The sequence below is a fragment of the Rousettus aegyptiacus genome, unplaced genomic scaffold (assembly GCF_014176215.1).
Source record: "Rousettus aegyptiacus isolate mRouAeg1 unplaced genomic scaffold, mRouAeg1.p scaffold_m13_p_3, whole genome shotgun sequence".
Taxonomy (NCBI): Eukaryota; Metazoa; Chordata; class Mammalia; order Chiroptera; family Pteropodidae; genus Rousettus; species Rousettus aegyptiacus.
The window spans coordinates 5,292,082-5,363,436 of NW_023416306.1; the positions used below are offsets into that span (position 1 = coordinate 5,292,082).

At 53.4% G+C, this 71,355-nt stretch overlaps 1 long non-coding RNA gene across 1 annotated transcript; it reads right to left on the minus strand.

Moving 5' to 3' along the window:
• Positions 1–28,877: 28,877 nt before the first annotated feature.
• Positions 28,878–51,406, minus strand: LOC118600439. The gene is made up of 2 exons (XR_004950102.1): positions 51,270–51,406; positions 28,878–29,234 (listed from the first exon to the last, which is right to left on the minus strand). It is a non-coding gene; the product is annotated as an uncharacterized LOC118600439 (long non-coding RNA).
• Between the last annotated feature and the right edge of the window lie 19,949 nt (positions 51,407–71,355).

The following is a 71,355-nucleotide window of genomic DNA, read 5'->3' on the forward strand; positions in this document are numbered from 1 at the left end:
GAGGCCAGCTTATCCCTCTGGAATCCAGGTGCCCCAGGAAAATGGGGTTCTGGGAACGACCCTCTCAGGGAGCCTCGCACACTGTGGAATGACAAAGACAGCGGCATTTCAGAAGCACCCTGGGCTCATCTTCTGCTGGGCCTGAGGACATTCAGTAGCAAACCAGCCTCGGGCCCTGCCCTCAGGGAGCTATTTGTCAGGGAGAAAAACACAGATCTAGCGCCCCGAATCTCTCTTGGACCCCTGAAAATGGCCAAAGTAATGAGAGGCAACTGGATGGGACAAGAAAGCCACAAACCACAGACATGACGAGAGGAGGAAATCGGGGGTGGAGGGGCCTGAGGCCGAGGGAAAAAGCTGCAAATCAGGGTCCTGGAGAAGATGCCTTGAGTTCACATGGGCAGCAGCCACGGGGCCCTGTGCGCACTCTCCAGCCCGGGCTAACGGCAGCGGGGAAGCTTACTATTTTAAAGGAAACCTCAGATGGAGTCCTTTAGAATGAAAAGATGCTTGCTGGATGGGGATAATAAAAATGTTATTTTAGTTAGGACGGGCTAACAGCTATAACAAATAGTCCCTAAATAAAAGTTCGTTTCTTATTCACGGTAGTCTGTTTTGGGCTGGTGGAGGGATGGGACCAGGGTCCTGTTCCACAGTCACTCGGGGACCCAGGCTTCTTCAACTTGTGGCTAGGGCCTTAGTCTCTTCTGCAATAATCCTGTGGAAGGAGAAAGAGAGAGAGAGTGGAGGATGGCTTGGAAGGAATCTATGGACCAGGCTAGGAAGGGGTGGGCACATTACTGCAGCTCACATTCCATTGGCCAGAGCACAGTCATGTGGCCATGCCTCACTGCAAGGGAGGCTGGGAAATGTAGTTCAGCTATATACCCAAGGGGGAAATAATGAACCAGGGTTTGGTGAAAACATAGCAATCTCAACCACAAATGTTGTCCTCTTTGAGTGGATGAGCTGATGCTCACAAAGCACCTTGGGTAGGGTCTGGCCACTGACACGTGTACTGTAGTTGGTTATGTGTCATATGAACTCAGGGGTAGCTCACTTGAGGGTCAGGATTGGTATCTGAAGGCTGTTCCCAACCCTCCTTCTGAAATTTTACATTAAAGTGTGTGTGTGTGTGTGTGTGTGTGTGTGTTGGAGAGAAGGCATGGGGTAGAGGGAGGTAGAGGGAGAGACATGAATAGAGAGAAGTTTTCAGTGTAGGGAGAGCATCCAAAGCGTTCACCAGATTCTCAAAGCTTTCAGGCATAATGGCTTGAAGAGACGTGGACCGCTATCCTATTAAAGCAATGGCTTGGCTGTGCAAAGTTGACTTTGCAAGGCCTTGGTACAGAGTGCCTCGATCCTCATGGCCCCACTAACCACAGCAGGAGATAGAACTGAACTTTCCCAAACAACAGCTCCTCTTCCCCACCACGCACTCCCCAGAGACCCCTAGATGAGGGCTGAGAAGGCCCCAGCTGGTCCACGACAGTCGGCCGCACAGCCACGAGGCAGGATCTCCAGGAGAGCAGCAGCTTAGACATGCAGGTGGAGAAACTGAGGCCCAGCGAGGAGCCATCTTGCCCAGGGTCACAGAGCGAGTCTAGGCAGAGCAGGAGAGGCATTCGGATTTAGTCAGTCAGGTTTGAGCAACAGAAATGGACTGTTTGCCTTGAGCAGAAAAGGGCTTCGTTGCCAGACTGAGGGGGAGAGCGGGCAGGCCCCGGCGAGGACATAACCAGGGCATATTGGAGCGTGGGGGAGACTCTGTGACTACCTTCACAACGGGCCATCAGGACAAGAAATGAGTGCCTGTCCTCACGGGAGGGCTGGTGACCCAGCCAGGGCCACGGGCCTATCCCTTGACCAGGAAGGACAGCAACATCCGGACTGACAGCCCATTCCCCAGGTTGCGCACATAGGGGAAATTCCCCACAAGGAAGCTGGGGGGCTTTCACCAGAAATGGGGGGTGGGTGCCGGGCTGGCCAAAACAGCAGCTGTCTTCCCTGGCCTCCTGCGCCAGGGTTGTGCAATCAGAACAAAACAACCACGGGACTGGTTTTCTGCAGCCCAGAGTCGAACCGGGGAATCCAGCCCGGAGCAGGGTTGTGGGGCCAGGAAACCGGAGGCGCTCGGCAGAGCTGTTCCCGGCTCTGCATTTCCCCCAGGAGGGCGGAAAGCAGGCTGATGGCTCCACGCCAGGCTGGGCTCACACTAGGGCTCACTAGGCTGGTCGACGATTTCACAAGCAAGGGACACACGACACAGTCCAGGGCAGAATTCATCGCAGGAGACTTGGGAGGGCCGCCGCCCTCATCCCACCCCCGGCGGGGGGCCACGGGCTGAGGGTGGGTGCCCGGGCTGGAAGGAGATCGAAGCCATGGACGGAGGGCTGGTGTGATGGTCAGTGTCAACTTGGTGAGGCTATAGTTCCCGCTCTTCAATGGAACACCAATCTCGAAGTCACTGTGACGGTGACTTGTAGATTGTTCTCAATACTTCGGGTGGGCCTGACTTTGTCATTTGAAAGGCCTTAAGAACAGAACTGAGCCTTTCCTGATGGGGAAGACATTCCGCCTGCAGACAGCAGTGTCGGCCCAGGCCCAGAGTTCCCGCCCACCCTTCAGATTTTGGATTTGTGTAGCCAGCCCCAAAATCGCATCACCAATTCCTTGCAATTAATCTCAACATAGATCTCCTACTGGTTCCGTTTCTCCAGGTGATGCCTGACAGAGGCAGAGGGGGAGGGGGAGGGTACAGGGCCACACTGAGAGGTTCCCAGGAGCACTTCCGGGTGGGGACATCCACATATTACAGACCAGGGCTGACTGGGTCATGTCCCTTAGCTCAGCTGGGGGACAAGACAGTGCCCCCTGTAGGGACCACACACAGCCCCTGGGTATCTGTGTTGGGGAAGGCAGCTCAGTCCCCTGACAGTCCTGTCCTCCGTCCCTTGTCCCCTGTGTCACAGACACATCATTGACCTCTAGGTCACAGATACTTGACCCTCTAATTTCTCAGACTTTTAGAACCTGGAGGCAGAGCAGAGCCGTACACTGTCCCTTAGGCAAATCAGGAGACTTAGGGCTAGACTCACTCACTTGTCTGGGGACCAGACAGTCCCCGAGTGCTTTGCACCCCCACCTCTCTCGACATGTGGCTCTCTTCCAGCCCATTGATGCCGCGGGCAGAGGCTGAGGTGCCCACGGGACAGGCAGCTCCCCTCGAGTGGTGCCACTCGGTCTGGGCTAGCCCGGCGGATGGATCGCTGCCAAGCGGCCTCCTGACCCGCACGCGGAGAGCCCCGCCCGGGTTAGGCCGCTGGTGCTCAGGGGAGGGCAGGGCCTGACCCGGAAGAGGTCCCATCACTGTCAACCTCTCCCCGCCAGCCCAGGAGGCACCTACGGCCTCTCCCAAGCATGTTAGCAGGACACAACAGGCAGCGGCTTCAAAAACCGCCACCCACCCCACCCCCTCGGAGGGACCTCAGGCCACCAGCAGCAGTGAGTGCTCAGTGGCCCCTTCCCCCGGACAAGGCGGGTGGCGGGGGAGAGCTAGAGAAAGGGGAGACACCTGACTTGGCACCACAGGTCTGCTTCAGCAAGCGGCTGGGCCTGCGGGCATCTGGGGACAGGCTGCGGGTGGGCGGGACTTGTATTCATTGACCAAATATGAATAGACAGCCCACCCTCCCAGGCTCCGCTCCCAGCAGCAAGGTTCTGCACTGCCTTTATCCTCAGGGGCCCTCGATGAGAGATGGAGGGGTGACGATCTCTATCACCCCCATTTTACAGAGGGAGAAACTGAGGCGCAGGGAGATTAACTTCTTACCCAAGGCCCCACAGCTGGCAAACAGCAGGTGGGCTCCAGTGCCCTCTGGTTTAGCCCCATCTGGTCAATCCCAAAGCCATAGGGTACTGTCCACATTGCCTTCATCAGGCCTCTAAACGACCTGCCCCCAGGAGGCCTCCCCTCCCTTGAGCATCATGAAAAAAACTCAAGTCCAGGTGATTCTGTCTCCTGTTATGTACATATTCCCCAGCCCTGGCCCATTCTCCCCATTCCCTTCCCCCCGCCCTTTCTCTCTCTGTCTGTCTGTCTCTCTCTGTCTCTCTCTTCTCTCTCTCTCTCTCTCTCATTACACTGCTTGTTTGTTTGGTCTTTTGGGCTTCCACCCCCTATTATCAAAGCAATAAACACTCCTGATGGAAAGTCTGGAAAGCACAGAGACCTCACGCTGTGGTGTAATTGATCTGTTTCCACACCCACCCGGTCCCCTCCAGACGTGCAGGCCCACAGTCACACTCACTGCTGCTTGGGGGGGGGGGGGTGTGCACCCCGGAGCAGGGGCAGGGAGTGTCTCTGCAACCCACCACGGCTTTGCAAGTCTTGGGTGGCTTTTAACTCAGCGCCCAGTGACATCCACCGTAGCTGTCGTCTGCGGGCATGCGCAGTGGGCCGGTGCCGGGCCGAGAGTCTGCCGCCCCTCAGCCCGCCAACCCTCCGAGACGCGCTGCCGTCACCATCCCACTTTTCAGATGAGAAGGCCGAGGCTCAGGGAAGCTGGGCAGCTTGTCCAAGGCCTTACGTCCGTCTGGGCTCAGCACGGCCCTGCCTCCCCCGGGGAGGCATTTCCAGAGCTCCCCAGCTATTTATCTGCCCGAGCCCTGCCAACGCTCAGACAGAAACAGGAGGCTGCACTGAGCGAGGTCCGCCCACTGCGTAACAGGCGACGGGTGTCACCGCCAGCCGCTTGCGCCGGCAGACCCTGAGGCTGGCTTGCATTTTCACCTTAACTGAGATCCCAGAGGTTTCCATAAACCCGGTTTGCTTGAAGCACGGGAAGCAGGATTAACTAAGTCTGGGCGGTTTCCATGGAGCCTGGATTGTGCAAAACAACATTTAGCCTCTCCCAGGGGTGCAGGGACCAAAGGCCGGGGAAGGCGCCCCCAGCCCCTAAGAAGGGACCTAGGAGATCGCACTTGAAGCAGGGAGGCCACCAGCATCAATAAGACATCTGGGTCCACGGACAATCCCAGCTGGCGACACAGGGGCCACCGGGTACCACTGTCCATTCTTTCTGAGCTCCTCCCGGCCAGAGAACACGCTTGTCATCAGCTCGCTGGCTCTGCCCTCCCTGGGCCTGGCTGCAGCGGCTCCATCCAGCGCTCCACTCCCCAAGCCTTGTAGGTCCAGGAGACTCCAAGGAGACAGAATTGCACTGTCAAGCAATTCCTCAGGGTTTCCAATGCAGTCATTCATTCATCTATCTATCCACGTATTCGTTCATCCCATGTAGTCATCACAAAGCTTTTAACTGTTAGGCCCCTTCTCGTCAGTGCCTAAAGCGTTGGGAGCAGGCATCCCCTATCCCCAAATCCCCTAACCCATCACCGACGCCCCATAGTCCAGATTCCGGTGGGATAATGGGATGAAATGAATCACATATCTACACAATACCTTTTCTGGGCATCGGATTCGATTAGACAATATCTTTAGTAGTAACAGCGAGAGTTGGCACGAAGCTCTTTCCACGTTCAGGACGTTGTCCATTACCCACTTACAACGGCCCCGAGAGGGAGGCGCTGTTGTTATAAGACACTGTATTCATTCATTAGTTCTTCCAACAAATTCTTACCGAGCATGGACTCCACACCCCCAGCCCTAGGCCTGTGCAGGGGAAACCCAAGGTGAATGAGGCAGACTCGCTACAGGGCTTGGTGGCCAGCCTCCAAGGCGGGGCTGTCCCTGGCCACCCAACAAAAGATCACATTTCCCTGTTTTCTTGCAACTAAGGGTACCGATGTGACCAGGTTCTGGCCAGTGGCATGTGACTGCAGGTGATGTGTGCAACTTCCTGTCCTGCCCTTCAAGGAAGAGGGGACCTCGTTCTCTCTTCTCCTTCCTGCTGGCTGTAAAGAGGTTGCAGTAGCAGGGCCGGAAGCAACCATTTCAAATCGCAGGGCGGAAGCTGTGTGTTGAGGACCGCAGAACGGCCAGCTAGCAGGAGTCTGTGGAGCCGCTCTATCAACCTGGGGCTGCGCATGTCAGGGACTGGTTATCATGTGTAGGTCACTGCTGTTTGAGGCTATGTTATTTATAGCAGCTGAACCTGCATCGTAACATACAGTCACCACAATGCAGCAAACTTGACTCCAGTTTTGCCTTCAAGCGACACAGGCTGTTGTCATCCACACATCCAGCCCCCCAGGTGGCTTCACAGAGGGCGAGGGACAGGACCGTTACTCTCAGAGAGTGTCCATTACAGGTGAGGGGGCACGACAGGTGTACGGCGACTCCTGAGAGCCCGTGACGTTTGTTTCCAGGGGACCCGGAGAGCTACAGAGGCTCCGAGGAAAGGAAAAGAGCTGGGGCGGAAAGAGAAATGAGTTCGCTAAACCAGGGAAGGGCATTCCTGGGAGAGGAGCCGCCAGGACCACAGCCAGGAGGCTGAGATGCATCGCCAGTGATGGGAGGGGCCCCACGAGGCTCCTGTGAGCTCACCCCTCCTTCCCTATTGGACAGTCAGCCGCACACTCAGGCTGGGTCGTTTCTCCAGGGAAAATGTGTGAGTGGGTACGGTGCCTTTGTGGGGTGTGCAAGAGAGACACTCTGGGTTTCACGTGGAGGGGAAACCCAAGCCCAAACTGCCATCCCAATGGAGGCGAGTTCACCATAGTGCCACGAAGCCCAGAGTCGGGCTCCTGTCCCCTCTCCTGCCTCAGTCTCTCCATCTGGTAAATGGGAGTTTTCTACATACGATCATTTGCACATTTAAATACAATGGAATTCTGCCTACGTACAGAGCAGTCCACCAGGAATTACATTTTGCCTTCGGGATTTTACATTCACTTCCACGTGCAATAGGATTTTATCACCGTGGTCAGGCACGCCTCCTCTATCAATAGACAAAAGGCTTCTCCTTAATGGAACACAAAGAACTGTCAAGCACTGGCCGCCCACTTACCACGTGTGCAAATAGATATTCGTCCTGCCTCCCCCTAAAGCAAAGGAGAGCCCCGAATCATTGGTCCATCGCCTTCTAACACGTCACGGATTGTCCGCTAATATATTAGGTTTGGTGTTTAAGTCAGTGTATCAGTTTCCTGTTGCTGCTGTAACAAATTACCACACACTTAGTGGCTTAAAACAACACAAACTTGTCCTCTCATAATTCTGGCCGAAGTCTGAAATGGGTCTCCCTGGGCTAAAATCACCGCCGTTCCTTCTGGAAGCTCCCAGGGAGAATTCATTCACATGCCCTTTCCAGCTTCTAAGGGCCACCTTCATGGTCCGCTCGTGGACTCCTCCCACCAAATGCATCATGCCAGACTCGACTTCCATCATCACCACGTTCTCCGACTCGGACCTTTCTGCCTCCTTCCTACCAGAACCCTGTGATGCCATCGGGCCCAGCCAGACAATCCAAGACAATCTCCCCTTTCTAGAAGTCTTAACTTAATCACATCTGCAAAATCCTTTTTGCTTCACAAAATAACGTATTAACAGGTTCTGGGGATTAGGATATGGATGCCATCAGGAGAGGGAGCAGGTCATCATTTTTTCAATGTCCTTCCAGCAGAATGTAAGCCCCTGAGGACAAAGGATTTTCCCTGATTTGCTCACTCGTGTGCCCTCAGAACCTGGAACAGGCCCGGCGCATAGTAGGAGCTCAATGACTATGTGGCGATGCGTGAATACATGAATGAAAGTGCTTGTACATTCCACAGGGGAGTCTTTACACACTGTAACTAGAACCAAGGAGCCCAATTCCCAGGCCGGTTCTGACTGGGGGGAGCAAGGCCATGGCTTCTCACCTGCTGGGGCCCGAAGGTCACCTGGGAGAGGGCGGTTGAGGCATAACATTTGTCTTTGCCACCTCGGAGGACCGTCTGTCAGAAGAGACGTGAATTGAGCAGGTGCGGCCTGTGATGGAGAGTGGACGGGAGCCATGCCAGCTGCTGAGAGGCAGAGCCGTGCTGTGGCAGTGCCAAGGGACGCCTCCCGTCTCCGGAATGTGGGAGAACTTTTCCTTGTGACTGTTGCAGCAAGTACAGTTAGGGCGGCGGAAAGCTCTGCCCCACCTGAACTTGCGAGTGACCAGCTAGCTGGATTCTCCGTGAACAGGGGCCGTGGTTTGTTGTAATGCCGAATGACCTATTTAGTGCTGTTCTGGATCTTTGTTTGTTTCAGTCTGGAGTGGTGTTTTTTTTTTTAGGTGAAATTTACATATAATGAAATGCACAAGTATCACCTGTATAATTTAAGTTTTGACACACGCATGCACCTGTGTAACCCACACACTTATCAAGGCACAGAACCATTCCATCACCCCCAAAAAGTACCTTTGTGTCTTCCCAGACAATCCTGTACTCCTGAAGGCGACCAATATTCTTTTTTTTTTTCATCATTCTATAGTATTGCCTGTTGCAAAACTTCGTACAAACGGAGTCATCCAGTTTGTGGATTTTTGCGTCAGGCTTTTTTCATTCGACATCATGTCTGCGTGATTCACCTGAGTTGTTCGTATTGACAGTGCGTCCTCATTTTATGAATGAGTAATATTCCATGGTATGGATATACCGCAATTTGCATATCCATTCTCTTAGTAATGGACATTTGGGTTGTTTCTAGTTGGGGGGTATATAAATAATACTGATATAAACATTCACATATAATGTTTTCATGAACATGTGCACGTACTTCTTTCAAGAAAATCTCTAGACGTAGAATTACCGAGTTATGGGGTAGGTGTAAGTTTCACTTTATAGGAAACTGATAAAACTTCTTCCAGAATACTTGTGACATTTTGTGTTCCCATCAGCAATTTTTGAGTGTTCTGCTTGTTCCACATCCTTACCGACATTTGGCATTGTCAGCCTTTTAAATTTTAATCACAACATATCTTAATCATGAAATACTGTGGTCGTATCTTACAGACTTTAATTTGCATTTCCCAGGTAACTAATGATACTGAGTGCGCTTAAAGGTGCTCATTGGCCTTCTGCCTACATTCAGTTATGGAGTGTCTGTTCGAATCTTTTGACATTTTCAACTGGGCATCTGTCCTTTGATTATTGAGTTGTAGGCTTACCTATATAATCCAGATACTAGTCCTTTATCAGATATATGTTTTGTTATATATATATATATATATATATATATATATATATATAGTGGTTTCCTTTTTATTTTCTTAATGGTAAGCAAAAGTTTTCAGTTTTGATGAAATCAAACTTAAATTCATAAGAAGCCTATTTGAAAAGACGGCATACTCTATAAATCAAACTATGTAATATTCTGGAAAAAAAAAAACCACTATGAAGACAGTAAAAAGATCGGTGGTTGCCGGGGGCTAGGCAGAAGGAGGGATGAATAGCTGAGGCACAGAGGATTTTTATGGCAGAGAAAATACTCTATGTGATACTGTAATGATAGGTACATGTCATTATACATTCGTCCAAACCCATAGAATATACAGCACCAATAGTGAACCTTAATGTTAGCTATGGACGTGGAGTGATAATGATGAGTCATTGTAGGTTCATAATGTACCACTGTAGTGAGGATGTTGATAATGAGGGAGGATAAGCGTGTGTGGGGGTGGGGGCATATGGGAAATCTCAATAAATTTTGAAGAATTGAAACTAAACAGAGTGTGTTCTCTAACCATAAGAGAATCGAAGTAGAAATAAATAGCACAAAGATAAGAAGGAAATCTCCGAACACATGTAAACTAAGCAATGCACTTCTAAATCATCTATAGATCAAAGAAGTCTCAAAGGAAATTGAAAAAATACATAGATCTAAATGAGAACAAAAACAACATATCGAAATTTGTGGTGCTCACTTCAGCAGCACATATACTAAAATTGCAACAAAATCTGTGGGATGCAGCCAAAGCTGTGTGGTGAGGGAAATTTATAGCACTAAAAATGCTTATTTTAAAAAGAGATCAAGTCTCAACTCATTCAGCTAATCTTGTACTTTAAGACACCAGACTTTCAAAACAATTTTATGTGAATGAAATATCCCACCTAGAAAGTATGAACTTTAAATCCAGTTTTGATCGAATAGTAGTATACTGCTGAAATTAAAAAAAAAAAGGAGAAAAAGAAAAAACAAACAAACAAATTAGAAAAAGAAAAGCAAAATAAATCCAAAACAAACAGAAGGCAAGAAATAATAATGAATATAAAAGCAAAAGTCAATAAAATTAAGATCAGAAAAACAATAGAGAAAAATCATAGAAATAAAAGGCTGGTTTTTTGCAATGATCAATATAATTGAGAAAACTTTAGCAAGACTGGCAAAGAAAAAAAAGGGAGAAAATGCAAATCACCAATACCTGGAATGGAACAGGGGATACTCTACAGACCCTGAAGACATAAACATAATAATAATAATAAAAAAGATAATAAGAGAATATTGCGAATAGCTCTGCACCCATAAATTTGACAAGTTGGATGAAATGGATCACTTCCTTGGAAAGCACAAACTGTCACAATTCACTCAATCTGAAATAAATAATTTGAATAACACTATAATTATCAAAAAGATATCAAATTCCTATGAAGAGAAAGGAAGGCTTCCAATTCACTTTATAAGAGCAGTATTACTTTAATACTAAAACTAGATAAAGATAGTACGAAAAAGAAAAATACAGACCAATATCCCTAATGAACATAAATGCAAAAATCCTTAACAAAATATTAGCACAACAAAATTTGGCAATATATAACAAGAATTATACAATGTAATCAAGTGGGGCTTATTCTAGGGATATAAGACTGGTTCAATATTTGAAATTCATCAGTGTAATTCACCACATAACAGTCTCAAGGTGAAAAATCACACGATCATATTAATTAATGCAGAAAGAAACATTTAACACAATTCAACACCCAGTTATGAAATAATTCTATGAAAACTAGGAATAGAGAGGAATGTCCTCCACTTGATAAAGAACATTTGCAAATAATAATAATAACTACAAATAACACAATGGTGAATGATTAAATGTTTTCTTCCTAAGATTGGGAACAAGGTAAGGATGCTCACTCTTGCCAATCTATGTTTAGCTTGCTTCAGAGGTTCTAGCCAGAGCAATAAGGTAAGAAAGGAAAATAAAAGGCACATGGATCAGAAAGAAAGAAATAAAAACACCCTTACTTGCAGATGATACGATTGTCTATGTAGAAAATCCCAAAAAGCTACAAAAAAGCTCCCATAACTAGGAAGTGAGTTCAGCCAGGTCACAAGATACAAGATCAACACACACACAAGATCAATTGTATGTCTATATATTAGAATGAACATATGGAAACTGAAATTCTAAATACAATATTTCTAATTATTCAAAAAATAAAATATTTAGATATAAACAATGCAACATCTATAGAACTTGTGTGTTGAAAACTACAAAATACTGGTGAAAGAAATTTTTAAAAGATCTGAATAAATGGAGAGGAAATCTCTGCTCATGGATTGGAGGAATCGGCACAGCCAAAATGTCAATTCCTCTAAATTCATACATAAGTTTAACACAATAGTTATCAAAACCCAAGCAAATTTTTTAGATATAGACAATATTGCCCTAAAAGGTATATGGAAAACCAAAAGAATTAGAATACCTAAAACAATTTTGAAGAATAACAAATGAGAGGAATCACTGTGCACAATTTTAAAACATACGGCTCTGGTCACCAAGACTGTGTGTCACACTGGTGGAGGGTTAGACACATAGATCAACAGAACGGAATAGAGAACCAGAAAAAGACCCACACAAATATACCCGAGTGATTTTTCACAAAGGTGCAAAATAATCCAATGCAAGAAGGAAAGCCTTTTCAACAAATGGTGCTGGAACAATTGGACATCTATAGACCAAAGGAAAAAGTAACCTCCAGCTAAACTTCAAACCTTATATGAAAATTAACTCAGGATAGATTGCAAACTTAAATGTAAAATTATGAAATTTTTTGAAAAAAAAATCATAAGAGAAAATCTTCAGTAACTGGAGTAAGCAAAAAAGTTCCTAGACCTAACACAAAGAGTATAATCTGCAATAGAAAAAAAAAAGCGATACACTAAACTTCATCAAAACGTGAAACTTTTGCTCTGCCAAAGACTCTGTTAAGAGAATGAAAAGACAAGTTACGGACTTGAAGAAAATATTTGCAATTCACCTATCTAACAAATAACTTATATCTAGATTATATTAAAATTCTCAAAACCCAACAGTAAAAAACATAAATGATTCACTTAGAAAATGGGCAAAACACATGAAATCATTGAAGAATATATAGAAATGGCAAATAGGCACATAAAAAAGATGTTCAACATCACCAGCCTTTAGGGAAATGCAATTTTAGGCCATGATGAGAGATCACTACGTAACTATTAAAACAGCTAAAATTTAAAAACAAAATAGTGCCGACATCGAATGCTGGTGAGGATGCAGAGAAACTGGGTCATTCATGCAATCCTGCTGGGAATGGAAAATAGTATGGCCACTCAGGAAAACAGATTGACAGCTTCTTAAACAACAAAACAAACAAACAAAAAATACCAACTCGACACATACTTACCATATAACCCAGCAATCAAGCTTCTGGGCATTTATCTCAGAGAAATGAAAACATATATCCATACTAACACCTGTACGCGAATGTTCATAGCAGCTTTATGTGTAATAGCCAAAAACTGGAAACAACCAAAATGCCCATCCGTAGGCCAATGGCTAAGCAAACCATGGAATAGTACTCAGCAATAAAAAGAAACGTTGACACACATAACTTGGATGGATCTCGAGGGCATCACACCAAGTGAAAAAGCCATTCTGAAAAGATGGAGAGCTCTAAATGACCAAGTGTAGATGGAGAACCGGTGAGCGGTTGCCAGGGGCTGGGGCAGGGGCAGGGGATGGGTATGACTACCAAGGGGCGATATCAGAGAGGCCTCTGTGGTGATGGGGTGTTCTGTATCTCGGCTTCCGGGGTAGGTAACCGGCATCTGCCCATGTTATAAAACAGCACAGAACTACAGGCACCGGGCCCCTGTCAATCTCCTGGCTTCGCCGTTTGTACTACCGTGTGCGATATAACCTCTGGGGGGAACTAGCGGAGGGTACTGGGATCGCTCTGCGCTATTTTTGGAACTCTCCGCACATCTGTAATTATCTCAAACTACATCGTGTCTTTTCTTTTAAAGAGCAAGAAAAAAAGTAATGCAACCCAAGAATTCTATATCCAGCAAAAATATCCTGGAAGAATGAAGGCAAAATCATCATTTTCAGATTCAAAAAAACTTTTGTTTCAAATGAAGAAACTTTTTCACCAGAAGACTGGGAGACTACAAGCAATGCCGAAAAGGAAAGGGTACGAGGTGGACATTCGGATTATCAAGAAGAGTATTAGAAACGATAAATACTTGGGTAAGCAGAAAAGATCATTTTTTCCCTCTTAATTCCTGTAAAGTATATAGGAGTATCTAAAGCAAAAATTATATACATACGCATGTGACAACATGGCAAAGTGGAAGCCACTAGACCTAGGCAGTCACAGGAATCTATGTGTTATGCGAAGTGGTTTAATACTAACTCTAAGTTAACTGAAAAGTTAGGGATGCATACTTTAATCCCTTAAGCAACCACTAAATAATAATTAACAATAATAATAATAATAATGCAGAGAAGCTGGGAGAGGAGGCACAGAGGAACAACATGCAGAGTTGCCTTTTAAATATAAAGGCACAGACTGAAAATAAACGGATGAACAAAGAAACACATGCAACCAGCTGAGGCGAGGGAGACCGGCGCATTGTATAAATACCATCGCAAAGAACGCTCTGTCCCAGACCCGCTCCCTAACCTCACTCCCGCTCTGTCCGCTGTCCCCTCGCTGGGGAGCTTTCCGTGACACCACGGCGAGGTGGGAGGAGTGGGGTGCTGGGCCCTGGGGTGGGGGCTCTATGAGCCCGGGCTCTGCCCTCCGCCAGGCTGGGTCTTCCGGCCTCACCTCTCCATCCACCGCGGAGCCCTGGCCTCGACTTGGCGCCTCTGCAGCGTGCTTGGTGAGGACCGACAGATGCTAGGGTTTCTTGGGTGGTTTGTTGTTTCCTAAGGCTGTAAGTGCCTTGGTATACCAGCTTCCCGCCAGAGCCAGGGGTTCAGAAGGATTCAGGCGATGTTTGCCGAGTTCATCCAATCGACAACATATTTGCTGAGCACCTGCTGTGTGCAGGCCTGTGCCCTGCCCTGGGGATGATATTATATATCAGCAGAGGAGGCAAACTCAGACCCTCGCCTCGGGGGGCTTACGTTCTGAGGTGCGTGGAGGAGGGGAGACAGTAAACAGTAAACATCGTAACAAATGAATGATACAGTTTGTCGGAAGGAAGTGCCTGGAGCACGGCCAGGGCTGTGGGGAGCAGGGCTGGCAGGGTGCTCTGGGGAGACTTCTCGAAGAGGTGATGTGTGAGCCACGGCTCGAAGGAGGGGAGGGAGGCAGCCACCCCGATGTGGGGAAGAACTCCAGGCAGAGGGAACAAAGGGAGGCCTGGAGGGTGCCAGGAACAACATGGCGGGGAGGGGACTATCTCCAGGCCACTTAGTCTTAGGGGACATGAGTCCAAACCCAGCTGTCCGTCTGTATCACTCTCCCCTCCCAGGAGGGCTCGGCCTGGCTGCTCGACGGTCCTCCTGGAGTCACCTCCTTCCTCTCCTGCTACTGGGCCTGTGTCCCTCCAGAGGCCCCCTCCCAGCACACCTCCAGCGCCAGCCTATCCCCTGTCCCCCTTTGGCCGGTGTTAGCCAGGCCCATTAAGGAGCATTCGTAACTGTCGCATGCCCACAGGACTCGGGATTAGCAGCTCTACACAGCACAGGAGTGGCGAGGGGATTGTATTTACCGTTTGGGATTTATACATGTATATGTCATGGTGGTGGGTGTACCCAAATACGTATTTAAATCAAGTAACTTAATCCACAGAGTTCGAGGCTAAAGCCATCTTAAAAAAGGGTATTTGCATATATTAATCTCTTAACAGCCACAAGAGAGGATGTGTGGGAGAAAGCAGGTCGACCTGGAATTGGAAGATCCCAGAGAAATTGCCAGGTGGTGTTTCCTTTCTGTTCTCACCTGTCTCCCGGGCTCCCCCCACACACCTGGCCGGACAGACTCACTCATAAGGGCAGGGCCAGCATCAGCTCGGAAGGCCCCGGGGCCTGGCGTATTTTGTCGAAGGAACGAATAAATGAATGCACATGTGCACCGTGAGAATGATGCTCTAAGCAAAAATGTGGGTTTAATGACACAGACCACTTACTCTCGTTTTTCGGCAGACACCGGAGGGGTCGGCGGGGCTGGCGGGCCAAGAGGTAAAGACCCGGTCCAGAGGAGGCCCTGCTCTGGGCGGGAGAAGCAAACAAGGTGCTGAGAGGACGTGGAGCAGGGCACGAGGATGTCCAGTGTCCGTGGACAGCAAGGAAAACTCTGAGGAGTCCGAAAGCGGAAGGAAGCAGTGGAGGAAGAGGGAGGACAGATCTTGGGGTGACCGTGGCCGTGGGGCTGGGGTCAAGGAGGGGTGGGCGCTGCGGCAGGAGCCAGCGCGCAGGTCCTGGGAGCCTCGGGAGTTTGCATTTGATTGCAAGCACACACAGCGGTGAGGATTTGGGAAAGCAGAATCCAGGAGCAAGGCCAGCCCCCTTTCCCCAGCCAGGTGAGAAAGTAAAAACATGTGAGCCTCCCCTGACCCAGACTGTAGACTAATCTCCACCCCCCACCCGGACCCCCCCCCACCCCTCTCTCTCTCACACACACACTAAGAGACAGCCTCCAGCCTCAGGACTAAGGCAGGCCAGTGGGAGGCCCAGCCTTTTGGCTGACCTTGACCATGGTGCCCTAGGGCCAAGTGGAGAGACTGGTTTCCCTTCTCAGCAGCTCCAGGAGAAGAGCCAGAGACCAGGCCCCACCTGCAAAGATGCCTGAGGGCTCCCCAGGGCACGAGGCTCCGGGCTCCACTCCAGCAGGTCCCCCAGGAAAAGGGTGGCCATGCCCTGTACGAATTGCCCTCAGTATCAGCAGCTACATCAGTAGCTGGCACTTTTGGGAGGCTTGGGGTGGCCGAGTTCATTTAACTCCCTCTTTAGAGATGGCAAAAATGAGGGAGCGACTTGACTCAAGTAGCAGAGCCAGGAAAAGGTGGGGGCTGGATTTGAACTGTTCCATCTGCGTGCCCGGCCAGCGCCCCTTCACCTCCTTGTCCTATGGGGAAGGAAGCTCAGCAGAGTCTCATTCATTCAAAGCCTCCTTGACTGAGAATCCCTGAGAGGCGGAATTCTCCTTTGCATCACATGTGGAGGGATGCGGGGTTTTTACTTAATAAACGAGCTGCATTGGTAAAATTAACGGGGACACGATTCACCTGGGAAGAGGGATCGGTCCAAAACGCCAGGCGTGCGCGGAGGCAGAAGCATCCTCCCGGTATGCACACCACTCACCGAGGCTCTTCATGAGAGTTCTCTGCACTCCCGGTTCACGCCGAGCCAAGCAGGAGGCGCTGGGCTGGCACCGTTGCGTCTGGCTGGAGAGAGACCTGCCTTGGCTCCCGGCTCCCGGCTGTGTGACCTGAGGGCAGAAAGCCCCTTCTCTGAACCTCAGTTTCCCATCCAAAGCGTAAATAAGAATGACTTCCCCACAGAACGGCCGGCCGTGGCAGGTGATGTGTATAAAAACAGCGTGAGGCTCGGCGCACGGTTAGGTCCCCTGGAATTCACAGCTGCTTTACGATAATCAAAAAGTACCACTTGAATCAAAGAGCCTGCATCTCAGGCTTCTCACTTATTCTCACTGGTCTTCGCAGAGATCGGCGAGAATTCCCTGCGCCAGGCTCGGGGCAAGCTCCTCGACGTGTCCCATCAATGGGTATTGATTTATCCAGCATCTGTGTCATGACATTCGCTGCTGAGGGCGGGCCGCGGCGCGACGGACGAGGCTCCCACCCACACTTGCTGGGGGGTCTAGCTATTGAGTGTGCCCGACAAGGGGGCAAAGATGGGCAGGTAGATTTTAATTTGAGATAAAGAAATAGTTTAGAGTGAGTACATCCCACTCAACATTTGGGACATGCTTAGACTCGCTACTTCTCACTTCTCTGAAATACATACTTAACCGAGCGTGCTGTGCTTTTATTTTCATTTTTATTGCTAAATCTAGCAACCCTACAAAGCGGGCCTTTCGGCCTTCAGCAATTCCCCGTGTCTTCCACAAAAGTCTCTCTTCCGAACAACCAGACCTGTGGTCTCAGGGGTAAATAGAGGGACAAGCCCACAAGACAAACGCGTCGGCTGGTCCCTCGACAAGGTGACGTTTGAGCTCAGACCTGAAACGTAGGAAGGAAGAGAGAGAGAAAAAAAGCATTAGATTCTAGGAAGAGGAAGAGAGGGTAAGGAACCTGGGCGAGACAAAGTAGCGAGGCACGGAGAAGCTTCAGAGAAAAGAGCGCGGGCCAGGAGGGGAGGGCGTGGCGGGCTTCACGAAGGAGGTGGCATTGAGCCTTGAAGCACGAGCACACAATAGCCAGGCAGCGAGGAGGGCTGCCGAGGGGCCCCAGTTTGGGAGGGGGACAGTCTCCCGTCCCTGGTAACCCGGGCGGCGGGCCTCTGCCACACTGTCTCCCATCCCAGGCGCTGCCCCTTACGAGGGCCTTTGGCACATGGGAGACTCACACAGCAGGATGATCAGTAACAAGTGCCGGACACAAAACAGATGGAAAGATGGTGTCGCAGGTGTCGAACTAGGCCGTCCGACCGAGCATGTAGTAGGCGCTCGATAAATGCGGAATCAATTTGAGTCATAGCGTTCCTATACGCAGACAAACTCAGGGGAAGTACAGGCATCTCCGGCATGGTTTTCTTTCCGTTTTGAGAGTACCTGAATGAATGAGTAAATGAATGAATGAACGAATGCACAAACAAAAGGAGCAGATGCGAAGTGCACAGGACTCTATCCAGAAACCACTGGTCCCAGACTTAGAAGTTAATAAAACATCGAGAAAAGAAACCTGCCTCCTGATGGTAGCCATCACCCTTGAGCCCACAAAAATCAGTGCCTTTGGGAGTTCCCGCTGCCTCCGTGGCCGGCTGGACCCTCTGAGCCTCCCGCCTAGCGCGGCAGGAGAGATGGGCCACACTGCTTCCGACAGCAGTCCCCAGCCCACTGGGCCTGTAGAGCGTCTAAAACGCTGTGTCCCTCAGGGGCGGCTGAGGCAGGGGCCCTGGGGGGGGGCCATCCCACACAGACTGGCGGTCTCGCTCGCCGCTGTCCACCTGTGTGTCCTTGGGCAAGTGGCTTCACCTCTGAGCCTCCGCATCTCCTCTGCAGAGCGGGAATGGGTGGTGGAGATGCCACCTTTCACTGATCCACAGTGGTTTGGGGACGACCTGTTCCACGCCAGGCACATGCACTCCCGGAGGGCGGGCGGCCCCCCCATCCCCACCCGACTCCTCGCACAATGTTTGGCTCCCACCCCAAAGCCCCACCTGCTCTGTGCTTAAACACCTGATAGTAACCCCTAAGTACAGCCTCGTCCGCTAGCCAACAATTAGGGAGCCTAGTTTTCTTAAAGTGTGGCCCCAGAAGGAACACTCACATCAGATCCATGGGGAGCATAAAGAAATGCAACCGCCCGGGTCCCGCCCCGGACCCACTGAGAGTGACTCCTGAAGGGGGGTCCGGGAATTCGCATTGACCTCCCTTGCTCCCTGCCCCTAAAGCAGCCAGCAGTCCGAGAATGGGGCAGAAAGATGAGGGGCTGCAGAGAAAGCCGGGCGGTGGGGTGGGGGTGGGATTGGGGGAGCAGAGAGTCAGGCTCTGGATGCCTCCCAGACAGGGCCCCCTGGCAGGAGGGGCCCAGGACCTCAGCCTTGGCGGCTCGCCCTCAGGTGAATGCTGTTTGTGAAAAAAATAATAGTGGTAGTTTCTGCTCTCAGGAACCCTAGGAAAAAAGGGACTGGGGCTAAGTGCAGCTGCGATCAGGGACCTGAAGCTATGTGACCCCAAGCGCAGCCCGCCCCTCCCCCACTCCTCATGTGATTCCAAACGCCTTCCCTTCTGTCAGGGGAAGGTTAGTGGGCTTTGAAGTTCCCATGCTTCGACTGACTGCCGGGGGCAGATGGGGACAGGTGGGAGGTGGCTCCGGGCTCCCGCTCCTGGGGCCACTATGGTCGAACAGTGGGGTGGGTCTGGCAGAGAGATGAAAGCAGCCACCCCCCCACCCCCTGCGCCTGCTCCCATGCCCTGGGCCTGCAGCTAGAGGCAGGGAGCTTGGAATTCGCACTCCTGGAGTCAGTGAGCCCCTCGCATTCCCTACCCCACCCCAAAACCTAGCCCCTCCCAGGTTGGGACAGGCCCAGGAGGGGTCATCAGGAGAAACCTGGCCCAATCCTGTGTCCTGTAGAGGAGGCCACCCAAAGCACCCCAAAAGAATCGTGGGCTGGGTACTCAGGGACAGGAGGGTCGGTGGGGTATACTTCCTCAAAAGCCGAAGTGTCCTTGTAGACCTCTGAGTCCAGGGCAGTACGCCATGAACCGATTTGAGAGGGCGAGGCGGGGGCCCAGGGGAGAGATGACCGGGCCCGGACGCTTCCTGCCAGATTGTCACCACCTGGAGTTTCCTTTTCCATTGGGGCGAACTCAACAAACCGAATGTCGACTGTGTCTCCCGACTGACGAATTATGAAGGCCCCCCCAGGGGTCACCGGTCTGGTCCTGGTCTCGACCCTTGACCCTCCGGCGCCTCCTTCACGGTGTTTTTTTTTTTTTGCGTGTGTTGATGTGGTACCCACTGTCTTATTTGCTGAAGGGATTCGCTGTTTTTTACTTAAATAAACATATGTCTCAGGGAACTTTCTATGACTACTTTAAGGGGAAAACCAAGGTCCCCTGCCATAAAGAGAAGATAAAAGTAGAAATAAATTACCACGAAAATAAACGACGTTATTAAATTCTATCTGGCGATTGCTGCCTCCTTGTCGTGGAAGGGCTGGGGAGTGTGAGCTCCTCCGGGAAACCGGAGGGGCCAAGAGGAGCGGAAAAGGGCGTGAGTCTGTGTGGCTCCCGGAATCACCCCTCTCCTGATCACCCCTCTCCTGAGTCAGCAGCGCTGCCCGCCCACACCTGGGAAACCGCGGGCCGTGGGGGACATCCCCAGGCCACTGAACCAGGGGATGGGGCTCCCTGCAAAGTAGGCACCCGATCTCATTTGATGCTGACAGGCACTGTCATTACCTCCGGACACGAGGCAGGTACCAGCATGGTCCACTTCTCCGAGGACACTCATGTGCTGGGCGCGGGCCTGGCCCATGGCCTCTTCCGGATGTGGGCAGACCACGGCCCGCAGCCCTCGGCCCCCTGCATAGTCAGTCTTTTCTCTACAAAGGCTCCACATGTTTTCTGGGGCTCCCCTCCTCAGGGATGCCCTCTCCCCTAGCACCCCTCACTCAACCATGCCCACCCGGAGGCCACCTCTCCAGCCCGCAGTGGCTCTACAAGGATACTCTGCTGTTTGGGACCTAGGACTCTTCGTAAGCAGGACCCTAATGACCGTCACCTCCCTCCACTACAGCCCGGAGCCTTGGCCCAGAGATGGAGGGGAAGGAGGACCTTCGCCCGAATCCTCACAAACCACGCCTCCTAAGTGAAGTCGATAAGTCAGATCCCACTCACCGCATACGCTAACAATCTCCTTTACGAGGATGCAGTTGTAAGTCTCAGAAAGAAGTGAGCGGTGGTGAAGAAGGGGAGAAGAAACTCGCGAGGGCGCCAGGACGGTCCCCAAAAGGTCGTCTGGGCAGGAGGCCAGCGAGGACGGAGGTGACATTTCACCCACGCAAGGACTGGCAGCTGTCTGTCACGTCCCCACAAAACCAGAAACAGGTTACGCTCTGACGTGGCTGGCGGAGTCGGGGCCAGACATGTAAGCTGGTGGCATGTGTTGCAGCCAGCAAATCTGTCACTGGGCCCCATGGGGACTGTGAGGCCTCTGTCCCCAAGGCCCCACTCAGCCATGACCCACTTGCACGGCTTCTTTGGTTCCCTTCTAGTCAGAAGAGCAGCCTGGGTACTCCCGTCGGTCCCAGGGGACTTGGGAGTGCCCCCCATCCGGGCCCTGCAGAGAGTGTGACAAGCCCTGGGCAGGGAGGAGGCGATTCAAAGGGGCTCACGAGCAGTGGTCCAGTCCCGCTGGGCTGGGGTTCTGCGTTTCGGTCTGGGGAGGGTCTGACCTTAGACCCGACTCGCGAGATGAATTCGCAGGTGAGGCTAGCCCTTTGCAGCCTAGCAGAAGGGCGGGCCTGGTCGGGGGCTGTGGGAAGACCGTTCGCCACATACACGTGCCCCAGAGAAACACTCGGTCCCAGAAGTCCAGCCCCACGGTCAAGGAGCAGGAAAGCGGGAGGGCCGTGGTTGGCAGGGGCAGCCCCCAGGCACCCCGCCCGGCCCCTCAGATCACCCCGAGGAACTGCCACCTTGCCTCCTCTTGGTCTTAGCCCCAAGGTCATGTCCAGGCAAGCAAAACAGACAACCCCCTCTCACAAGGGCTCCCTAGGGCAGCGCTGTTGAGAAGCAAGGGCGGACTCGACAGAGTCCAGATGGAAGGCGAAAGCATGCTCCTGACACATGTAGGAGCTCTGATGGGCAGAGCAGGGGCGTTGGTTACTCAGACCCGGGCTCCAGGCCCAGCTCCACCCTGCTCCCGCGTGACCGTGGGCAGGTGACTTCCTCTCTGATCCTCAACTTCCTCCTCGGCCAAAGAGGCATGACAATAGCACCAACCAAACACAGGTTTTCTGTAAATTTCCATACATCTGTCCGGAAAGCCCATGATGCCTGGGACACGCAGATAAAGTTCGTATAGGTGACAGCCATTATCGTTATCGAACGTCACAGACAGACAAGTAATGGCAGGCGTTAAACACATAAGAAAACTTTAAATAAAAAACTTAAAGCTGAGAATTTCTATGCATTGATTCAGTCTAGTCTGCAGATTGGAACGGATCCCTGCTGCTCTGTTTCTGTTTGGCTCCTGGTGCAACGTCAGGTCACCAGTGGGAAGCGAGGCCGCCACGATGGGGGAGGGGGAGGAGCAGGCGCCGATGGGCTCTGAGTTCGGCTCAGGTTCGGGGTTCGAATCCCAGTACCTCGACTCCCAGACCCAGACAAGTGACCTGTTCCCCAGCAGAGGTGAGGAGCCAGAGGGACCGACTCGAGGGGTATCAGCTTTTTCTACAGATCTCTGGCTTTCTGGTTCCTGGTTGGCTTGAAGAGGGGGCGTGGCCACAATAAGGCGTGGCCTCTGCTCATTCGGCCACGCCCCCAGGGTCAGGGAGGTGAAAGGAATGTCTGGAGAAGGTGACCAGGACAGCATGGAGATTTGCATGGGGTCACGTGGATCAAGGGACACCACACAACTTTGGTCCCTGGGGCAGCCCCTTTGCTGAGGGGCGTTGGCCACCAGAAGGAACAGCTCTTGAAGCTGCACATCTGGCCAAGGGGGTGGGCAGTAGCCAGGCGCAGACCAGGGCAGGCAGGGACAGGAGGAAGCTGGGCAGGCTCCAGGGCAGGGCACAGCCTCCCGGGGAAGGTGCAATCACCTGTCCCTTACTTATTCATTCATCATAGTTGTACCACGCATGGCCTGGGTTCAGGTTGAAATGACCATGACCAAACGCACGGGCCCTGCCCCCAGGGGTCTCAGAAGGGGTCAACAAGGTAATCGAGAGGTGGGGGCAAGTTGGACCTGGTGATCCAGCAAGGACTTTGGATTTTCCTCTCCCTGTGATAAGAAGCCACGGGATGATCGTGAGCCAGCAAGGGATGTGATTTGACTTGCATTTTAAAAGGATGGTTTGAGCTTCAGTGTGGAGAACAGACTGCAGGGGAACAAGGGTAAAGCGGGGAGAAGGTCAGTCAATACAGGATCTGGGGCGGCAGCTGGCCCAGGGGTCCCAGGAGACCTGATGGAGGGCTGGGTTCTGGGTGTGTTTCCGAGTTGGATGAAAGAGAGATGGGAGACAAGGAAAACTCCAAGAGTCTGGGAAAATGAAAGCATGGAGCCTCCGTTACCATGGGAAGAGCAGGTTGGGGGTTAGCAGATGGGGAGACACAGTTTGGGACGGGTTGTGTGTGAGGAGCCATGAGGCACCCCTTGGGGAGTTGTGTCGGCCTGGAGTTGGAGTTGCTGAGCTGGAGGCAGGCTTCTGGGGTAGGGGTGTGGGGCGTTCTCGGCCCCGGGAACCAAAAAGACCACCCAGGGAGAGGGCGGACAGGCAGGAGAAGGGGGGACAGTGCTCGGGATGGAGCTCGGGGGCAGATCCAGGGTGACAGGAGCAAGAGGAGCGAGTGGCAAGTGGCACTGGGAAGGGCAGCTGGAAGGGTGAGGAGCCAAGAGAAGGGAGTGTTAGAGATGGACAGAGTGACCGGCAGGCGGAGTCATGCAGGGACCAAAGGTAACCTTTGGGGTTGGCAATGTAGTGGTCAGCACTGACCTTGGCGAGGGCTGTTTGGGTGGAGAACCTGACGAAAGGGGGCTCTGGGGATCAGGGGCGGAGTCGTGGAAAGAGAGCACTTAGACCACCTGGCAATGAGGCGCGCTGGGAGGGGCTCGACGAGCCAGGCGAACCTGGAGGGGACCGCGGGGTCGAGGTGTGGTTTTAAACGTGGGACACGTTCCTGCACGCTTGTTGCATGCTGACGGTGACAGTCCGGGAGAGGGGAGACAGCCGAGGACACAGGAGAGGTGGGGAGAAGCTGTAGAGAAGCCTCTAGAAGGCGACGGAGAACGAGAAGGTGCACACAGCCCCGGCCGGTTCCGCTGCGTGGGCTCCGGAGCACAAGAGGTGGCCCAGGGACTCCACCGGGATGGGTGGCGGGAGAGGCAGGGGGGGCCCGGGGTGCACGCAACAGAGGTGAGCGAAGAGGGGAGGGGGCAGGGGAGGAGGAAGACAAGGAAAAGGGAGTCAAAAGAACGACGGGAGTCAAGGCCACCGAGGGAGCGTGTGGTGGAAGACGGGAGTCGGAGAGGCTGGAGACGGACCTTAGGAGGGGGGAAGGCGGTAGGGGCCACGGCTAGATCCGGGCGTGGCCGTGGAAGCGGCAGCGAGTGAGGTAAGAGCTGAAACGTCTTTGGAGGAGAGGAGGTCGGGGCACTGAGAGGCGAAGGCAGGTGTGGGGAGGACAGAGAGGCTGGGGCAGCCGGCTAGTCTAGTCGCAGGTGCTTGTTCCGTGGGGGAGGGGCGACGTCTGGGCATGTCCCTGTGGCCGGGCTCCAGGCAGACCGTCGTCCGTCCTACTAAGCAAGCACATACCTTGATGGCGGCTTCTGGCAAAGACGATCTTCAGAATTCCTCCTTTTTTTTTAAATGGTAAAACACATGACATAAAATTTAGCATCTTAGCCACTTCTGAGTGCACAGTTCACTAGTGCCAGGCACATTCGTGTCGTTGTGCGACCATCGCCACCATCCACCTCCAAAACTCTTTTTGTCGTGCACAACTGGAACTCTGTCCCATTGACTGCCGACTGCCCACGCCCCGGCCCCAGCCCCCGGCAACCCGCATTCCCTTCCCAGTCTCGATGAGTCTGACAACTCCAGGGCCTTCACGTAAGCGGAATCATAAAGTATTCGCATGACCATGGGGGCACAGATACCTCGTCGAGACCCTCCTTTCAGTCTTTCGGGCTACATCCCCAGACGCGGACCTGCTGGATTCCATCGCGAGCCCCTGGTCGGCTTCTCGAGGAGCCGCCATCCTGTTTCCCCACCAGCCACACCATGTCCATTGCTACCGGCGGTCACTCGGTTCTGATTTCTCCACATCCTCGCCAACACTTGTTCTTCCGTCTATCGGACCGTAGTTCGTTGACACTCATCGTTTCGTCTGGTGAGGTGAGAGCATCCCAGGGGGAAGGGGACAAGGGACCCGCAAGCTGGGTGGGGCTGGAGGCAGAAACAGCAAGGGACGAGTTTAGCCAAGGGACAGGGGTGTAATCAGAGAGGGACAAGGCTGGCGGGACAGACCCCTGAGAGCCTCGGGTGCCCTGGGAGGAGCCTGAGCCTCCCGGCAATGAACTCCTACAGGGCTCTGAGCAGGAAGTGATAGGCCCCAGACGTGAACGTGGATTAAGCCTTGGGTGAAAAGTGGACGGTGATTTGAGGGCAAGAGACAGGCTGGGAAGCCAGATAAGAGGTGCTCAGAACGGTCTGGAATCGAAGAGAGCACGCTGCAAAGAGCCCCCCGCTACCATTAGCTCTAACCGCATCGAGGCCTCACATGGGCCCGGCCCCTGGCCAAGCAAGCCCTTTGCTTCCGTCACCTCGGCTCACCTGGTCAGGCGGGTACGTGGCTGCACCAGTTTCTAGATGAGGAGACTGAGGCTCAGAGAGTGTAAGCAACTGGCTCAAGGTCTCAAAGCCGATAAGTCAATGCAAACTCCAATCTGTTTCCCACAATCCCACACGCATTTATGGAGCACGTCCCAGGTACCAGCCCCACACTAGGGCTGTTTGACGCCGAATTCATTGCTCCACACCAGCTCCAACTGCGGTCACTCTCCAACCTGCTGTAACACACGATGATCAAAGGCAACCAACTCGTCAGAGTGTGGAGAAGTTGGAGGACAATTGGAAATTGGAGAAACTGGCTAACCCATGTGAACTATTTCAGCGCACACACAAAGCCTCGCTCTGCGTGGAATCTGCTGGGCCTGGGAGGGTTCACTGCCAACGGGCTAAACAAGAGGGGATCCCGAGAAATTACAGACGGTCCACAGCCTCCCTCCCCAGAGACGAGCCGATCATTTCCTAACGACGGGGCTTCTCCCCCAAAAAAGGAGAGCTCGAGGAAGGCTTCAGTCCCAGGCGATCGTCCCTTTGCAGGTCGAAATGGCCAAATCGTGCTGACAAGTTCATCTGGTTCAACCTAATACGAAACGATGTCATGTCGCTTCCACTGGCTTTCGTTCCTTCACCCGACAACATCTGGTGAGGTCCGACCGAGTGCCCAACGGTGGGGGCACAGAGAGGAGCAAAACACCCGCGGCTCCTGTCCCCTTGGAGCTGTGACCTGCTGAGGGTCACACGTAAAACACACAGTCCCGAGAGCGATGGGTGAAGGCAGCCGTAGTGGGGGGTTACGTGTCGGGGGCACCGGCGACAGCGTCCCCGATGAAGTGCGGTCCCAGCTGACGCCCAAAGTGCGGACAGGAATCACCCCAGCAAGCGGACGGGAGGAAAGTGTCCCGGGAGGAAGACGAGAGCCGGGAGGCGCCACGGGACCGGGAACGGATGGGAAGCGTGACTTGGGTTCACTGCAGGAGGACACAAGCTGGCAGATAGACGGAGACCAAGGCTTTCATCCGCTGAGACTTTCAGAAGTCAAGGCAAATGGGGCTGAATGTCGAAAACATTTTAACGGGCGTAGAATCTTTGAAACTTTTCCTGCTCTGTTTTCCCTTTTGCTAAGTCAGTATTTTTTTTTCTTTCTCTCTCTGGCCACCACCATAAAACCTAAACCAGGAGGCTTTTGCCCCCTGAAGGGCCAGTGAATAACATCTGTATGACAGAGCAGGGAAGAAGGAGGCTGGGACATGGGACTTTGTGCTAGATAGCAAACAGAGGGGCGGGGGTGGAAGAGAGGGGAGGGAGGGTGGGCAGGAGGAGGGGAGGAAGGCAGAAAGTCAGGCTGGAGGGTTTAGGGGCAGCAGAGAGATTCTGACAGGCTTAGGGGATGTGAGGACCCTCAAGCTGGTGCCTGTGCCCCCCAGGATGTGTCCACATTGGGCCTGACACTGTACCCTAAATGGCAGATACATAATTATAATTATAATGAGTTACCATTACAATCATGTTGTCAAACATTGTTTAATGATGTAGGGAAAAGGCTATGATAAATGCTAAGAAATAATAATAACTCAGCCTAAAATACAGTATCTACAGTATTGTTCCAATATTCACGTGATGATACTGTATCAGCCTGACTGCTGTAACAAACAACTCCCAGAGTTCAATGGCACCACCACAAAGGTTTACTTCCCTCTCATGGAACTATCAGGGCAAGGTGGGGTCTCTACTCCACTGGGTCACTCAGAAACCCAGGCGCCTTCACCTAGTGACTTGGCGGACCCCTAGGGCCTTGGAATCCTTCACAGCGTCCTTCCCATCCCATGAGCAGCAAGAGAAGAGGGAGCAGCACAAGGAAGATCAGAAGATTTTATGGGCCGGGCATAAAAGTGGGTGGTATCGCTTCCTCCCACATTCTATTGGTCGAAACTCAATCATATGCCACCCTAGCCACAGGGGAAGCTGGGAAATGTAGTCTAGCTGTGTGCCAGGAAAAGAAAGGAAACAGGACCTGCTGAACACATCGTGTCTGCCACAGTTAATGTACTATAGCAAAAAATACTCCAAAGAAATCACCGCATTTTAACAGTAATTATTTCTGGGTGGCAAAATTATGAGTATTTAAATTTTTGCATATTTATATTGCTTTGAATTTTCAAGTTTTCTGAAATAAACATTTAGTACTTTTTCTGAGAAGAAACAATGTGATTTAATAATTAACAAAATAGTCTCCAGGCTTCTTTGGGATTTGGACAGGCTTACGTGGAAGTCAGGCTTCAGAGCCAGACTTACGGGTCATGTGATCCAAGAGTTACACCACCTTCTTAAACCTTAAGGTGTCCACATCTGTAGATGGAAAATAAAAATATACCATACCACAAAGCTGGTGGCTTAAAACAATAGAAACTTAATCTCTCCCAGTTCAAGAGACTCGAAGTCTGGAGTCAAGGTGTCAGTGGGCAGGTCCGTGCTTCTTCTGAGTCTCTGACAGAATCCTTTTTTTGCTTCCTTCTGGCTTCTGGCGGTGGCTGGCACACCTTGGCTTATGGCCACATCACTCTCTCGTCACTTGGCATTCTCCCTATGTGTCTGTCTTCTTCTAAGGACACCAGTCGTATTGGACAAAGACCCACCATACTTACGTGTGACCTCATCTTAACCAATCACATCTGCAACCACCTTGTTTCCAAATAATGTCACATTCTAAGGCATTGGGGGTTAGGACTTCAATGTATCTTTAAATTTTTATTTATGAATACAATACTACAGATAATAATACTGTATTGCATATTTCAATGTTAAGAGAGCAGATCTTAAAAGTTTTCATGGCAAGGAAACAAAATTCTGTAACTATGTGTGGTAACAGATGTGAACTAGACTTCTTGTGGTGATCATTTCATGATATGTACTAATATCAAATCGTTATGTTGTACACCCGAAACTAAGATGATGCATGTTAATTATACTTCAAAAATATTGATTGCTCAAATTGTCATCTTTAATTATCCTTCACACCACACGAAGTAAACAAAAAACACTTCCAATTTTTTTTTTTTACATTATCTTTTTTAATATATTGTGGGAAACTACACAAGACATAAAATGTACCATCTTAATCATTTTTAAGTGTTCAGTTCTAGGGCATTAAGTATAGTCACATTATTACGTAACCATCATCGCCATCCATCCATGAAACTCTTAATCTTGCAAAACTGAAACTCTGTACCAGTTAAACACTGCCTCCCCATTGCCCCCTCTGCTCAGCCCCGGGCAACCGGCCTTCTACTGCCTGTCTCTAGTTGTGTAACTTCTCTGGGCTCCTCGCATAAGTGGATCATACGGTACTTACCCTTTTGTGACTGGTTTATTTCACCCAGCATAAGGTCCTCAAGGTTCATCCGTGTTGCAGCGTAATGTCAGAATTTCTTTCCTTTGTAAGGCTAAATAACATTCCTCGACATATATTTTTTTTGGGGGGGAGGGGGGAGGGCACAGTTCAACCCATTACTGGGGCCAGAGGATGGAGCTTTGGTCACTGCAAAGTTAAGAGGAGGAACCAATGCAGCTGAAGAGTGACGGGGGGTGGGAGGGAGTCAACGGCGATGTGCCCTTGGGACCAGGGAGAGGGCATGGCCGGTTCCTGCACTGCTGTGGGTCCAGTAAGAGGAGGATGGAGACGGACCATTGGGTTACCTCGGGGGAGGTCGCTGGTGCCCTCGGCAGGAGCGACGTCAATGGCACGGAAGAAACGAAGCCTGTGTGGAGTAAGTTCTGTGAGACCGGGATGAGAAGCAGCAGACGCGGCAGGCGGATAACTCTTCATCAAACTTCGTCCTAAAGGGAACAGAGAAAGGGGGAGCGAGACGTGCAGTCAGCGGCTTCGTAAAGGCAGAAGTGGCGACGATGCGTTTGTATTTGGATGAGAATGATCCAGCAGGGAGGGGCTATCCGGGGATGTGGGACGGAGAGGGGGTGGGGCGCCTGGGGCATGTCCTTAAGGGCAGGAGGTGGGATCTGGTGCCCCAGGCAAGGCTGGGCATCTCTGAAGCAGGAGGGCCAGAAGGAGCGGGCCAGGTGCCGAGCGGCAGTCCCTGGAGAGTCTGCGTACGGTTCCTGTCTCTCTGAAATAGGAAGCAGGGCCGTTAGGTGAGAGAGTCAGGGGAGTCGGTATTGATGGTCTAGGAAGGGAGGAGGCAGAGAAAGCACAGACGAGCAAGCCGCGAGGGCGGCGTGTGTTGGACCTGGAACGGACGTGTGAATGCCCTCTGCCGTGGACTTCACGCCAGGCACCGCGAGGATGGCACTGCCACACATTTTCTCATTTAATTCTCCCAACAACTCTATGCGACATACGGGAGTGCCCTCTTACCTGCAGGGGCTACACTCCGAGACCCCCAGTGGATGCCCGAAACCGTGGATAGCACCGAACCCTATAAACACTGTGTTTCTTCCCCATAAGTGCATATCTTTTCACATAAAGGAAGCACTGGATGGCTTCTCGTTGGCATATCTGAACTGCACTTGCCCTCTGGGGCCGTTATTAAGTCAAATGAGGGTTACTCGAACACAAACGCTGCAGTATGGTGGACAGCTGATCTGATAACCGAGACAGCTACTAAGCGACCGACGGCGGGGGGGGGGACGCTGGACAGAGGGACGATCCACGTCCCAGGCAGGACAGAGCAGGATGGTGCGAGATTTCATCATGCCACTCAGAATGGCTCGAAATTTAAAACTTATGAAGTGTTTATTTCTGGAATTTTCCATTTATTATTTTCAGACTGCAGTTGACCACTGGCGACTGAAAGAGTGGAAAGCGAAACCACAAAGGCATGTCCTTTGTTCCTGCAGCCCCGGGAAGCTCGCGGGCCCAGGAAGCTCGCGGGCCCAGGAAGCTCGCGGGCCCTTTCTCTTCTCTCTCACTTGCTAGGTGGTCTCATCCAGTCTGGTGCCTGTCAGTACCCCTCTAGAGTCGGGGGTTCCACATTTACCTCTCTAACCAGCCCTCCCCACTGAACCTAGACTCATCTTGCCAATGGCTACCTGGTTGTCTAATTGGCAACACCGATGTAGCGTGCCTAAGATAGGACTTCCGTTCTTCCCCAAAACTTGCTTTCTCATCTCAGTCAATGGCGCTTCACCCAGCGAGCGGCTGCAGCCCAAAACTCACTCTAGTCATCCTCAACTCTGCCTTTTCTCAAACCCCCCCCACTCAAAGCATCAGCCAATGCTGGCAGCTCCACTTTCAAAATAGATCCCAAACACAACTCCTTCTCATCTACCGCTTCCGCCCGGCCTGATTCTTTTTCCCGCAACTAAAACTCTACCCACTCAACATGACCTCCCCACTCTCCTTCCTTTACTTTTAAAAATTAACCTCCTGCCTACACATCCTGGTTGGGCAGGTGAGGAAGGGAGAAGATGACAATAGTCTGGCAGAACAATGAGGAAAAGGAAACAGGAAGTGAGAGAGAAAAAGAGGCTACAGGGAAGTGCATCCAGGAAGCCGCTGGGGGGCCAGGCTGACCCCACCCAGGGCATGGCCAGCCACAGCCCCCTGGCAGAGGAAGGGCCACCTCTCTGTTGAACCAACAACCACCACCCCTCCCGCCAGCTCCCACCACCCCTCCAAGCAGGGGCCAGGACCACCACGACACCTTGCCCGCCAGGATCTCTTCGGAAGCCCACCATGGTTATCTTCAAAAGCCTCGGGGCTCTTGTCTATGAAACGGGGATGCAGATAATGATCGGCATCTCCTAAGGCTGTCGCAACGCGCATGCCAAGTGCTCAGCAGAGGGATGGCTGGCGGGCTACCACTGTGGCTGCCCCAGCAGCCAGAAGCTGAGCAAAGGTCCTCGGGCACCATGAATAAAAAGGCTTTTCCACCCAACTTCATCCTCTGCATCCCAGAATAACCCAGCTGGTCTCCTCACCAACCCCAGACCGAGCCACCGAGTGATGCCACGCTGGGCGGGGTCGCCAAGGAGGCGAGCCAGATGCAGTGCCCACAGCTCTCCAGCACGTGAGGACGCAGACAGGGGTTGGGATGTCTTTGAACCAAGGCCGTCAGCGATGGGCAGATTTAGGTTCTGGGGAAGGACCAGGAAAGAACTGAGGGGGTCCGAGAAGGCTTCCTACGGAAGACAGTCCAAGAGCTGGAACCACACAGGTAAAGGCCAGGAGGTGTCAAGTGCCCTGGGGAATAAAGAGACCCAGAAGTGTGGTGAGATCACAGAGGCAGAGAGTGTGAGGTAGAGAGAGGGCAGGGATGGGCCTGGAGGAGCCAGCAGGGCAGGCGAGGGCCTGTGTGCCTAAGTACATGATTTGGTCACCTGCAGGTGACCGGGGCCACGGGAGTGGCAGCAGGTATATTTCAGAGCACGCACCCTGAGGGCTGTGGACAGAATGGAGTGAGAGAGACGAGGTCGACTGGACAGATGGCTACCACGGGCACCGTGGGAGACGCGTGGACAGCCAGGGAGGAGAAAGGGGTGGCCCACAGAGACAGTTTGGCGGTAAAACTGTCAGGACTGGTGCGGTCAGCAAAATAACGTCGCCAAAGACGCCCACGTCCTAATCCCCAAACACGTGAGTATTATCTTACATGGCAGGAGAGAATTAAAGCTGCAGAGGGAATTACCGTTGCTGATCAGCTGACTTCGAGCCGGGGAGAATATTCTGGCTCGTCTGGGTGGGCCGGTATAATCATAAGGGCTCTTAGATGTGGGAGAAGGAAGAGGCTTCGATGTCATAGTGGAGAAAAACTCGGCTGGCCACTCCTGGCCTTGAAGATGAAAGGAGGTCACCAGCCAAGGTGTGTGGACAGCCTCGACCCCTGCAAAAGGCAAGGAAATCACTCTCTCCCCGGGGCCTCCAGAAGAGCCGCGAGGCTCCTCACGCCCTGCAGGTAGCCCAGGGAGACCTGTGTGGGACTTCTGATCTCCAGAACTGTGAAAGGGCAAATCCGGGTTGTTTTAAGCCGCTAAGTCTGTGGTGAATTTTTACAGCAGTAACAGGAAATACATAGGTGGGAATGGGGGCTGGGAGAAGGGAGCACTAAGCGCATCTGGCCTGGGGACTGGAAAGATGTCAGTGCCACCAATCGTGAGAGGCCACAGGAGGACGAACGCGTGGGGCAGGAGGAATCTTTCCACTGACCTGACCTGAGCAGCCCAGCCCAGGCCGCCATGGGGCACAGAGCCCAGGGATCCCAGCGAAGGAGGGACGGCCCGCCCGTCATCACATCTGGGGGCGCAGTAGTTGTTGTAGGATAGATGGGTGGCGAGATCCCCCACAATTCCTTGGGGCTCATTCTTTAAGTATCAGAACAACGGCACGTGGTAAGCGTTTGGTTCCTGACCCGCGAGCCAGAGAAAGAGAATTTAAACCCAGAGGGCAGAGGGCAAGGTGGGGTTAGAAGCCCAGGGCATGACTAGGAACACCGAGGGCTCTCAGGTGGGAAAAGTCGTCCGCATACTCGGGTTTTCCTGGAAGAGGGAAAGAAAGCGGCACTGGCTGCAAACCTCTGCCACCTCCCCAGCAATTCTTTCCTTCGAAATACAAAAGGCGGGGCGTGGGGGGCTCCTGCTCTCAGGAGGTGCGCGGGCCTCTCCTGCCGGCTTCGTCCCCCGCCTCCCCCGGCCCTTTGTCTGGCTCCCGCGCTGCAGCGCACATGGTCTCCTGTCAAATTCCGGGGGCTCCGGGGGACACGTGTCGGGAAGCAGGCAGCCGGGGGGGAGGGGCTGCGTAACCATGGAAACGGCGGCCAATGGGAGGCCCGCGCTGCCCGCAGGGGCGGGCGGCAGCGAGCGCAGCCGGAGCAGGGGGCGGGGCGGGGCGGGGCTGAGGCGTCAAAAAAACTGAGGGCGGGGCCAGGTCTCACCCTGCGGCCCCTGGCTCTGCGCTGCCAGGGTGCCCTGGCCCTTATCTGTACTGCGCAGATTTGGTAGCGTCTTGACAGCGCTTCATTGGCATGAATGGGATTTTCCTTGCCTTCAGTTAGAAGGATAAGATTCTAGAGTCCAGCAGATCTGGGTTCAGACCCTACCAGAAACACTTAGCTGTGTGCTCTGCACGAGTAACTAAATCTTTCCGTGCCTCAGTTTCTTCGTCTGATAAATGGAGTAATTGTAAAGCTCCAGCGAGATCGTAAGTAATTTGCACAAGCCTGACAACAGAAGGTGCTGTCAACAGCAGTGACTCTACGACTAAGGCCTTTTCCCTGACCTTCTGGAAAGGAGGACCCCTTAAGGGTGTGAAGAAGAGTCCACCCTCTCAGCTGGGGGGTCCCAGGGTGCTGACCTCTGACTCGTTTGCTTGGCTGGTTTTACTGACGGCCCCCGCGGTGCCTGTCAACAGGTCCCCATGGCAGCGTCATCGCGGGCTGCCGAGTTCCTGGAGATGGACACAGCGCTGACCACCTCCGGGAGCAGGAGCAGAAAGAAAAGGAGCTTCAGTGACAAGAGCTGGGGGCCAGGAAGCACGGTTTGGGCACCGCTGCCAGCCAGCTGGGTGACCGATGCATGTGTTTTTACCTCTCTGGGCAAAAGTGTCCTGTAAAACAGTGAGGCCAATACCTGCTGGCCTCCCCCTCAGCGTGCTGGAGAATCGGAAATGAGGAAATGGATTCTCGGAAAAACTGTTTGTTCCAAGTAAGCCTGGAAGAGGTCAATGAAGGCAGAAACAGATGACAGACTGCACAGGGACAGACCCGGAGCCTCTCTCCTCGCTTCCCCAGGGCTTGACACAGGGCTTGGGACATACGTCGCCTAGCTAGGAGCTTCAACAAACTAGAGCATTTCTTTCGCATTTATGGGCAAGTGGAAAATGCATGCATTCGTGCATCGTTCGTTTAACATAGTTTCCTGCGGGTCAGCTATGTGCCAGGTGCCGTGCTAGGTACCGTGGGTACAGCAGTGAATAAAACACAGCCCCTGCCCTGAAAGAGGTCACCATCTGGCTGGGGAGACAGACGTTCAAGAAATAAACATGCAAACAAACACGTGCCCACAAATATCCGGGAATGCTCTAAAAGGAGAACACAGGAGCCACGAGCGTGAAGGAAATAAAAAACGAGTCTGGAGGCGAGAGCGGGCAGGGCAGGCCTCCTTGAGGAAGTGACATTTCAGAGGGGGCTGAGGATGGAGCAGGTGTCAGTCTGGTGAGGATGGGAGGAGCAGTATTCCAGGCAAGGGGAACGGCGAGTGGGGCGCCTTGAGGTTTGGGGCATTCATGCAAAGAGAGGGGTCCGTGTGGTCCAGAGGCCAGCGAGCGGGGGAGACGCTGGCGGAGTCAGACAGGGTGACACTCAGGATCCCGATGTTTAAAAAATGGCCGCAAAACAGACTCATGGCTCATATGCCATCTGGTTTCACCTGCCTTCTACCCTTTCCAGTCTGAAGGCACTGGATTATCCAGAATCAGATGCGTTTCGTTATCACTCAGGGTGCTCCACTGACTCCCACAGAAAAGACACCCACACTTATGGAAAAATCGTGGCACAAAAGTTTGAATTAGGGTTGGGGTTGGAGCTGGATTTGGGTTTGGGGTTGAGTTTGGGGCTAAATGTTGAGCGTTGGTTAGGGTTGGGTTTGAGGTTAGGGTTGAGTTTTCAGTTAGGGTTGGGTTTGAGGTTAGAAGTAGAGTCGGAATTGGGTTTGAGCTAAGATAAGGTTGAGGTCAGATGAGGGTTAGTGTTAGTCTCAGGATTAAGGTTGGCTCTGGGGTTAGGGATGGGCTTAGGGTTGGTGCTGAGTTTGGTTTGGATTGTGGACTTGAGCTCTATTAAATATACTTATATCATTACCACCTAACAGAAAATCTGGGACATAGTAGGTAGGCAAGGAATATTTTTAATGAATCGATTTGTGGTTTATTGTGAACTCGAAAAACAAAGTGGCCAGCGGCATTATGTCCCTGGACATTCTGGTCATTCGTCTGTGTTTCGCTAAGTGTAAACAGTCTGGTAAAACTCACCAGGCACTAACTCGATAGTCTTCTCTCTCAGACTACACTAAAATCATTCCCGTGTAGGAAACGAGGGAAGTGGTCTGTGTGTGTCAAGCCGGTGACCAAGATCGGGAAACAAGGGGCCTAGGACACCAAATACTTGGAAACCGCCGAGATTTGGGGGCAGAGGTGGGTTCTGGCAGAAGTCACAGCAAGGATGGGGGATGGGGGCCAAGAACGAGATTGGGCTCGGGAAGGTAGGATTTAGATGAGGAGCTGGGAAGGAAAAAAGGTGAAAAGATGAGCAATAAAGCTAAAATGTTAGGCAGCACACAGATTACAGAAGGAATTATAAACCGTATAAAGGCAACTCGAGTGACTCCTGGAGCCCACGTGGCCCCATCTCTTCAGAGTCTCATTAAAAGAAGCTCAAGACGCCCACCACCAATTATTATTATTTTTTCCCTGCAAAGAATATTAAGGAGGGCCCAATTTCTACCCCTCAGCAGCTCTTTTCAGTGCCCTCGCGTCTCCCTCCGGGGCTCCTATGTCCTGTCTGTTCCCGAAACCCTCGCTTACGTCCCCTGCATGTGGCTTCCCCGTCCTCTCTCAATTCTTTATTGTACAACTTAACTCAGCCTCGGGGACTCAATTTCTTTGTTCCCTCTCTTTTCTCCCCACTTCACGGAGCCCGCAATAAGAACAGCCCAGAACGACCCAGCAAGTGCACGACCTGGGCCCTTCTCCCTGCTCCGCGTCCCCGCCCGTCCCTGGAAGCAGACCAGGAAAGACAGAGCTCCCTGCAGAGGCCAGAAGGAAGGGCTAGAAAGGTGAGGTCAAGGTTCTCTTCCGGGAGGCAGAGGTGGGTGGGGAAAGTTCTGTAACTTGTCCCTGTCATGGTCTAAAGATTGCACCATCTCCGGTGGACAGTGGGGAACCAGGGGAGGGTTTGAGTTGGATAGTAAAGTGGTCAGATCTGTGAGCTCCTTGGGGACCAGGCTCTGCGTGTTTTTGTGGGTGACCCTCCACCAGCACCTAGGACATCCTGGCCGGTCAGATGGATGGATGCGTGGATGGATGGAAGGGTGGGTGGAGGGACGGATGGAAGGGCGGGTGGATGGATGGGTGGGTGGATGGATTACTGAACTGCATGAGCATTCTGGATTTTCATGCAGGCCTAAAGGACCCTAAGACAATTACGCCCTCACCACAGCCTCTCTAAGTCCTTGCTCGTCACCTTTGTGCCAGTCAGCCAGAAACCTGACAACGATAACCCCTAGGCTCACAAGGGATGGGGACAGGCTCTTCCTCCCACACAGAGAAGCATCTGGACAGCCTCCACCAGTCTGCTGGGAATGGCCCCTGCTCCCCTGGGCAAGACCTGTGGCTCATGGGAAACCTCCCAGTGCTTTTGGCTCTAGCCGTACTTCTGGTTTCCAGCAACACATAAAAATAGCTTCAAGGACATACGGGGGTCTGGAGGGGAGAGACTTGGTCCTGGCTTCCAGAAGAGCTGGATCCACATGACTCCCATCTCTCCCTCTCTAAGGGCCCCCTGCTGCCCATATGACTCTGGATTTGAACCTGGGTCTCTCTCTGCCTATGAGCCGTGGGCCTAAACTCACAGAGCTTCTTAGTCAGCAGCCCCCATCACCCTGCTCTGGGCAAAGAGAGGTAGATGCGTCAGTCCTGCGGGAAAACGGCCGAGATTGTCTCCCGCGTCAGCTCTGAGCGCAGCACCGGCTCTAGCAGGGCCCAGTGCCTGATGGGAGGACCGGAAGGCTGCAGGCCAGAGTGGAGCCTGGGGAGCCTGCGGGGTCACCAGGGAGCCCGGCTGGGCAGTGGGGAGCAGGGGGCTGGCTGCCCAACACGGACGGCTTGCAAGCCTTGGCCAGGTTTCCAGTGCCCTGATCCCCACCAACAACTAAATGCGTGACCCAAACCAGGCCCTGCAGAGCCCACTCTTGGGCCAGGAAAGGCCCCAGGGGCAGGAAACACCCCCAGGCAGTGGCTGGGGTGGAGGGGGAGGGGATGGGAGAACTGTAGTAATAGGCACTTTATGAGCACAGATTGTCCCAGGGAGCATGCACGCATCATCCGGGATCCTCACACCCCCGTGGAGGACTCGTCACCATTCATCCCCCACCGTACAGATGAGCAAAGCGAAGCTCAGAGAGGGACATGACCCACCACATGGCATGCAGGCTGCACAGCCAGCTGGGGCAGAGCTGGGCTGAGAACCCAGGGGGGCTCAGGGGCCTGTGTGCTAAAGACAGGAGCTGACGGTGGAAGCCAAGGGGTCATTTTCTTCCCTGCCTCCCAAAGGCCCCAAAATAGACCTGCTTTCCTGATGAAGGCCTCCTCCCCTTGGCTCCGTAAATACCCACGTTCCCAGGCTGAACCCAGGGTGGGGCCTGCAGGAGCTCAGTGCCCAGCAGGACCTATTTCTGGCTGTAGTCAGGCCGGCCACAAGCAGCCATCTGTGGTGGCCTCGGCCACAGCCCACAGCCAAGGCTCAAGCCCTGGCCCAGCCTCCAAAGGGCCCATTGTCCAGCTGCCTGGGCCCCCGAGCCTGGCTCCTAGACATTTGGAGTCGGGCAGAGGGTGACCTAGAGCAGGGCGGACTGAGGGGCCTGTGTGAGAGCTACGGCTGGCTCGAAGGATGTCTCAGAGTCCACTCTGCCCTCTTGAGAAAGAAAACAGACTCCACCTCAGGTAGGGTCTCCGGCTGGCCTCGGAGAGGCCCTGAGGCCACACACGGGCACGTGCGCGCGCACACGCACACACACACACACACACACACACTCTCTCCAGAGGTGACAACTATGAGGACAGCCACCACAGGGAAGCAAGGAGGTGAGGGCCAGGGTTTAGAGCAGGCTAGGCCGGGATTCTCATACTGACTCCTCCAGGGCCAGCCACAGGACGCAGGCATCCGAGTCACCTCTCTAAGGCTCAGTCTCCTCATCTGCAAAATGGGACAGATGCCGCCCCCATTTAATAAACGTGCAAACCCAGAGAAGTGGCTCGCCTGGGGCCACACAGATTTTTTTTTTTAACATTAAAAAGGATTTGATTAGGAATATTTTCAAAAATACACAAAAGGAGAGAGTATATAAATTCCCATATCCTCTCGTTCACATCAATAATCCCTGAGATCTTGCCATACCTGTTTTAACTATCCCTTTCGATTATTTTGTTTTCGTGGCCATGTCATTTCATCTCCCAACACACTTCAGCGTTCCTCTAAATATACAGACGTTTTCTCATAATACCATAACAGCATCGTCACGCCTGGCAGAATTAACAGCGATCCTGTGGTGTTACCCAAATGCCCAGTGAAGAATCTAGTTTACCCGATATTCTTATCAAGACCGTTTCCAAGTGAATTAGGATCCATATGAGGTCTACACGTGGTGGTCTGTGGTTACGTCCCGTTACTTTTTTTAAAAAATTGTTTTCATGCCACTGACTCATGGACGAAACCGAGTCCGCTGCACCATTCAACGGCCGCATCCCGGACTTGTCTCTGTGCTTCCTCGTGGTTTCATTTGACTTGGTTTTTCTACCCCTATATTTCCCGTAAACTAGAAATTGAGCCCTTTCCCTTTTACAGAGTTGTTTTCTTGAGATGTAATTCACATAACATCAAATTCGCCCTTTTAAAGTGAGCAGTTCGATCGCTTTCAGTATCTTCACAGAGCTGCACAACCATTGCCACCATCCAACTTCAGAAGATTCTTATCGCTCCAAAAAGAAGCTGTGTGTCCATCAGCGGTCACCCTGATCCTGCTCCCGCCCCAGCCCCCCGCAACCACCAATCTACTTTCTTCTTCTATGGATTTATCTATTCCGGGTATTCCATAGAAATGGAATCATAAAATATGTGTGGTTTTTTTTTTTTTCTTTTTGGTGACTGGCTGCTTTTACTTAACATAATATTTTCAAGGTTTATCCACATTATGATATGTATCAGCACTTCGTTCTTTTTGGTTGGGAAATCGTATTCCGTTGCGTGGATGTACCACACGCTGGGACTATTTCCACTTTTTGGCTCTTTTGAATAATGCTGCCATGAACATTCGTGTGCAAGCATTTGTGTGAATATATGTTTTCAGTTCTCTTGGGTGTACATACCTAGTTGTGGAGCTGCTGGGTCGTCTGTAATCTATGTTTACCTGAGGTGTGAGGAACCACCAAACTGTTTTCCAAAGTAACCGCACTGTTTTACAATCCCACCAGCAATGTAGGAGGGTTCCAATTTCCCTGCCTCCTCACCAACACTTGTTATTGTCTATCTTTTTTATCTTAGTCATCCGAGTGGGGGTGAAGTGATATCTCATTGTGGTTTTGATTTGCATCTTCCTAATGACTGATAGTGTTGAGCATCTTTGCATACGTTTGTTGCGATTTGGACAACTTCTTTGGAAGAATATCTATTCATATCCTTCGCCTAAATTTTCAATTAAATTATTTGTCTTTTATCATTGAGTTATAAGTTTATATATTTTGAACAAAAGTCCCTTATCAGAATCATAATTTACAAAATTTTTCTCCCATTGTGTGGCTTGTCTCTCTGTTTCTTGGTGTCCCGTAAAGCATAGCATTTAGTTTATTCCTGTGCTTTTCAGGGTCACCAAGCTTCCCTCCTATGTTTTATTCTAAGAGGTTTGCAGTCCTCACTCTTACACTTAAGTCTATGAGTCATTTCAAGTTAATCTTTGTACACGGTGTGAGGCAGGGATCCAACTTCATTCTTTCGATGTGGAACACAGCCGCCCACACCATTTGTGGAAAAGACTATTCTTTTCCCCCATTGAATAGTCTTGGCACTCCTTGTCAAAAATCAATTGAACCCGAATGTATGGATTTACTTCTCTATTTCCAATTCTGTTTCCTCAATCTATAGTTTGTCTTTATATTAAGTGCCGTAGTCTTAATTCCCATAGCCGTGTAGTAAATTTGGAAATCAGAGGGCACGAGTTCTTCGATCTTGTTCTCGTTCAAGATCATTTGGTTCTTCTGAGCGTCTCACATTTCTGTGCAAAGTTTAGGATCATCTTGTCAATTTTGCAAAAATGCCAAGTGGAATTTTGATTCCACTTGGATTAAATCTGTAGATCACTTTTGGTATTGCCGTCTTAACAACATTAAGTCTTTTAATCCACGAACATGGATTGGAAATGTCTGTGCATTTGTTTTGGTCTTCTTTAATTTCTTTCAGCAATGTTTTATCATTTTCAGTATACAAACCTTGCATTTCGTTTGCTGAATTTATTCTTAAGTATTTTATTTTTATTTTTGGATGCAAATGAAAATGGCATTATCTCCTTAATTTCCTTTTCATAGTGTTCATCGCTAGTGTATAGAAATACGATTGATTTTTGTATCCTGCAGCCTTGCTCATTTGCTCATTCTGATTTTTAGTGGATTCCTTATGGTTTTCTAGACACAAGATCATGTCACCTGCAAATAGAGTTTTACTTTTTCCTTCTTCGATGACTTGTTTTCCTTTTTCCTGCCTAATTGCCCTGGCTAGAACCTCCAATCCAACGTCGAACAGGAGTGGTGAGAGTGAGCACCCCTGACTTGCTCCTGAACTTAGAGGGAACACTTTCAGGCCTTCGCCGTTAAGTGTGATGCTAGCCGTGGGTTTTTCATAGACGCGCACGGGTAAAATTTTAATGCAGATGGAGAGCCTCCAGAGCCCCGATCTTCTTTCTAGCCTAGGAGATAAGACGAGTAGCCTGGTTAGGGTGACCTTCAAGGAAGAGGTTTGAAGAGCTGTCAAAACTCCAGATGGGCTTAGGGGGCCGGGATGAGTTTGGATGAGTCGGCTCCATCAGGGAACACCAAGCCGCACTGCTAGCAGGCCCTGGCCCATCACCCGGCAGCCACGGAGAGCCCTCAACCTGGCAGAACAAGTGTGGGAAGATCTGTATCGCAGCCCTCGGCGGCCCCATCATTGCTCAGGTCCCTTACCGTGCGCCCCCTCACCTCCCACCCTGCTGAGGTGGAAGGCCCATGGGAAACGAAAGTGGAAACAGTGGACATCAGCACAGGGAGGAGGGAGAAGACGGACCAAGAGAAGCCAGCCGGGCGGAGAGGTTAAGGCCATGGACTTGGGAGCTGAACTTCTGGGTCCAAGCCTGCCCCTCCCCCATACCGTGGACCCGCTGTGTACCGGTGGCCTCGGGCAAGTCATTTCAGCTCCCTGAGTGTGACTGTAAAATAGGGATAATGACAAAATACACTGCTTATGGCCACTGTCAAGATGACATGTGATCATTCTTACAAGGTGCTCAGGACAGCATAAAGTATATTCTTGGGACTCCATAAATTCTGGTTATCGTTGCCTTTATTATTGTCATTGTTACTCTTACTGTCACTTATACTACTGCTGCTGGCATGACAGTGGCTCTTCCAGGATCCCCAGGAGAGAAATAACCTTTCTAAATGTTTAGCCTTTGTTTGGTGACTCCCAGTGGCCCTGGAGTCCTGGGTCCTGGTGCATGCTGCACCCACATGGGACCCAGCTTGAGAGAAGAAGCCCACCGATGCTTCCTTATCAGCTCGGAAGGCGCCCAGTGGCCCCATGGGGCCCGTGCTGGGCATCCCAGAGTTGCTGCCACATGAAATGCTCACCACGTTAGAAAAGAATAATCATTATTGTCCCCATTTTGTAGAAAAGTGAGACTCGGAGAAGTTCAGTAATCATCTAAGCTTCCGTGGCTTTTAAGAGATGGAGACGAGATTTGAATCTAGGTCATTGCTCTTACCTGCTGGGCTACGTACGCCCCTCTCGCAGCCACCAGCCAAGTTGGAAAGCTCAAAAAGTCACCTTGAAACAAGGAGGAGGGGACCCGGGTCAACATCCAAAAGTGCTCCCGGAAGGGTGCAGGACAGGACGGCAAAGCAGAGCCCACACTGGCAGCAAGACCACTGTACCACGCCCAATGCCCACAAAGACCCTGCTGTGGGTGGCTCTCAGGGGCTGAGGGGCCATCTGGGTACCTCTGGGGGCCAACGCTATTCTGTCACCAACCCCAGACAGACCCCTGGAGCCTCTAGACGACCTGTCCTTAGGTCCTATCTATGCTCATCCTTCAACTGACTTTTGGAGCCAAAACGCAAAAGTTAACATTCCTTACGTCAAACTCCGGTTGTAAGTCGGGGACCAGGGGAATCTTTGTGAATCTTAATTCTACCTGAACAGGGAAGCAGCACCTCCCCCAGCTCTGGGCCCCGCAGAGCCAGCACCCACCCCCCACAAGCCCCTCTCCCCACTTGTTTTCTGTGGAGGCTGTTCTCCTTCCTGGGTCATTCACTCCTTGTTGTTTACTCACCAAGTCACTCACCCTGAGGGTGGGGGTGGGGTTCCTAGGCAACAAAAACCGTCTGCTGAGCTCAGAAGACTGTCATCCCAGCCCTCTGTTTTGTAAATCTCTCACTGGAGCATTCAGCAGGTCGGCTGCCTAGCTGTGCCGGTGGGGTGGGGACTTGGGGCTCTGGGCCCCTCCAGTCCAGTGTGGGTGACACGAGCCACCGTCTTTAAGCACCTACTCGCGGCAGAAGCTGTGTGCCTAAGGCTTTCAAATACAGTACCCCCGCCCCCCCCCCCCCGCCGAAAACTCAGCCCCACCCCACGAAGCACGTGTTACCACTGCCTCACGGGCAGGGTGTTTCTTTATCCAAAAAAATACGCAGCGAGCAGTTGCTAAAGGCCTGGCCTGTGTAAGTGGGTGGATGGATGCACAGCGATGACAAATATTCCCCAGGTCCCTGCCTCCTTGGAAGGTTCTCTCAGTAGCCGAGGCAGACGTCGAAGAAGGGAGACAAGGGAGGGAGGAAAGGGGGTCAGAGAACGCAGTCAGAAGAGAAAAGGAACGGGAGGGACCTGCCCTGGGTTCGCGGTTCGGGGAGGAAGCCCCTGAGAAGGCCACGCTAGAACGGAGCCGGCGAGGCTGAGCGGCCGGCCAGGCGGAGCGCGCGGAAAAGCATTGCAGGGGGTGGAGCCACCAACCCGCAGCCCCGAGGCTGGCGCGGCCGGGCGCGGGGTCCAGGGGAGCGGGTCGGGGGCGACGCGGCCAGGAGGGTCTGGCCCGATCACGCGGGCCGGGGAGCCTGGGCTGCAAGCAGAAGCGGGGACGGGGGTCGCCGAGAGTTTAAGCAGAGGCATGACGTGCTCTGCTGTCCATTTAAGACAATCATTCAGGCCGCTGTGTGGTGTCCTCCAGGAGCGAGATGGTGATGACGCACCTAGAGGTGGGGGGAGGATAAAAGAGGGGAAGCAGAGCTGGCCCCCGAGTCTCCGTCTGGAGGGACGGCTGAATCCTAGAGCAAACGTCTTGCCTCCTCTGCTTCTTCTAGCCATAGATGCTTCTGAAACTTCAGGCCACGTCCACCCCAAACAAACAAACAAATAAAAGCAGTGGACGAGCTGGAGCAGCAGGGGGGGAGGGGGAGGAAATGTGGCTTCTGGTCCCTAACGAGCTACATGACCTTGGGCAGTCCCAGTCCTTCTCTGGACTCGGTTGGTAAAATAACCCGCCCCGCCCTGTCCTCCGTAACTGAGACCAGGTAGGAGAATGGAGAGGAAGCATTTAATCTATTTTAAAGCATTTACAATGGGCAAGAATGTTGCCATTTGCCATCGGCTGCAGATCCCCGGAGGAAACGCTTCTGCGTCACACCTCGCATTTATTCTCGAGCTTCCCTGGGCTGTGGGCCCCTCCCAGCTGCCTAGCAGAGCCACATCACGTTCTCCTCCTGCTGAAGGGAAACTGAGGCACGAAGTCTCACCAAAATCGGGCTGGGGAGTAAACCCTCAAATAACACTCCTGGCAGACACCATCGAGCCCGTGCTGTGTCCAGGTCCGTGCCCAGGGACCTACATGGATTGTCACATTTCATCCCACCAGAGTCCTGCCCTGACGGCTTTATGGCCATTAGCTCTGCTTTACGGGAAAGTGGGTGACTGGCAGCTGTTCCCGACCCTCAGGTTAGACACAGAAAGAAGCAGAAGGAAGGTCCACAGCCCAGGTTTAAGGCAAATAGCAAATCATTCATTCACTCATTCCCTCATTCATTCATTCGTTCAACTCCCGCAGAGCCTGTCACGTACCAGGTACATTCTAGGCGCTGATGAATCAAAGACAGAAACTCCCGCCCGCGTGGGGCTTGCATCCTAGTAGGGAGACGACAGCAAACGAGGAAAGCCTGCCGGATGGTAGATGCCAAGGAGGACAAGCTCGCACATCCTCCCACTCCAGGCACCACGCTGTGGGGACAGGGCCTGTCAACGCCGGGTGTCGTTTACAACCAGGAAATCAGGGTGGCTGTACCTTCTGCCCTGTCTCCCCTCTTGCCATGACTGTCCGGAGTCCCCAGACAGGCGGAGAGACCGAGGCAGCCAGGAACACCAAGGGACCTGCCCAAAATGAGCTGCCAGGCGGGGCAGGCCTGGAACTGCAGCTGGGCCTCGGAGCTCCCCCACGAGCCCGGGGCGGAGCCTCCTTCCTCTCAGGTGAGCATGTGATTAAGCGATCTTGTAATGACAGGCCCACATGATCAGACCCCTGGGCTACCCTGTGAACGAAATGAATCCCCAGGTTCCACAAGCCCCTGAGTGTTTTCTTTCCTGGGAAGCTGTCGGGAGAGAAATGAGGTCTGTGTGTTCCCGAGACCCCAAGGACCAGGCCCCAAGTCCCTACGTCGCTAGAGGCGGGGCTCGGGGAGGGGACTCAATGGTCATCACTTTCCCCTAAATCTCAGCCACCGCAGTGGACACTGGGCATCCCTGCCTAGGCGCCCCAAATGTATCTTGGCCAATACTAGATTCCTCACTGTCCTGCCTTCTTGTGCCCCCAGTCAGACAGGTTCCTCCTAAAGGGCTCTGTCCCTTCCTGGCTGCGGACTCCTCCTGGCTCCCCCTGCACTTGAACTCATCCCCCTTCTACCCAGCACGCCAGGTCCTGAGCTGGGCACCGGGCAGGCCACATCTCTGGCTCTTGGAAGGAAGTCATTCCCGGGAGAGGAGCAGGCCCCCTTCTAGGTGGGGCCGGGCTCAGGCTGTGAAGCCTGAGTCAAGGGAAGCCAACCAGCTGTGTGAGCTTGGGCAGTCCCTATCCCCCTTTGGTCTCAGGTCTCCTTGTCTCTAAAGGGATCAGTCCACCTGTCATCCGTAACTGAGATCAGGTATGAGAATGAAAGAGAAGCATTTTTATGTATTTTGAAGCACTTTATAATATTTAGGGATGTTACTATCACCTTACAAATCCCAGTAGGAAAACGTGGTTCTCTGCCACATACAGCCCCCGCCCCCAAGTCTCACCCCCGTCCTCCGACTGACGGCCAGGCATCAGGGGAGACAGGAACCACCAAGAGGCCAGATAAGCCTCTTTTATAGGAACCCCTGTTCTGCCATTGAGTCTGGGACACACCCCAAGAACAAGAGAATGGGGAACTTGAAGGTCTCACTCATTGTTTCATTCCTGGCACACGACCCTGCACACAGCAGGCGCCCAATCAATGCTCCAAATGGACAAGGATGCCTCACCCCACCCGCTGCTCCTGGCATCTCTGAGGGTGATGCCGGCAAAGGCCTGCAGAGACTGCGGTGATCAGCGCAAGCCTTCCTGAGGATGCAGAGCCTGCCTTACAGGACGAGGCGATGTGATGAGTCAGGGGACGGGAAAGGGCATTCTGGAAAGGGGCACAGTGCCAGGAAAGGCAGAGGGGCAGGAAGGGATATGGCGGGTGGAATGTGGTCTGTGGAAAACCAGTAGGTAGCATCTAGTGAGGATCCGCCATCCACCCAGCACTCTGAGATAAATAATACAGTTTCCCCTATCTTATAGATGAGTAGAGACTGAAGCAATAAATGGTTAAATTGTTTCCTCAAGGTTTCCCAGTCAGGGATCCTAACCCAAGTCAGAGACCCAGAGCCTTTGGATGGCATTGCTGGACCGGACGCCTCCCCACCTGGATTTCTCTTAGCAGTGGGTTTTAGAATTTGTATGCACAGGAATGAACTTTACATAAAACAAGGTTTCCTGTAGTTGGAATTAAAACTGCCCTCTCTGGTTCATTCTCCTAATTCTGGGAACTACCGCCCCAGTTCTCGATTCCGAGGCCTCTTTTGCCTAAGGAGCTTGTACAAGCTCAGAAGAACCTGGAGAAGACAGGACAGAAACAAAAGGACAGGACCCACAGTTAGCTGGGACCCCAAGGGGACGAGGGTGATCAGAAGGGGACCGGCCCTTCTGAGGAAGCACAGCTGGTTTTAAGGGACCCAGGAAACCTCGAGTTTGGATGAAGATGGATCCGGACAGGTAAGACATCCAAGCTTGTGGTCAACGCAAACCAAACTCCTGTCTGGGAGGAAGTAACGTCATCCATGCCTTAAGTTGTTCCTGTACTTAATTTTTCATATACTATAACCAATGTACAAAAAAAAAAAAAAAGAAATAAACAAACAAAAAAACCACTAGGCCAAAAATGAAATAAGACACTGTGAGAAAAAACACACACACACACACTAGAAACATAACTGCAAAATATGTCTCAGATACTGAAATTAGCATAAAACAATTATGCTTACTATGTTTTAAGAGATAAAAAGACATGCAAGAAACATCACTGGAGAATATAAAACTATAAAGCGTGACATAGCAAATTGATAAAAGAACTGAACAGAAGCTCTGGAAATGAACATTATGATGATTGCAATTTAAAATGCAAAGACTTTATTTCTCGACTTATTGGTGGTGGTCCCATACATGTCTGGTTTTTAAACATTCATTAAACTGCACGTTTATTTTTCACTCTTCTGCAACACTATATGTCTACAATTTATGTATTTACTGCATGTGGGATATATTTCAAAATAATAAAGCATAAAAAAACTTCAGTGGATGTGTTTAACAATGGATTAAATGCAGCCAAAGAAAGAATTAGGGCAAAAGAAATACCCAGAATGCATTACGAAGAGAAAAAATGATGGGAAAAGAGAGAGAGTAAGAGACAGAGAGGATGGAAAAGACAGTTTAATTGGAGTCCTAGGAGAGAGAGAAATGGGCAGAGGCAATGTATAAGAGATGAAGACTGGTAATTTTCCAGGACTGGTAAAAGACGCTAGAGCATAGACTAAAGATACCCAAAGAGTTCCCAGAAAGATAAATCAAAACAATCCACACTTCAGTCCATCACAGAAAACCAAAGGTAAGGAGAGGCGAACTTCTCAGCAGTCAGAGAAGAAAAGCCAGATTCACTTTCAAGGGAACCCTAGTAAGACTGACAACTGACTTCACTGCGGCAACAATGGAAGCCAGAAGCCGTGGGAAATACTGCCCGCCCGGAGTCTTGTGGGCAACGCAAGGACACTCCGGCTGCTGGGTGGAGAACGGCGTGCAGGGGCCGGACCAGAGGCCAAGAAACCAGCCAGAAGCTGAGATGATGGTGGCCTGGACCAGATCAGTGGCCATGGGGAAGGAGAGGAGCAGAGAGGCCTGGGAGATGCTGAGGAAGCAGAGCCAAGATGACTTGGTAGTTGACTGTTCATGATGGACCAGGGGAGGGAGGAGGCAGAGATGAAGGCCAGGTCTGGCTCAAAGGGGCTGCTCGGCCAGAGGCGCCCCAGTGAGATGAGACTCAGGAGAAGTAGCAGTTTGGGGAAGGGGGCGGGCCTAGTCTTGAATGTAGTTGTCAAGAAAATCAAGGCTACCCAAAGGCAGAAGAATATCCTGGCCAGGAGAAGATAGGAAGGATTCCCAGATGAAGAGGTCACATGGGCAGCTTTTCCGGGCGGGTGGCAGGAAGGGGAAGATCTACAAGATGGCAGGCCTACCAAGCACAGCACCCACGACTGCAGAACGCAGCGAGGGGGACGGGAGACCACGGGAGAAAGCAAGGCCAGGCAGGGAGGCGGAGCGGGCAGGGCGTTCCCTCCCGGAGCCCCAGGAACCAGCAGAGCTTGGCTCATGGCAGGTGCTCAGCCAACGCTGCTGCACAAATGCAGGAATGACAGCCCTCGCCTCGTCGGTGAACATGGCCACGGGAGGCCAGCATTTCCCCGAGCTTCCCTTCTCCATCCTGCTGCAGAGAGCTGCACCTGCTCCCTTTCGGCTTTGATTCCCAAATGGCGCCACCTGTAATCTCCAGTGGGTGTAGCGCCAAGTTGGGAAACTGAGGCAGTCAGAGGCAAAGATTGGTAGAAGTAACCAAGCACTCAACCTCTCTTGCTGACTCTCTCTCTCTGCCACCCACCAGCCCCCGTCTACAAAGGGCTTCCACGATGGTTTATATTCACAACTCCCTGCTACAAACAGGAAAGCCATCAGCTCAGCCTTGTGGGTGTCCTCAGGGCTCCCGCCTCCAGAGCTAAATGCACAACTATTTAAGGACACAGAGAGCCTCTCCTCCGGGGAGCAGAGAACCCCTAGGGGTCCCAGAAGCCTGTGAAGTTGGGGGAACTAGAGCTTCTCTGAGCCCTCCTGCTCCGCCTGCCTACGGCTGCTCATTTCTGCAGAATCTGTGGGCTGTGTGACTCACCTCCCTCCCTCTCTCCCTTCTTCTCTGAGTAAATGTCAAGTAACATTAGTTATCCCATCTCCCTCAGCAGGCCCCCCCCATTTTTGGCGGTGCTGTTTACCTCGGTTGGATCAATCAGCGTTTGGGGAGAAAATAGAAACCCTTTTAGAGCCAATTAATGAAAATTGGGCAGCAGGAATGTGCCTGCTTAAAATTTCACTACCTGGGCAGAGAAAGGACTGGAGAGGCAGGGAGATGGGCTGGAATCCAGCCTGAGCCATGTTATGAAGCCTCAGACCCCACGAAAATGCAGAAGAGAAACCCCAATTTCTGAGGGGTAAAGAGCTAGGAAGGCCCCCCCAAACTGGATCCTGGTCCAACACTCTCTTTGTGGGCGCTGAGCTGGAAGCAGCCTCTGGGCTGGTGCCCCGGAGGGTGGAGAGGGAAATGATGGAGTTGGGGTGACAGTCCCACATCAAGTGGGAGCCAGATAAGTAAAATGAAAGCTGTTGGGGAGACTCGGGGTCCAGCAGCTGCTTAAGCAACTGACACACAAGCTTGGGTTGGTCCTTGGGCTTACCCCTGCCACCAGGACCCTAACCCCAAGGAGGCGCCATCTCTCGGTGTCCTGTGTACTGTGCTGGGCCTGGGTCCTCATTGAGCATTGTTTTCAGGGTACCCCAGGCTCACACAGGGACGAAAAGTCACAGCACCCCTTATAAGCATATGTGGTGACCACATAGCTGATCGGCACAAGTCGGGCCGGAGCACGGCAGGTATGTGACAGGCCCAGCATGTAGCAGGTGCTCGATTAACAGGGCTGGTGGGCATCCTTTCATTCACTCCATGCATGGTTCAGGGAACATCCAATCTCGTGCCAAGCCAGGGCTCAGCCCCATCCTCGAGGGCCATAGTCTCTTCGGCAGACAGACCCGTCCACCCAGGGTGTAGAACCAAGGGACCAGAGTCATGTCGGAGTGGCAGAAGTGAGTGGGGTGCCATGGGAGAAGGAAGGAGGACATCCCCTGCGTCCCCGGCATGAGGGGTGGGAGAAGGCATTCTGGATGTGAGGAAGACAGCGTGAGCACTCACAGGGTGGACAAGGCAGGAAAGGTCCCAAAACAGAGATGGCAGCAGGTGGGGGAAGCTGGAGGGGCTGGGCGGGCTGAGGCCAGGGAGGCCCAGAGCCACGAGCGCTCAGCTCTCAGCAGGCCGTGTCCCTGCCAGCCAGACCCTCACTAGCCTCGGAGCTGGCACTGGCAGAAGCACCTGGATCGGTGTGGCACAGATGTCCCTCCAACCTGCCAGCAGCAGCTGGGGCTTTCGTGGAAGTTCCTGGTTCCAGAGGGGTGCGCACAGGAGGGACCCCAGGTGTGCCCAGGCTCCATGTGGCTCTGCCAGGTCCAGAAAGGCCCAGCAGAGAAGGAAGGCTGCCCTCTGCCAGCTGAAGTCCCTGCCAATGTCCTGGCATGGAGCAGACGCCACATCTGCAGCTGGGCAGTTCAGCCTCACCCGGACCGTTCCAGGAAGCCATGACCGAGCCCTCCCAGGGCCTCCCCGCAAGGCAGGGATACGGGGCAGTGTTCACCCATCCCTTCGCACGCAGCGGGTGGGTGCCTTGGAGATGGGAGAGAGTGTGCCAGTCAGGCAAGGCCAGACTCTGCTGCAGAAACAAACAGCCCCAGATCTCAGTGGCTCCACACAACAGGAGCTTGTCTCTCACTAACGCTACATGCATGGCCACTGCTCTGCTCCACACAGTCACTCAGGGACCCGGTCTAGGAAGGGCTCCCCGACTTTGGAGCTGCCCATCTGGAACAGGTGGGCTTCTGAGTCACCAAAATAGAGGAAGAGACAACAGGGGAGTGAGCACTTCAGCCCGGAGGGGCGCATGTCACTTTGTCTCCCGGCCCATCAGCCAGAGGTGCCAAGGGCCAGGAGGTGTGAGAGCTCAGATGTAACATAGACTGAGCACAGGCGGCCATCGGCTCATTAGGGTGGAGTTCCAGACCCAGTGGCCTTGGGCACACAGCTTAACCTCTCAGAGTCCCGAGCTCGTCACTGGGAGCATGGGGACCAGGGTGGCCTCTGCCTCGCTGAGGCGGAGCGGGCGGGTAAGAGGTGTTACCGGCAAAGTGCTCCCCACTGCACTGGCGCTCAAACAGGTGGGCCCATGTTCGTGGTTCTACGTCACCATCTTTGACCGCAGTGATCATTCGCGGGAACTACCAAAACACGTTATTGCATTTTCTCTTATTTTATAAAAACGGGTTGAAAAATGCAAGAGCTGAACCACGAGGAAAAAGGGCGGAGGCGAGGGGCAGTTCGCAGGCGTGATGCGGCCGAGGACAACGGCGCGTGACCACCCCCCCCCTCCAAGAGCCACGCACCTTGACCTTCCTTCTGACGTGCTCTGGGTGTCACTCAGACCACCGGCTGGAAACTGCCAAGTGACGTGACAAAAAACTGAAGGACACGCTTCCAGGGAGAGTTGGCTTCACAGAAGAGGGGCCTTCTGGGGCGGGCCCGACAGGGTGAACCCTTCAGGAGAGAGAAACGCGCTAACAGACGTCGAAGGTCGGCTCCCCCCGTCCTGTTCCCGAACCCCTTCTTCCCCGCCTGCCCGGGCAGAAGCCCAGGAGGGGCTCGCGCGCACACACTCTCTCCCTTCCCACTCGGGGGTGTGGCCCAGTGAAGGCACGAAGTTCTGACAGCCATGTTGTCACCATGAGGGCGAGGCCTGGAACTGAGCACCCACTTTGTCACCACGAGGGACGGGCCAAGAGAACCGTGGAGAGGCAACCCGGGGCCCTGATCCTGACCTTGTGGCTGAATGAGCCCCAGCCCCGGCTGGTCTTCTTTGGGGTGAACTTTAAATGGTCTTGCAGTTTCGGCCTCTGGGCTTAGGTTTCGTGACCCCTGCCGCCGAAGGCGCTTCTGAGAGATACGACGTCCCACAGAACGTGGAGCTTCCAACGTGCCGACTTTGCCTTTAGAAGCCATCTCAGAAAAGCGAGTAAATTTCCGCTTAGGTGAGGAATGTTTTCATCATATTATCTGAAAATCAGAAGTAAGAGTGTTTCTAAGTGTCATCTAGGCCAAATGGCCACTTCGGCAGGACCCCACCCCGCCAGCCCACGGCACTCCGGCTCACCACGACATGAGCCTCCTCCAGCACACCAGGCCGCGTCCCACCCCCGAGGCTTCGTCCACTGGTGCCCTAGTGACCGCCGCCCTCCTGTCTTAGCCAGCTTGGCCGCTGTTTAAGCCCCTTCAGGCTTAAACAGCAGACGTTTGCTTCTCCTCGTCCTGGAGGCTGGGCGTTGGGGTCAGGTGCCAGCATGGCCGGGTTCTGCCAACGGCCCTCGTCCTGGCTCACGGAAGGCCACCTTCTCGCTGTGTCCTCACGTGGCCTGTCACCCTCTTATAAGGGCACAAATCCCATTGTGGCGCCCCATCCTCATGCCCTCATCTAGCCCTGATCACCCCCAAAGGCCCACTTTCTCATGCCGCCACGCTGGGGTTAGGGCTCCAACATTTGAACTCGTGGGGATGCGATTCGGTCCATAGCACCTCCCAAGGCTGCACCTGGTCCACCTGGGTACCAACAACCTCTTGTCATCTAGGGCACGCTCAAATGGTACCCCCTTTCTGAAGCCTCCCTCATACCTTGGCAAGCCCTTAGAGAACTCCTGCCATGTGCCCGGTACTGAGCTTGTGCTGGTGTCAGAGTCGTTAAGAAGGCGCAGAGGTCACCACTAGCAGGGGACAGAAACCCAGCACACACCATTCTGACTACGGACCCAATTACAATTGCGACAGATGAAGAAATGTACAATGCCAAAAAAGCATGTGACAGGGAGCCCAGCCCGAGGGCTCAGGAGAGGGCTTCACCACGAAGGGGACGTTGAAACCGAGACCCAAGCCAGTGACCTTCTCCACTGGCTGAGGCTGGGCAGGTGATCCCACTTCTCTGCTCCTCGGTTTCTCCATCTGTAAAATGGGGGTTCTGGGGGGCCTCCCACATAAGGTCGGAGTGGGGCTTCAGTGGGGTGCGTGGGGTGGTCCAGGCCTGCCTTGTGGTGAGTGTTTGCAGACTCCAGCCATGAGCATCACTCTTCAGGCAGAGCGGGGAGTCTGTCAGCCCCTCTTGATGGGCTCAGCAGGGAAATGGCCTTGGCCAGCACATCTACGGGGTCCGGGGACCATGGAGTGACACTCAGGAAATCAAAGGCATCTCTCGGGCACTGGTCTCAATGAGGCCCCACTCAGAGGGCGGGATGCGGGGAGACAGAGCCCCAGGCCCGGGACAGGCAGGCAGTGAAAGGCAAAGCAGAGGCCAAGGCCAGGCCAGCAAGAGGTCAGGGGTCAGAGAGAAACCCCCAAGGCTGGGAAGGAGCAAAGGGTGTTGGGATGGAGACGCCCAGGCCCTGAAATCAGACAGACCTGGGTGGGCTCCAGCCCCCACTTAGAGCTGTGTACCGGGGGCAAGTCGCGGTCTCCCGGAGCCTCTAGAGCCTCGTCTGACATGTGGGCTGCTCAGGCTGGTGCCCGCGTCGCCGGGCTCTGGGGTAGGGCCACGAGGTCACACGCTGTGAACGTCCTCTCGTCCCGGCTCACACCTGCGCGATTCTAGTCAGGGACACCAAGGATAGGTGTGGGGCACCCCCCAGGCACCCCACGGCCGCCCTCCGGTCACCTCGGCTTCTTCGCTGTCTGCATCTCACCCCCTGGACTGCAAGAGGTCAAGAGAAAGCTCGGAAAAAGTTCGTTCCACTTGGGGTTGCCAGATTTAGCAAGTAAAAATAAAAGACGCCTAGTTACACTTCGATTTCAGATAAACAGGGAATGAAAATGTTAGTGCAGACACGTCCCCTCCAACGTTTGGGACATCCTTGTCCTAGAAAACGTACTCGTTGTTTATCTGAAGCTTAAATTTAACTGGGTGTGCCGTATTCTACGTGGCGACTCTAATCCCTGTTCGTCCTTGAGCCACGTCCTCCCTCAGGGTCCACCCTCGGCTCCCCACTGCCTTAGGTCAAAGTCGAGCCTGCTGGACACGGGACGCGAGGCCCGTGCGGTGTGGCGGCCGCCTCTGAGCCCGTCTCAGCGGGAGGACGTGGTGGAGCCGGGCGGACGTGAACGGCAGCACAGGGTCCCTCCATCCGTTTCGCAGTGACCCAGCCCAGCTCTTCGCCTGATCCCACGGGGGAGCTGGGTCCCCTCCCGCTGTGGCCTCCCGAGGTTTCTTCCATGAGCTTCGTCCCCACCACTGGCTTCGGCCCAAAAGCCATCTCTTTCTGTTTTAAGCCTCTACCTTCTCACCACTTCCTCTTCTTCACGGGTGGAAAACCCCTGGTTTCGGATTAAAAGGACCCAAAACTTCACGTGGCATTTCGAGCTGAACCCAAAGCTAAACTGTTGCCTTAGAGTTCCCGAGGGGGTCACTGGGCAGAGCTGGCCCGGCCTTCGCCCTCTCAGCAGAGGGAGGGAGGGCAGAGACCCTTCCCAGCATCCAGGACCAGCAGGACAGCTTGGGGGTGCCTCGGGGGCACTGCCGGGAGGAGGCCCCAAAAGAAGGCTTGAGGGCAGCCACAGTGAGTGTTATTGGGTGCTATAGGCTTAGCTCTGTCCCCTAGTCATTTAAGACTTGCTCCAAGTGGACCTTCCTTCACCGCCACCCCAGAGCCGGCCGGGTCCCCAAGTGACCCTGTGCTTCTCCGTGGAGAAGATCGGGGTTTTATTTCGTTATTGGGGAAATGCTGTGTTCAAGGTCTGCCTCCCCCTCTGCTGGGGGGAGGGGCAGACGGCCTGTCTGTCAGCATCACCGCTCTGGCCCCCCCTTGCTTTCACAGCCCGTACCCCTCCTTTGGTGTAACCCACACCAAGGAGGCCTGGTCACTCCTTGCAGGGCTCCGGGTGGTCAAGCTCAGGCCTGGCTTCCCTCAAACTCCGCCCGCCCTGGGAAGGTCTCAAGCCCAGGTGGAGATGGAAGACCACGGGGAGGACGAGGATGACGAGGACGACGAGGATGACGAGGATGACGAGGATGACGGGGACGATGGGTTGGGGGAGGGGACAGAATTCTCCCGATTTTCTCTGGCCTCCGAAGGGCCTCCAGAGAGGTGATTAGATAAGGTTTCTTTTTAAGAAGCGTGGAAAGGAAATTTTCCCAAATATTAAGAAGTGCCACACGGGGCGGATAACGGGGTGAACTCCCCGCCTGTGGCTAGAGTAGGCCCTGAGTCAAGGGACCCTGGCTCTCCACATGGGCAGGGGCCGGACCATTTTGTCACCGCCGTGACCCCAGGTCAAGCTTGGTGCCAGGCAAATATTTGCAGGGTTAGCGAATGAAATCAAGGAGAAGGGAGCCGAAAGGAGGAAAAACGGTCCAGGATTGGGGGCGACAGGAGGGAGCCCGAGAGAGAAGACAGGAGGGGACTCCTGCTGGGGAGGGGCTCGGCGGGAGGAGAGGACTCTGAAATCAGGAAAAGTGCTGAGCGAAAGCTATCTTTGAAAAGGCCCCAGATTATTCATCTAAGTCCTCATCTCGCTAAATTTCAGTTCAAGCGGCTGCAAATATTTGAAATGAGTAATTTCTCCTGATGAAGAGGGTCTGATTTTGATTCTGCCTAATTTATTTCGAGATTTAGGGGAGCACCCAGAGGAGAGGGGTTGTGTCTGCCGGCAAGCAGCTGCCCTCTCTGCCGACGCCTCCTGGCCCTGCCCCGCCCTGCTCCAGAGCTGTGGCTCTGGGGAAGGAGGCTGGGCCGCTGCACCTGGGCCAGGGGAGGGGCCCGGACCACCCGTGAGCCCCTGGGTGGTCCCGGCCCCTGCAGCCTCCTCCGGGCCTCGGCCACCCCTTACCCTCGTGCAGAGGGGAGCCTGTGGTTGGCTCAGGGCCATCCGCCCCCGCTGGGAACGAGCCATTCGAATAGCACATGGCGGGCACTCAATAAACACTTGTTGAATGAATGAATGAATGAGTGAATGAATGCGGGAGAAAGCGCCTCCTGATTCTAACACCGCAGGGAGGAACACAGGGCCTAGGGGAGCAGACCTGGCTTCAGATGCTGGCTCCATCACTTCCTGGCCTCGAAACCGTGTCAGGCCACCCTGCCCGGGGTGTGGGGCTTCCGGGGTGTCTGAAGTACCTTCTCTCTTGGGGGCCGCAGGAGCCAAGCACCCTGACAACTAGGATAACAGCACCCACATTTGTGGAGCATGCACTTGGTGCCAAGGCCTTTTCCATACCACGTGACCCGTAGACGACACCCCACTCGTGACCCTGTTTCACAGACGAGAAAACTGAGGTGCAAAGAGGTAGCGTGACAGGTCTCCGTGTGGAAAGGGAAAAATACACCTAAAAAAATTGACTTGGGAAGACGTGGACGGAGCCCTGGAACCCAAAGCCGAGCCTTGGTCGAGGCCAGCCCTGCACCGCGAGGGGACCCCCGGCCTTGCAATGCTTCCCGGCTCCTGTCCCCAACGGTGAGTCCCCCGTCCCATGTTCCACATACGACAGAGGTCGGGGAAGGGAGCAGAGTCACCAGGAGACGGGGGTGAGTTCTGAGCCCCGGCGACAGGAGGAGGGGGACAGGCACAGCCGCGTGCCCAGCGCGGAGGGTGGAGCTCGGGGGTGTCAGGGCAGCGGGACGGGGAAGCCCCCGGCGCAGAGCCTGGGCGCCCCAGCCAGGTGCTCGGTCTTCCTTGCATTTTCTCCTGTAAAGGAAAAGCAGTGTGTGGGTGGGGGGCAGAGAGGGTGTGGTCGGGGTGTCAAAGTCACCGGGGCAGTTGGCGACAGGCTTTACACACGTGCCCAAGAGCCTGAACGTGCTTCAGTGGGGGCCCTCGAGGCTTGGGTTCGTTTCACAGGATGCTGAGCTGGACATACACAGTGCCAGGCCCTCTGCTGGGAGTGGGGTTCAGAGTTCAGCACGGTGGGGCTGGGGGTGTGGGCGTCCCCACCCTTGAGGATTCACAGTGGGAGAGGTGGGCCAAGAAGAAGCATCATTCAAGGTGGACATGACAGGCTGTGCTCCAGGCAGATGGGGCGGCGGCTTGGGAAGAAGGAGGAGCCCACGATCAGGGAGGAGCCCACGATCAGGGATCAGCTGCTGGACCAAGGCGCGATGCCAGGCCCAGAAGTCCGCCCCGGGCTGCGGAGGCCAACCTAACACCTAACACGGCCTCCTGTCCTCATCCTTGCAGCAAGGGCCGGGCTGGGCCGGGCTTAGACTCCAGCGGGAAAGGTTTGAGTTACGTGAGTGACAGGTCCCATCCCCGCTCACTCAGATTTCAGAATACATATAAGGTAATTCGTGGTTTAAAATGCAGGTTCCCAGGCCTCACCCCCAGAGGCTCTGAGTCTACACATCCGGGCCTAGGAATCTGCATTTTACCAGCAGCCCAGGTGACTCTGGCGTAGCAAGCAGGCCCAGCAAGGGCTCATCGCTCAAGTCCGTATCGGCAGAGCGCGCCAGCTGCGAAGCCTGGCAGACGTGAGGACAGTCCCGCCCCTTCCCTGATACTGGCCTTCCACCCAGGGCAGCCAGAGCGAGGCTGGTGGGGACGGGGTTTAAGAGCTCAGGCTCCCCAGTCAGACTGCCTGAGTTCCATTCCGCCTCCGCCACTCACTGCTGCGTGACCTTCCGCAGGCTAATTGACCCCTCTCTCTCTGCCACAGTTCCCTCACCTGCACAGGAGGCTGATACCAGCACCTGCCTCCCAAGGCTGTTAATGGAAAATACCTGTGCGCCGGCACCCAACCCAACACTCGAGGAACCACAGCTCTTGTGCGTGAATTCTCAACTTCCCAACGGTCTCCCTGCACCTGCCCTTGGCTCCACAGCAGCCAGGGGATCCTGTTAAAACCTGTGTCCCATTGGGTCACTCCCCAACTGCCAACCCGCAGTGGCCTCCTGGCCAGTAGCCCTCCTTCTCACCCCGCGCCACTGGCCCCAGGTGCTCAAGCCCCCGCCTGTCCCCGCCCTCAGCCCTGCCCACCGCCGGCCCTGGGCTCACTTGCCCTCCCTCGGGGTTCGCCTCCGCACTCAGGTGTCAGTCCCAATGTCGGTACCTACTGGGTGCTGACTTCTTCGTTTGAAGAGAATATTTCATATTTGCTTATACCTGCCTAAAGAAACTCTGAAAGAGTCTTCAAAAACTAACGACAGTGATGATTGCGACAGGGAACCGGGCAGACAAGGACAGAGGTGGGAGGGGCTCCCCCTTACAGTTTTTCCTCTATTCTGAGTTTTGAACCTTGTGAACACTCTATATATTCACCAAAAAAAAAAAAAAAAGTATGAATAAACGGACAGATGCATTATTTTGAATCTCTACGCGCTGGGAGAGGCTCTGCCTCACTCAAACCGCCCCCTTTGCATCGCGCTTTGTCCCCTCGACGGCTTTATTGTCATTCATAACCCTGTCCCTAACTGCCGTCATCATCTTCAGTGTGTATGTGACTGATCACTGTGTAGCCCTCCCACGGAAATGGTGCCCTGTGGGCACAGGGCCATGTCCTGTCCCAGAGCCCTGTCAGACGTGCTTAGAGACTCCCCGGGGGAAGAGCGAAAGTCATCACAGAGCAGAGCGCAGCTGCGCAGCTGCGTGTACCTCTGCACACTGCCCAGGGCTTACTGAGGTTGTACCCAGGATCGAACCTGGCATACCATAGACACCCAATAAACGTTCGTTGAATTAATAAAGGAATGGGTGTCTAAAAGGCCTTTTAATACGTGAACATATACATTCCAGAGGGACAAGCAAAGCTTTCTAAGAAGAAAACACCTCGAAGAGCTCCTGGCGTATAGTAGATGTTCAATATATGATGGCTACTCTAATTATCTCAAAAGTGTAAATGACTTACCTGGACCTCTTTCTGTGAGTAGGAGAAAGGAGTGAGGCCAAGAGAGCCCTGAGAAGAGAGGAGGAAACACTTACGGAGATACAAGGTCTTCTCCGGAGTGTTTCTCCAATAACTGCATAATTTCCTTTTTCTTTCCGAAAGTCTCTGTTCGCGTGGGTCTCTGCTTGCCTGCGCTCCCTGCCGTAAGTCACCCCAGACAGTTCGAGGGCCAGGAGCCCCCATCAGACAAGCTACAGGTTCAGACTAGTGGTCGGTAAGCTCACAGTCCCCCAGGGTCCACCGGGCCACACCCAGGTGCTTGGGGTGGGGAGAGCAGGGAGTAACCACCTCTCTCCCCCCACCTACCCCAAGGCTCCTCCAGACCCGTCCCCAGCAGCCATCAGAGGCCCCGACATTCGATGGAAAGAATCAGCCTCTGGAATCTGACAACCCTGGATACTGTGCCAGCTCCTGACCTTCCAGCACATTCTAGCCTCAGTCACCTTACCCACTACTTGACACCCGGTCTTGACACCTGGTCTTTGGGAAGCAGTTGCGTTACGGCCCCATTTCACAGCTAGGAAGGTTGAGGCCAGAGACTCACTTGCTCGAGATCGTACTGCAAGGTGTTCCAAGCCAGGAGTCATACCCAGCCCACCCGTGCCCTATCCCCACAGCGTGCTGCCCGCAGGCCAGATGCTCCACCCCTGTGGACCTCAGTTTCCCTATCTGTAAAAGGGGGGGAAATGGAAGCTCCTTTTCAAGTTCATTGTGAACACTTAACCACTGAAAACGTGACTCACGGAAGGATTTAACCCAGGAGGGGCTCAAACCATCTCCTTCCCTCCCTGTGTGGGCCCCTCACTGGGACGACAGCCTTGGAAGGGTCACTCCCTCGGTCTCGGTGTGAGTGGGGTGAGGACGGTGGGGGCGCCTGGGAGGACCAGCAGGGGCGCAGGGCTCACCGAGCGGCCCCAGGGAGGGGCTCGGGGCTTGAGAGCAGCACGGACCGGCCCATCTGACAGGATGCTGCCCCACCCCTGCCGGCAAGTCACAGGGCCTGCCGCCACCGGTCACCCACCGGCAGGGCCACCAGGAGCCTGCGCACGAGGGGCGGAGAAAGAGGGAGAAGCGGCCCCTCCCCTCTTTCATTTCTTCCTTGCAGCATTGGTTTTTGGGTTTTGGCTTTTTTTTTTTTTTTTTTTTTTTAAATCCAGCCACTCTGTGGTCCCATCCGGGGCCTCTTGCCTCCTCCCACCTCCTCGCTGGTGGCTGTCACACGACAGACATTTTTAGTGGTGACAGCTGGCCTTGTGGAACTCAGCTCAAGTACGGGAATGGTTTTTAAAAAAAGAGTGAGCCAAACCACCGCGACTTTAAATAGCAATGCAGTGTGAGGAGAGGCAGGGGGGGCGTGTGCGGCTGGGTTCCCACACGGGGCAGGGATGGAGGACGGTCCAAGCCGCCAGGACCGCCCAGCTCCGCGGCCCCAGCTCTGCATTCGCGTGAGAGAGAAACTGAGGCCCAGAAAGGGCACGTGTCGCACCCCAGGTCACACGCTTGTGAGTGGCAGGGCCGGGACTCCCACCGCGGCACTCTTCGCTGTGACAAGACCCTGCCTCCCAATGCCACCTGCCCTTTCCTGACCCGGGAGAGAGCCCGCTTCGATGGGCGTGGCCAGTGACTGCCTGGGAGACCAGGGCGGAGGCTCCCAGCACCTGAATCGAGCCGGTCCGTTTGGAAAGGTCCAGGCGAGGATGCCACAGGGCCCTCAAGCATCCCGGGGCCCCTCAGATCTGTAGCTGCCGGATCTGGAGCCCTTCGACTGTCCTAGATCCAGTCCGATACCAGCTCCTGTCACTTCTGCCCCCGCGACCTTTCCTACGGTAGTTTAAAACTTAACCATCTTGAGAGTACCGCCACCTGCCCCTTCTCCATCCAGGTCACCCCTCTCTGGACCCTACGCCCTTTTGCTGCTGTCATCCCTAAGGGGCAATGGATGCTCAGAGCAGAGCCCCGCAGGCCAGTTTGGCCTGACCAGGGGGAGTGAGAGAGAACACCCTTCCCTTCCCTGTTCGAGATGGCATTTCTCTTGGCGTAACCTAGGACCGATTCCCCGAGGCTTCCAGAACATCCCACTCCATATTCCCGTTCCTGCTTAACTGTCTCCACGACACTTAACATCCACGCCATACTGGTTAGTTTAATGCCCATCCCCCCACCCCCAGAAGGCAGACCCTGTGAGGCAGAGGCTTTGCGGTGACGTCCCAGTCAAGACCTGCCACATCGTGAGCCGTGATTAACAACCATCGAGGCGCCAACGGCTTCTCCATGCCACGTAACAAAGCAACATGGAAAACTGTGGGTGCTGCGGAAAGTTAGGGGACATGAAGCCGGAGAGGAAGACGAGATGTACAGCCAGAGAGAGTTTTTGTATCCTAGGAATCTCGGTTTAAACACATGCCCCTAGCGGCCCTCCTCTGCTGGGAACCGACTGGGCAGCGACTCCTGTGTGATCCTCACAGCGCCCTGGGAGGTGGATGTTTTACGATCTCCCCACCCCGACTTAGCAGAGAGGGACGCTGAGGCTCAGAGAGGTGAATACACTCGCCCGAGTTCACGCAGCACTAAGGGCGGGACACAAACGCTAACGCAGGTCTGCTCTGACCCCGGAGTCTGTGCCCTTGCTTTCGATAATCTGTTAGTCATCTCCGGGCCTGACCGAGAGAGTCATTCCACATCAGGGTAAAACCGAGACTCTTCATCCTGATGAAGATTCAGAAATAAAACAGGCTGGTCTATGAAGCTGGGAGCCTCCCCCGACCCTCACCCCCATCGCTAGAAACATTCAAGCAGACGCTGGACCACCCCCAGAATGGCAGGGTTCCCGCACCGGGTGGGGGTGGGAGTGACCTAGAGGGAGGCTGGGGTCTCCATACTCGGACGTTTCAGTTCTGTGCTCCACATCCCAGACTGTGAGCCGTGGGTCGAGGGCTCTGTAAGCAACACAGGCACTGTGTGTTTCAAGGCTTGGAAAAGACAAAATAACCCGCGTGAGTTAAATAAATGTATCAGCAAGTCACGTGATACGTTGAGACGCACACTTATTTATACACGAGAAAAGCTTGGGTTAATAGTTAATAATAATAATAGCATACCCAACTCTAACGTAAATATGTTTATACATTAAATGTATGTTTTTTGAGGTATTATCTCATTTAATCTGTAATGGGCACTATCGGTATACGCGAGGATCAGTCAGGTTTCTGCTACGATACTCCTGTGTAACGAGTACCACCAGTCCGGCCCACGTTTCTCTTCCTCATTTGTAAAGAGGCAGCTGGGGTGACTCCGCTTCCTTCTGTGGGTCACCTTGACTTAGCTCCAGGCTGCAGGTCAGATTCAGATCAACTTCACCAATGTTTCCTTCTAGAACCATCCGCTTACCTGGGATATGCTGGCCTTGCAGGACATGGCAGAAGATCAAGCAGCCAAGGCAAAAGCCTATCCATATTTCAAGCCAATGCTTTTGTCACGCCTGCTAACATCGAGTTGGCCAAAGCGAGTCACGTGGCTGAGCCCACACCACAGTGGGCTGGGGAACCAGACGCTGCCCGCTCCAGAGGGAAGTCACAGATGTATAATTCCGTCACAGGAGGGAATGACGGCTTGAGGATAATATCCAATCTACCCGCTTGAGATGACAAAGATGAGAACCCAGGGCCTCACACAGGGACACAGGTGGCTTAAGCGTTACTGCGACTCCAGCCAGGATTCTGACCCAAATGCCGCTCTGCTCCACTCTGCCCTACACGTCATCAGGCGAGTCCCTGGCACATAACAGGTGCTCAGTTAACTGTTAAAGCGTACGTTTCAAAGAGATCCAGTTTATTTCATGTCAGTTATATCCGGGGAAATCGTTAAACTGTACGTAAAGAGAAACGTTAAAGAAGGGGAAAAAATGATCAGTCATCGAATGAAATGTTACCGGCTGTGCGAGACTCGATTTCGAAGAATGTCAGCAAAGGGTTGGAGCTTGGCGTCTGCAACGAGAACCAGTGACCTCCACAGGGCCTGGCCAAGGACGAGGGAGGCCAGGCCTACACTGTGAGTCTGTCCCCGGGGGACAGGCCAAAGGGAGGCCCAGGTCCTCTCGAGAACCAGAGGCTGAGAGCAAGCAAGTCCGGAGATGGAGCGGCCGGAGGCGAGGAGAGAGACGGGTCCACCGCTCGCTGGGAGGCCCAGAGGGGGACACACCGGAACAGCTGGGGGTATGGGGCAGGCTGCGGGATTCAGGACAGCGGGTCAAGGCGATAGTCTAGGGTCACAGGGTCACAGTTCCACAATGACGCCTGTCCTTTCCTCTCTTGGGTTGCAGAAGTGAACAGTGGAAAATAGCGAGCTGCTAGCCCTTGCCCAGCGGAGCCCTTCTAACCCTTTGCTTTGTGACCCAGATTTTGGCTCATGCATCACCTCAAAAGCCTCAGCTTCCTCTTCAGTCACAAAAAAAAAAAAAAAAGGTTGGGGGAAGGTGGTGACTAAAGGGAAAAGATGGAGCATTGTCCTACCTGTCCTGGACACTGCATCCCCTGGTGCTCAAACATAGAGGGGGACCATCCCAGCCAACGCGCGAAGGACAGACAGCATTGGGCTGTGGCCACCTTGCGGCCCTCGTGGATGAACCGGTCCAGCAGTCCTAGGCGACTGGCTGCTGACCTCTCAAAAAGGAGGACACCAGAGAGTATTGTGCCGTGGGGAGAGGGGTACCAACCACACGTGTGAAGTCATCCTCCCAGCAAACACCGCGTCCAGACGAGCCTCTAGATCCGATGCCAATTTACAGGAAATACGGGAAGAGAGAAACAGGTTAGAAACCAGGAGGGAGGGCAGTCAGCAACATCCAGACTGAGGGAGACGCTGCGGGGTGACATGTCTTCCCAAGGAAAGCAAGACGGGGCTCAGGGGCGGGGGGGTTCCTCTTTAAGAAGAGACTTTAAACACACAATTTCAATGTGTGTCCTTTGTTTAGATCCTGGTTCAAACTAAAATAATCACAGATGCGTGCATGTTGTATATATGTTGTATGACATGAATCGCATAAATACATAAATATAATTATATATAAATATCTACATATGATTACGCTAAATGTTATTTTAAATAGAGGTATAATAGAACTGCATATCAGAGCTGGGGAGAGCTATATTCTATTTCTATTTATAGTAATAGAGCCATATATTCTAGTTATATTATATCCTTATAATATACTTATAAACATACTTATAATGCAAATATAAATTGAGACTGCTGGAAATTTGATGACAACACATAGGTGTTTTACATATATGATTATGTATGAAATACATATGTGTGTGATTTACACTTAGGAGAGAGGCGGTGATATTGGTTTGGTTTCTGCAGGTATTGTAGCTTCGTGTTACGTTTTGAAAAAGGCCCTTATTTTCTGGAGCTGCGTGCTGAAGTGTTTCCAGATGAAACAATGTGACGTCTGGGATTTGCTTCAAAGTAAATAGGGAGGGAGGAGGGTGGGGACAGAGGCGAAAGGGGACTGATCGCGAGGGATCGTTGGTCCAGCGGGGTGAGGGGCACGCGGGGCTCGTTATACGTTCTCTCCGTTTTCGGGAACTGTTTGAGACCTTCGTCATGAGAAGTTAAAGTTAAATTAAGTCCCATGATAAAAAAAAATTTTAAAAAAAACTTACGGATTTTTTCCCCCCATTTTTGATTGTGGTGAAATAACACATAACATAAAATTGACCATCTTAACCATTTCTTAAGTGTGCCGTTCACGGGTGTTAAGCTGCGCCACCATCACCACGCATCGGTCTCCAGAATTTTCTGAAACCCCGTCCCATTAGACACTAACTCCCCGCGCCCCTCCCCCCAGGCCCTGGGGACCAGTATTCTCCTTCGCGACCCTATGAATTTGACAATTCTAGGGACCTCATATGAGTGGAATTATACAATATCCTTCTGTGTCTGGCTTATCTCGCTTAGTGTGATGTCCTTCAGGTTCAGTGTGGTAACATGTCAGGATTTCCTTCCTTTTCAAGGCTGAATAGTATTCCATTGTGTGGATGGACCGCGTTTTGTTTATCCATCATCTGTCGATGGACACTTGGGCTGCCTCCACATTTGGACTATTGTGAATGACGCCACCATGACCAAGGGTGTACACATATCTGTTTTTTTTTTTTTTTAGTGTCTCTAGATAATCATGGCAGCCATCCTTTCCAAATCAGAAGTGAGAACTCATAGCCTGACATTCCCGCAACGCTCAAAATAAAATACATCGAGCACCTGCTAAAGGCCAGGCGCCATGCTAGACACTACGAACACCATGGTGAACACAACGGACATGCCCTTGGCCTAGTGGGGCTGCCTGTCCGGTGGCGCCTGACAGGTCAGAGGGCCTTCAGGGCAGAGGCACAGGGCGTGTGGGGTCAGGCCTGCATTTTTAGGAGCTCTGGCAGGGTGGCAGGCTGAAAGGGGTCGGTGCATGCCAAGGACTAAGAAGTTCTCCAGCCAAGCAACGCACGACAGCGGAGTCATTCCACACATCCCCATCAATGGAAAGTGACCCTCTTGTCCCCTCCCTTGAGCACTGGAATCGGGCACCCTCAGCTGTCGGCCCTGGCCAGCCCTGCAACACTCAGGGGGTCACCCTTCCTTTCACAGGAGAATAACCTGCAGGGAAGCCTTAGGGGTGACCTGGAGTCCCCTTCCCTGCATTATCCTAATCAGCGCCCAAGAAAGGAAGGTGGTCCTTGAAGTGCCGATGGCTTTCCTTCAAACCCAAGACGGTCAGGACCATGCATTCTCCCCACTCACCGTGAGTCCCCGCATGCCAAGGTCTTCACCCCAAATGGCAGTGAAGCAAGGAATGAGGTGGGGGGCATACAGGTCCAGAAAAAGCCCCAAACCCTACGGAAAGGGGAGACCTCGGCCAGCTCGTAGAGAACGGAAGAGTGGCATGGCTCCCAGGACTCAGAGGGGAGGCGGCCACGGTTCAGTGTGAAGCTGGGCTCCAAAAGGAGGCTGAGAAAGGTGGGCAGGGCCAGAGGATGGAGAGCCTGCAGGCAAAGGGGAAGGGTCTGGATTCTACCCCAGGGCACTAGGGAGCCACTGAAGATGGTTGAGCAACAGAGAGACCCGAGCAGAGATGCCCTGGAAAGTGGAAAGGGGGCAGGCTGGAGGAGGGCGGAGAGGTCGGAGGGTCCCACGGTAATCACAGCCAGCGTCTCCATCCCCATCTTGGGAACCTGCCTGCCGAGCAAGACCCCTCCCCCCATCCCCAGCCCTGGAAACTCCAGAAATCTCCGGGGCTGCTTCTTTGGCCTTCGCCCCAACATCCTGCCAAGGCGTTCAGGAAGACGGGGCTAAAATCGCAGAGCCTCTGCAGAGCCCATGAGGGCCTGAGTGGTTAAGAACTTGGCACAGAAGTCGGAGAGACCCCCGGGCCACTTGGTGTTTGCCAAGCCTCTCTGGGCCTCAGTTTCCTCACCCGGTAACTGGAGCAAATGCAGGTGCTTCTCCTACAAGGAGGCAGGCAGAATCAGTGAGAAAATAAACGCCCAGCGCCAGCCCGGTGCCCGATCGACAAACGGTGGCCATTTGTTAGTGCTGTTGAGCATTCCTATCGTATGTGCCCCAACAGTTCGCAAAACCCCAAGCCCTCCGCTCCGGGCAGCAGGGTTCAAGTGTTCCTGGCTGGTCCACCTGCCTTCCTCTGACTCCTGCTCTGAAAGGTCCCCTCCCTGATTCTAAAACCAGTGAAATCCTGCTGTGGCTCAAAGCCCAGCCCAAAGGTCACCTCCTCCGTAAAGCCTGCCCAGATTTCCCCTTTCCACAACATAAACTCTCATGCTCACAGGCCCCAGGGCTCACCTCTGTCACAGCTCCCAGTGCCCCATGTGCTAAAAAGCTCATGTCCCCTTGTCACTTGCCCCTTCGGACTGTGAGGGCATTGGTCCCAACCTAGGGGCTGCTATGGAGCAGGAGTTCAGCAAACGCGGGATGGACGGGCGGACAAACGGGCAGACAAATGGGTGGAACGAGCTTTTTACATGAGTCAGAACTAGTTGCAAATACAGAAACCCGACTCAGACTGCCATACGCCAAAGCCGGCAGCCTGGCTCAGGCACCCAGCGCCGCTCTCTGCCACGCTGGCTCCGTCCTCGCCCAGGCTGTCCACCCACGAGGCTGACTCTGGCCTTTCATCTTGACGGCCGGCCGGGGCTGCAGGGGAAAAGACCTGCACTTTCCCCCTCACTGGAGACCGCGTCCCAGGACAGCTTCTTGTTGGCCTGCCTTGGGTCACATGACAGCACCTGCCAAGCCCAGGCCAGGATCACAGGCTCGACCCCGACAGAGAACAGGGAACCCCCTGAACCAGGAAACAGGGGTGCAGGTGGGGGAGCCGAGTAGTAGAAACAACAGCCATACCCCAGGATCCCAGTCTGACACACACACACACACACACACACACACACGCACGCACGCACGCACACACCCCCGGCGTGGATCTGCAGGCCAGTCTGGGGCGGTGCAACCCACTGCTCAGGCTGTAGAGCGAAGAGAAGACACAGGGCCCTGTGCAGAGAACTCGGCCCCCGAAGAGGAAACCGACCAGTAAACACATCGCCAGCAGCCGCGTGTGCAGCCATCAGTGCTGAGCAGATGGCCCACAGAAGGTGTCCTCGTTGGAAGCCGGCCCCTCCGCCTGGGGGACGGCGGTGGGGGGCTGTCCCGAGGAGGAGGAGACGCCAGCAGGGTTTAGAAGGCCGTGGTACCCATCCTGGCCACGCTTCCTGGACCTTCCTCCTGCAGGGATAACCGGACCCACCCACCCCCACCGGGCAGACGTTTCCAGCCACATCCCAGACCCCGCAGTGGGAGGCCAGGAGCCTCCAGCTCTGGCTGGCCCCGATTCTGGAGGGTGTTTTTTCTCCGACTACAAGGGAAGGGCACCGCACCCCAGAATGTATACTTGAGGCGGAATGGAGTCATTCGGATGGCAATAAATTCAGAAGCAGTTGCCTCTTCTTCTCTCTCAATAACAAGGACAATAATGGTAACAACTGCCTCGTACTGAACACTATGTATGCGCTGTGCAACCCTGGGACATGGCCGGCGTCATAGCCACATTACAGACGAGGACCCGGGGATGAGAGGAGAGATGTCACCTGCCCAGCATCGGACAGTCGAGAGCTGAGCTGGAACGGGAGCCGGGGGCTGGGCGATCCCAGAGCTGCCTCCTCGACGCTTCGCTGCCTCCTGACACTCCACTGCCTCCTCTCACTCCGGAGCAGCCGTCTCCAGACTCTGATGCCCAGCGTCTGCCACTGCCTTAGGAGCTGCTTAAAAATCCACATTCTTGGGCCCCTCCTCAACCCCGCTGCATCAGGATCCCAGGGTGGGAGGGGCTGGGAATCCGCATTTAACCAGCTTCCCTGGAGATTCTGATACAGCCAGACCAGCAGGCATTAAGAGGGGGGGAAGGAGGGGGACATTTGGTTTCCAGAATATCAGCCCTAAATTCCCACCAAAAGGGTAAGGATTCAGGTGGAGACAGTTCAACTTCTCAGAAACCCAAGAGTCCCACTGAGAAAAGGACCTCTGAGGGGCAATACCACCCCTCGTCCTTCCCTGCCCCTCCCTATGGCCCAAAGTTTTTAACTTAGATATTCAGAGTTCCCTCCCAGTTTAAGCATAAATGTGCAGTTCTCACTAGGATTTTTTTTTTTTGGGGGGGGGATGGTTCTCAGACCAACACTTTCTGTGTGTTCCACTCTTTTCATGAAGAAGAGGCCCCAAGCCCTGAGAGATATTTTTTCCTATCGTCTGAATTGCATTTGTGAAGGGGTAATTGATTTGCTTCCCCATTTTTTATTAATCAAAGACAAACCACAGCCAGTCAGGCCTCTGATCTGGGGGACGAGGCCACCCGAGACAATGCCATCCTCACCCAGAGCACAGACACTGATGTTTCTGACGGGGCGCGGGGGCTTCGTTCACTCCTGAGGGGCTTTCTCAAGTGTCCGGAACACTCCCTAGAAGTCCAGGGGCCCAAGGTGCCAGGTAGGATGCCTGGGTTCAGGGCAGAGAGAAGGCTGAGAACAATTTGTCAATGTCACCACTGAGGCATGGGCCTCCTGTCTCTGTCTTGAGATGAGACCAAAGCCGGACAGCATGTTCCCTGGGGTCTCTTGGCCATAGAAGGAAAAACTGGAAGAGCAGCCCAGTTAGGGCTCGCTGGAAATGGCTTAACTCCACACGTAGCCGCTCCTGCCCCCAGGCAGCTCACTGGGCCTGCGAACCCCAACATCTGGCCTGAATCCTTCCTGCTTCTGCCACATCTGGGATGGGGGTAGGGTATGAAAGTGACCCTCCCCTACTTCCCAGAGCTGGCTCCTGACAGCTGAAGAGTCTGAGGAGGAAAAGGCTTTTCTCAGATCTCACAAAGAAGCTCATTCAGCGGAAATTTGCCAGGAGATTCAGTATCTCTCCAAGCGAGCAGGGCGCTGGGGCTTCCTCCATTCCCACTCCCTGCCTGGCTCCCAGGACAGTCCTGGGTCAGCTCTTGCTGCAACCCTGCCCTGGGAATCCCCCTGCCCCTAGGGACAAGCCAGGACCTGGAAATAGGGCCCTGGACTGAGTCCAGGCTCTGCCACTGACCCCTAGTCAAGCTTAGGCTACCATCCTGCCTAACACTCCCCCATTCATTCGAGATCAAATGGACACTCCTCGCTGTGGCTCCAGGTCCTTCAAATGCCCAGACTGGACTCACCACCTCTCTCACTGGCCCCTCCTCAATGATCTATGCTCTCCAGCCCCCTTACCCACTTCTTTTGCTTCTGGAGAGTCCCAAGTCCCCTCGGGCCCCGGCGCCCTCCCTCGTGCTGTTCCCTCCAACAGGAACATCTTTCCTTGCTCCTGACCTGGCCAACCCAGGCCCACTCTGCATGTCACATCCTCCGGAAGCCTTGTCTATACCCCAGGCCTCATTCTGGACCCTGTGCCGCCCACCCCACGACTCAGAACGGGTCATCCAATGTGTCGATGATTGAATGTGACCTCCCTCTCACGCCCTCCCTGACAGTAAGTGCTGTACCCCAAAAGGGCTAGACACACCGTTGCCAATCAACGTTTGGCCAACGGAGGCTGGAAAGGTTTCAGCGAGATCACGGGTTTTAAAGCTCGGGATCAGACGCCGCCGGGGGCTGACGTTTATAAGAGGGTGGGGGAGTCACGGATGGGGCAGGCCCTCGGCCCCGCCCCTTAAAGGGCTCCCCAGAGAACGCGATTGAGGGGCGCCCGATGTCGTGGGGGTTAATTCAAGGGCTTTCTACGGGTGAGGACCCCACAGCAGAGAGGAGCCTGCGCCCCTCGCAGCAACCGCGAGTCCCGCGGGAGCCCAGCGGCTCCGCGAACGTCTGCACAGGCAGCAGCACTCCAGGGCCGCGGGACTAAACTACAACTCCCATGATGCCGCGCTCCGCGGCAGCCGGGTCGGAGGGAGCGTCGGAGACTCCGCTCCTCGTAGCTTTCTGGGGATTGTAGTTTTCCCCAGAGGGGCGCGGCCAGAAGACTGGGCGTCTATGCGTTCTCTCAGAGGGGGCGACATGGGGAACCTCTGCGTCCCGCTAGTGGGCAGGAGCCGAGGGCTGGCTGCCTGCCGCCCGCCTAGGGCTCCTTTCACGCCAGCAGCTGTGTCTCCTGGCGTTGTTTCTCGTTTTTCTTCATCATCATCATCATCACTATCATCACCATTATCATCATCATCATCATCATCATCATCACAACAACTACTGTACTCACTGAGCACCTACTATGTGGCAAGCCCTCTGCTAATCCCTTGGAAAACAGAGACAAAGACAGACGTGGTCCCTGTACTTGCTGGCACATAGTTCAGGCAGGGAGGCAGACACAGGACCTTCAGTTGCACAAATATTTAATTACTCGTGCTGAGTCCAGAGCAGTGTAGCATGCGGCGGTAATAGCAGGGGGTGACAGGGAAGGTGATGGCGACGATTTTCTGAACCAAAGACAGACGCAAACAGAGAGTAGACAATGGACTGGAATCTTTGAAATTCAAAGGATGAATTTGGGTGGGGTAGGAAAATCCAGAGCGACAAGGGACTTGCCTGAGGTCTCACAGCAAGTCAGAAGAAGTTGGTTTAAGGAGACAGACCCACATGTTAAACTCCCCAAGGACAAGGCCTGGGTCTTATGTGTCTTCTAGAGCCCCCTTCAACATACAAACACACACGTGCACGTGCGCACACTCGCACGCGCGCGCACACACACACACACACACACTTCACACTCAGCCTTGCATAAGGTGGGTGTGAGGAAGTGGTCCAGCGGCAAAGACGTGTAATGCTTTGTGTCAGCCCTCGATGTGGCAGAGCCCAGCCCCTACTCCTGCGGGGCTTCACCTCCCTGAGCCTGTTTTCCCAACGATGGAAGGGGGACACCATACACCACCTCATGGAATAGTTTTAGCAGAAAAACCAAAGGCAATGAATATGGAAATGGCGTTTTACATTCAGAAGAGTGCCAGTGTGAGTCACTTTCTGTTCTGTGCCCCAATGAGATGG